At 44.1% G+C, this 72,089-nt stretch overlaps 1 protein-coding gene across 3 annotated transcripts; it reads left to right on the forward strand.

Moving 5' to 3' along the window:
- Window positions 1–496: 496 nt before the first annotated feature.
- Window positions 497–31,494, forward strand: igsf9a (immunoglobulin superfamily, member 9a). Of its 3 annotated transcripts, none has more exons than XM_014132168.3 (22): window positions 497–641; window positions 5,128–5,222; window positions 5,375–5,569; window positions 9,636–9,782; window positions 11,810–11,958; window positions 12,140–12,257; window positions 13,154–13,295; window positions 13,462–13,607; window positions 13,726–13,868; window positions 15,762–15,902; window positions 16,912–17,028; window positions 18,632–18,782; window positions 22,604–22,715; window positions 23,556–23,746; window positions 23,908–24,122; window positions 24,440–24,524; window positions 24,889–25,059; window positions 25,426–25,462; window positions 25,816–28,506; window positions 28,677–28,762; window positions 29,412–29,577; window positions 29,796–31,494. In XM_014132168.3, the coding sequence occupies exons 2-21, from the start codon at window positions 5,162–5,164 to the stop codon at window positions 29,555–29,557; spliced, it is 5,244 nt and encodes a 1,747-aa protein (XP_013987643.3). In that variant the 5' UTR covers window positions 497–641; window positions 5,128–5,161; the 3' UTR covers window positions 29,558–29,577; window positions 29,796–31,494. The 3 variants fall into 3 exon arrangements, with proteins under 3 accessions (XP_013987643.3, XP_013987633.3, XP_013987656.3); XM_014132158.3 differs by lacking the exon at window positions 497–641 and adding an exon at window positions 648–1,047; XM_014132181.3 differs by lacking the exon at window positions 497–641 and adding an exon at window positions 648–1,047 and having other exon boundaries at window positions 25,819–28,506.
- The last annotated feature ends 40,595 nt before the right edge of the window (window positions 31,495–72,089 follow it).

The raw sequence follows: 72,089 nt of genomic DNA on the forward strand, positions 1-72,089 counted from the left end.
TTTTTGGGCCAAATCTTTGTAATAGAATGGGAAATATTATTTACAATAATCGGTAATGTGCTAAAATGCATTTGCACCAGGCTTCATTACTGTCAGGCAAACTGGAATAGCCTGCAGTTGTTTTTCCAATGGAAATATAATTTTCATAAAATAAAAGCATACATTTTGTGTGGATATGAAATTATTCTACTAGTGTAGCCTATTTTTCATTCAGTCTAATTTCACATATCTTTAATAGTTTATTTATTTGATAAGTTAGTTTTAGTCCATGCAGGAAAGCAACAGGTTGTATCACAACCGGCGGTGATTGGGAGACCCATCGGGCGGCGCACAACTGGACCACGTCGTCCGGGTTTGGTCGGGCCAGACAGTCATTGAAAATAAGAATTTGTTCTTAACTGACTAGCCTAGTTAAAAATAAATAAATAAACATTCAGTTCAAAGAAGGCCAACAAAATACAAATTTAAACTACACACGAACGTGCTAAAAAGGAGAAGAGACTGGAAAGTAAAAAGCACAATTGGTTCAAACCTTTTTCTAAAATTGTGCGTGCGTGCATGCAAGCGCTTGCCTGCGCGTGTGTGGGAGAGCGGGAGAGAGAGGGGGAGGTGATTGGTCAACCAAGCGGCTCAATGAAGAGGTGAGAGTAGAAACCTTCGCTACCGAGCATCAAATGTGCAGGGAAAGTTATTCTGTGCTTTTTAGGGGACTTTCTAACCTTGGAAGTATCGTAAATCTTCGTATACATGTTGGATATTACAGAGGAAATATGATGGATATACAACGCGTCTAGCAACTGTGTTTGAGAATTCAGCGCAGAATGCGCCATCATTGACCTGCTTTAAATTGCATACACTATTCGATGTTTCAGTAAGGATCAGCAAGTCTGTTTTTAACTTGAAACAACATATTTGCCACCTGAGAATAACACGGTGAAACACCTGTAACTTTTGCACTGAGGACTAGAGGAATTACTGAAAGAATACTTCAGACTGACGCACTAAATGGAAATACAACCTGCCTTTATTTGCATTAGTGTAAAACAGGTAAATTGTATTTTGCTAACTCAATTTGTTCCCGGACAACTTCAAGATACATGTTTTTATCTCTTCTGTATGGCTTTTTAAATATTTATTAATAGAACCTTCTAGGCATTAACCTGTTCAAGGACTCAAATGTGGGTCTTGACCTATCTCAAGTTATTTTACAAGCCAGTTCTTTTTGAGCATCTTTATTTTAGACTAACCTCGACCTTGTACCTGCTCTGATGTCGCAGACATGACAAACAGGGAACTGGGCTACTTGTTTAAGAGACCACTGGGTTCATTGTACTCTGAGCCAGTGTTTGCAGTTGACTACCATGCCAGCCTCATATTTATTATTTATGCTCAGGTTTAAAGTCCTGAATCACTGGAGTCACGTGGAGTGAGGTGACTTTACTCTTGCCTAAGTAATTTAGGACACACAAGAAAAGTAATTGTATAACAGCCTATTGTAAAATATGTGCTAGCATTGCTGTGAATAGGGGTTGTGGGGGTTATGTTAGTTTACTGTAGATTTGAACCACATACTCCAATCATATACCATTTGATGCTTTTATATTGAGTGAAAAGGGGTAAAAATAGGCTATAAGTGTCAACTGCATCGGTCATGATGGGATTCCAGCCCACTGTCAAGAGATCTACTGGTAACTCTCCTCCAAACAGATATGTGAGAATGTAATCATTTCCCTGATGATTTCTAGGTTCAGGGAAAACCGTCCCTTTTATTATGCTATTACTCAGAAGATGCCCATATACCTTGAGGCTTAGAGAATGAGAAGCCTAATTTGTTCTGAATAGAGCACAATATCTCACCTGTGGGGTTCTGAGTGCTTTGTTTTGACTAGGAACAACCAGTCCTCAAACCACGGCTGGCAGGATCAACCTGCATTAACAGGAGTGTGTAATACAGCTGCTTATCCAGTCACCTCTGATGATCACACAAAGACACCTTTAGAATCTCTTATTTTGCTTGTAGAACATTTCTACATCTCTGTGCAACAAACACATACACATTTACAGAGCTTCTAAAAATACTTTCATGCACGGCATCACTCAGAGGTGTGGGATCTTTGTGACCTCTCTTAATATTGCGGCCAATGCCTCACCCCCAAAACCCACATGTGATAGGCCTAACCTGTCTCTTCCATTTCACATGAATAGAATAAGAGTGAGAAAATCTCTCTCGCAACCATAGTGGCAATGGATGAGTTGGAATCTTTCCCTCTTAAATGCACATCTGGCCAAAGCCTCTATTTTAACAGCATCCAGAGCTTCCTCTCTAGCCAGTGTCCAGGCAGGGTTATGGCCGGGTTATAGAGCTAGGTGAATGGTTAAGTATTCTCTAGTGGCTACAAATCAATCGCTGCCCATTTCCCTGATTTAAATGTAGTAATGCACGTAGTATTTCACCAGTAACCCTTTCACTGCCCTCCCTGCTTTCCTATATGCTGATAAATCAAAGATAGGCATTACCTGTTGACTGGGGCTGTTGTTTTTGCTCTACAAACACTGCAGGAGCGTTGTGTTAACGTCGACACTGCTTATTGGAGGCAGGAAGTGTACTGAGGGAATTGCCCAGAGACCAGGCCTAGGTTGCCACGGTTAAAGAAGCTTCACAGCTTTCTCTGGCTCTGTCTCTCTCTCTCTGTTTCATTCTCTTAGTTATGGTTCAATAATGAGTAAACACCTTTATTAATTAGGCCTAACAATTAACCAAATGAAAAAAACAACAGCCTTTTCCCAATGTTTTCGGACCTTTCACTAGTTTACAACTACCTTCTCTCTCTCTCTCCTCTCTCTCTCTCTCTCTCTCCTCTCTCTCTCTCTCCTCTCGACTATCCCAGTATTGACTATTGCTCTGGCTCTGTTTTTCCTCTTGCAGTGCTGTTCCTTTGAAGAGAGATGCAATCTTTGCTTGCTTTAACAAATCATGGTCGTAAAACTGTACATTCACTATGTATGGCTATTGCACCACCCAAATCACCTCCGTTGTCAGAGTCCGATTGTACACTCAGGGCTTACTTTGCATTTAGATTAGGATTCAGATTAGGACATCTTAGAATGAGACAGACCTACAGCACAGATGGATTATGTCATCGGTCTCTTTATGAATGCTTAGTTGTCTCTTCTGTGTGGCTGGCCTCCAGAACAGATTATTCTATCTACCTGACCTCCATGCTGGAGAGAGACGGGCATTTAAAAAGCACTGGGAGTAGGGTTTCTTGGAGTAGGGTCTCTTGGGTATTAGTCCTTGTTCATTGTGAGCCAAATACTAGGACAGTAGGTTTGCTGCTTAACCACAGAAACACAGTCAGCCCTGTGTGTACACACCAAGCCCTTCTTACTGACCAGTCAAACCTTTCATCTTCTCTCTGTTTGGGAGGAAAGATAAGAGGCAGCTTGCTTAGTAATGCAATTGAAATAGAGTGACAACAGACGAACACACTCAAAATGGTTATTACCGTAGTACTAGAGACTTCCTTATGATACTCAATTTACAAGACAATCTTATTTAATTGCGTTTGTCATCTGGACTTTGTGCAAGAGAGTCCTGTAAAGTTTTATGGTGAGTGTCAATTTGTACGTAGCCTATGACCTATTTGCAATTGTGTCACCAGGGTGAGTCTTGCTGCACGTATTCAGTTGGTCATTCAGGGAGTGGTCACTGTTGACCTTTTTCTCTCTCTCTCTAATACCGACAGTGAAGACCCATAGAAAATTACTTTCTATACATACTCAACTGTACTTATGCACTATTTACTATTGATACTTTTTACATTTCAATGCATTCAATATTTTTCATTGAAGTTAAAATGCATTTTGAATTGCTATGAAATCCTCTTCAGCTTGATTGCAGCTCTCTTTGGTGGACTTGTTGATTTGTGGGTGTATGCGTAGGATGACACGTGTCCGTGGGATTTGGTGAGTGCCGCTGCTCCCTCTAAGAATAGCCTTTGCTCTTGCGGTCTGCAGTGGCTCTAATTAACTTAGCGTAATAAGCTGGCATTAGTGGTGTGTGGTAAAGCGTGCTGGGGATGGAGTGTTGAGTGGAGTATTAGCCCGTTAAATCGCTCCCTCACACAAGCACGCCACACACGTCTTATGTGGTTAAGGACTCCAGCAAAGCAATCCGTCTATCTCTAGCTCTATGGAGGCATAGTGTAGGACGGGGTAGGCAACTACATACAGCCGTGGGCCAATTTCTTTCAGAGTGGATGGTCGTCGGGGCAGAACGTAATTATAATACATTTATACACTGCAAATTGACCACAACTAAGCCCAAAAATAGATTGTATTTGAAAATAGCAATAACTTCATACCTTGATTACATTGAGACACGATCATAGATGTCTCTTTTTTATTAGAGGGGTATACTTGGGAACAGATATCCTAAATTAAACAATTTCTTTGCAGAATTCCAGGTGATTTGACCAAAAACTGGGGGGCCCCCCAAAAATTGTTTGCAGTCCGGTTTTGGCACACAGGCCGCCTGTTGCTGACTCTTGCTGTAGGGTTACTGTATAAGTTATAATAGTAGAGGTAAGCTCTGACTTTTACCCTCCTAACTGGAAACCTTCATCATGGATTTAAGGTAGATCATAAAAACATGCACAATATCGTCTTTGACCTGCTTGAAGTAGCCTACTGCCAGCTTTATGCCACCAGTGACTGATGCACCACATGCAGTACAGTACTGCTGGCTGCTGTGTATCTGCTGACAGCCAACAAGTTCACTAAGCTCTCGGAGAAAACCACACTGATTCTTACTGGAGCTGGTCAGGTGCTCTGCAAAACTGACTCTGTAGATTTATGTGACATTTAATGGGCATTGAAGTTATGAGAACCATGTAGGGCTGGGAGGGTTTTGGCAGGGTTGTCTGTTGGATATCCGTTTGCGAAATGATATTTGGTGAATTCCAATCTTTAGAAAGGTACTTTAAGAAATCTAAACACATCTTCCATATGTCTATAAGCTAGACACAACTGTCAGTTCTCTCTTGCCCACTAGTTTGGAGAGAGGTGACAGGTGTCTGTTTTGTTTGCAAGATGCAATGTGTGACAAGTGTGTATTTTTGTCAACAGATCAAGTATGCTGGAGGCTGTTTGACTGGCAGCTATGGGACCAAAGAGAGACTCTTTTCTGGATGTTACCATGGTGATGGCACTGTGCCTTCTGTGTGAGTGGAGTACTTAATGCTTTCCCTCTGTAATGAACTCTCTGTCATTCGCTCTCTCCACAGCCACATCCATACCTGTCCCTACATCCAGCCATTTCCCTCAGCAGGATTATAATAATGCTTATAATGTCTTTTTTTGTTGACCCTCATAGGGGTCACTCACGGTCAGAAGCCAGAGGTGCGTGCCAAGGTAGGGGGTGTGGTGGAGATGGCGTGTAGACTGCCACTCCCTTACACGGGTGCGTCTGTGCCCCTGCACGTGGTGGAATGGGTGCGCCAGGGATTCGACATCCCAGTCCTGATCAAATTTGGAGTGTATGCTCCTCGGGTGCATCCCAACTACGAGGGTAAGTCCGTATTCAGCCCATCACAAGCTCAACTGGGATCTAATTTTACTGTGAGACTGTTTCATTTCAGCCCCCTGTCAGGTCCGTCTCAGCACTTTGGTATCATCTGTTGCCCAAGGCTGAGGTTTCCAGACCCAAAACAGTCTTTTGCAGAGGCCTTGTCCATTAACACTGTCAAACCCCCTTTCCTACAGTAAAAGTCCATCCAGACTTCATTCTACCTATATCCTTCCTTAACAGCTATCTTCACTCAAAAAACAACAGTAACTTATCCCTTTGTCAGCTTCAGTCCTCCTAACTGCACCACACCCCAATGGTCTGTGTGAGCTGGGGGCTTTGTGTTCGTTGGTCCTCTCAGATTGCATCATGGTCTATTGTCCCCATTCCGCCCTAGGGTCAGAGAACAAAGGCAGTCTATGGGGAAAAGGGATCTTCAATAGAGCAGAAATACCTTTTGTGACGGCTTCTGTCCTTTAAAGTCTCAGACAAAGGGCTTGACGTGGACAGAGGGAGAGCATGTCTGTGTGTTTTAGGACGAACCTAACTAGAGGAAGATCTGTCTTCCAACGGGCCGGTGGGAGTGAGATTTGACCTCTCTCTGATCATTGGAATTTGTGCACGGGTGCAGTGCATTCAAATGTGTGTATTGGCTAGGGCTCAGAAATCACACTATACACCTGTTCAGCCAATTCGTATTAGAATGTTAGAGCGCCAGATGACACACCCATGGCAACCAGACAGGGAAATACGATAACCATACAGACGTATGGTAATAAAGTCACTCAGCAGTTTGTGATGAGAAGACTGAGTGAGGATTGAGTGAACTGAGTGAGGATTCACCTCAGGTCAATAAAAGACACTAGCTCTTTGTCTCTGTCCTTGAAGAAGAACCTCAGTAACGCCAATTATGGCCGATTTGAAGTTTTGCGCTGAATTGCAGCTTCACAAGGACAGGGACAGCAACATAAGCTTCCCAATAGTGGAGGAAGGGCAATACTGTTCAACCTATTAGGTAGATGGTGTGTTGACACTCTTCTCAGGTGTCTTTTGCTAGACAGCCAGGTTGACTCAGGGTTGTATTAGAGGCTCAATGTCTGCTTGTCATATCACACACGGTAACTACATAGACGTTACTCACCTGTTAGATCGACCTGTATTTAACCACATGTTTAACCTGCTTCCTGAATTCAAAATGTCTGTCTATTAAGACATTGACACTGCTGTAGAGCAGACCTGCTATAAAGCCATTCAGAGTAATATGACTTGGTGATGAGGCATCCGTTATCTCTCAATCTTCAGTGCTGTTCTTGCCAAAGAAAAAGCAAGAAAGTAAATCCCTCAAATGTATCTACGAAGCCCTTTTTACATCAGCAGATGTCACAAAGAGCTATACAGAAACCCAGCCTAAAACCCCAAACAGCAAGCAATGCAGATGTAGAAGCACGGTGGCTAGGAAAAACTCCCTAGAAAGGCAGGAACCTAGGAAGAAACCTAGAGAGGAGAAAGTCTGACTAATGTCCTCTGGATAGGTCAGCCCTCTCCCCTCTATTACGGAGGAGGAAGAGCTGAATGGGTCTTTTCAGTGTTTGTTGTGTATATAGAGCAGAGGGGAGGGAGAGCGCTGTGTAGAGAGAGAGAAGTGATCCGGAGAAGAGAGCAGGTTGTTAGTTCTGTACACACAGAAATGCTGATTCAGACCCCAGGAGAGAGAATAGTCAATGCTTTGGGAAATACAGCTGTATAAATGCTGTGTAACATAATGATATCCTGTACTCTACATTACTACCAGAGTGTCTACAAAGCAAATCAAAAATACATAAAGAATATCCCCACTGTACTGGCCTGTATATTTTCCACCATCTATGGACCAGCATTGGCTCATATTACGATTATTAGGCTACTGACTGTTATATTGAATGACTAATATTTCATTAAGGCATGCCTACGGCTCCATAGCCGTTTCCAAGTCTCTGAGTTGGTAGCCGTTAGCCAAACTGTGATGATTCAAATATCAAATAATCACAGCGTCTCTTAACAGGAGAACAACATGCAGACATTAGGAACTGAAGGGTTTCAGGAGGTAACTCTATCTGCTTTCTTCTCTGACCGAAACTAGAATACCAGCGCCTGGGAAACACATGCCAAAGGGTGACGACATGTCTCAAGGAAGGGATGGGGACCATAGATTCTGAATTTCATATCCGTAGGCACTTGGAAAGTCCCATCAGCAACAAAACATATTCAGATATTTACACATGCAAAGCTGTGATATTAGATTGAAGGCAGCCTGTGTGCACGTTTAGCATAACTTAGTGATCCAGATCTAATCTGTTTGATTGTTGCCATTCATCTACAAATTAAAACATAACATTATATTGGGTTGTAGTGTATTGAAATAAGTGCATTATTTGAGCAGAGCCATTGTCATGCATCTGTGCTGTTAGTGTAGATGCTTTTCCGTTGGGCTGTCACCTGAGAGCTGAGGCCATTGAAGGATCAAACCTGGCTGGGCTTTGTCTAGTGATGCATTCAGAGCAATGGGGTGTGGTCCAATTTTTTGAGTTGCTGAACTGGACATCCAATGGAAACATATTATTATTATTAGTCACATCGGACTCAGATGTCCCACACTTGTATCTGAACTAATGGGTGTGGGAGAGAGCGTTGTCCTGGATTAAACACACAGAGACTGACATGGCAGTCAACAAAAACATCAGAGTGTCAAAAGAGAGGAGGGACCGGCAAGTGGAGAACGAGAGAAAGAGGGGGAGGAGTGGTAGCCTCGCGAGCAGCTTGATCCTGCGAGCTTACATGAATGGTTCGCTGCAGTGTTAATAAGTCTGGTATATACGAGGCTAGAGGAGTGGTGGAGGGGAGTGACATTTGGTGGTTGCAGAGAATGCCATGATGTGGGAGAATGGCTGCCAAAGAGGAGGCTCACTGGGCCAGTCTTGTGATTGTATTTAAATCAACAATGCCTTCACTGAAACCCCACTCTAAGCCCCACTAAACTCATTACAGAGTTGATTTGTTTGCATATGCAATACCGTGCCTGTGTTAGTGCATACGTGCGTGTCTCTCTCTCTCTCTCTCTCCTCTTGCTTTCTCTCTCTCCTCTTGCTTTCTCAATTTACATATTATTCAAATCTAGAGATGCATTTTTTTCATGTGAACTTTTTCAAATCACAACAGCGGTAGGTGATCCAATCCCTAGTGTGTGTGTGTTTGTGTGTGTTTGTGTGTGTGTGTGTGTGTGTGTATATGTGTGTGTGTGTGTGTGTGTGTGAGTGGGTATTTTGCTCTGACCGTGACCCATGTGGATTTAGCCCCCATTCCATTTGGAAAAGTAAACAGCATGTGATGTCATAGTCTGTTCCTCATCTGTTATCACAGCCACCACCCCTTTAACTGCAGTAGCTTCCTGATCCCCACTGTGGGCATAGAAACGGTCCCTCCCTGTCGCTGGAGACAAGGACTGTGGTTAATGATTATCTCAACACACCTCAATGACTCAATGTCACAAACACATTAGCACTACAGTGTGAGGCATGCTCGTGTTCTTGTAATGTCTTGTATGTTTATGCAGCAGCTGTATGTGTCTGGATATTCTCCTCAATGCTTCACTGTCTGTGAAGACCAGGCTTATCACGCTGCTAAACTGCACTGTTTCAGTTATTTAGTTACAAATATGGCTTTATTGAATAGCAAAAGAAATGACAACTTAAGAGAAATTGAGTGAGGGAGAGATACGCCACAGGGAAGGAGGGAGGGGTGAGTCAGCAAACACCATTGCCACAGGGTGCAGTCACCTGGCAACCAGGAGATAACATTTCAAAGCTCTCGATGACGATCCCAGTGTGTGTGTGTGTGCGCGCGCGCCTGTTTGATGTTTGGCAGTGAAGGCTATATCTGTAGGCAATTGAAGTATCATAGAACATTCCTATCAGTTGTAAAACACATTCTTTGTATTTAACCTCCCTGAAATTCCTCATTATTTCCAATGGTTTGATTGGTTCTGACCCTGTCTCGTGCCCTCCCACCCCTGTGTCCTCCCCTGTGTCTCCAGGCCGTGTGTCTTTGGTGAGGAATACTGTCTTGAGGGTGAAGGGGCTCCTCATAGAGGACCAGGGCCTGTATGAGTGTCGCATCCTCCTGCTGGACAAAACCACAGATGAGACCCGCAATGGCACCTGGACCCTGCTCTCTGTCACTGGTGAGAGGAGGGGCTTGTGATGGGGAGGGGCTTTATTTTAAGGCCATGCAGTCCTACTATCCTCATCGTACCCTATCATATCATATACACACACTCCCTCTGTCTCTCTGTGACCTCTCTCAACAAAACAAGACTGCTCAGACAAACACACCCATATAGGACACTTTCCTGCTAGGAAGACTTTTGGTGGGGTGAGAGAGGAGCAGGAGAGGCGCAGAGGCATTAGGACAGATTAGCCAGGCACATGGCCTGGTCAACGGCAGGGTCACGTCTCAGGCTCATTGTCTAATAAGGTTAAGATGCCTTGGGAGGAGGGCCTGGAGCACACAGCCAGGCAGAACATCTCTCTCTGTCTCCTAAACAAACACATGCTTTACTCATGGTGAGCTGTACAGTAAATGACTGGCCTCTAAGGGATGTTTGCTTACCCCAGGTCAATCGCCTTCAGCCAATATGACTTTAACCTCTATGGGCTAGGTGGGACGCAAGCGTCCCACCCGTGGTGCACTCCATCAACAGCAGGTGCATTTCAAGAGCGGCAAATTTGAATCCAAATAAATGTCAAAATTCAAATTTTTCAAACATACAACTATTTTACACCCTTTGAAAGATAAACATCTCCTTAATCTAACCACGTTTTACGATTTCAAAAAGGTTTTACGGCGAAAGCATAAATTTAGAGTATGTTAGGACAGTACATTTACAAGAGTTGTGTGTAATGTTGTGCCAATTCAAAGACAGGCGTCACCAAAACCATAAAATCAGCTAAAATGATGCACTAACCTTTTACAATCTCCAACAGATGACACTCCTAGGACATTGTGTTAGACAATGCATGCATTTTTAGTTCTATCAAGTTCATATTTATATCCAAAAACAGCGTTTTACTGTGGCGTTGATGTTCAGGAAATCGTTTCCCTCCAATAACCGGCATTCAAGTCAGCACCACAAATGAAATAATTAAAATGAGAAAACATTGGTAAAATATTATATTGTCATTTAAAGAATTATAGATTTACATCTCTTGAACGCAATCAACTTGCCAGATTTAAAAATAACCTTACTGGGAAATCACACTTTGCAATAATCTGAGCACTGCGCCCAGAAAAATACGCGTTGCGATACAGACTAGCCGCCATGTTGGGGAGATCTAAAATCGAAAATACTATGTAAATAATCCATTACCTTTGATTCTCTTCATCAGATGTCACTTCCAGGTATCACAGGTCCATAACGAATGTAGTTTTGTTCAAAAAAGCTCATAATTTATGTCCAAAAATCTCCGTCTTGTTAGCACATGATCTAAGCCCGCCGGACTTCACTTCATGAACGAGGGGAAAAAATATATTTACGTTCGTTCAAACATGTCAAACGTTGTATAGCATAAATCATTAGGGCCTTTTTTAACCAGAACATGAATAATATTCAAGGTGGACGAATGCATTCTCTTTTATAACGCATTGGAACGAGGGTACCCAACATGAACTCGCGCGCCAGGTGTCTAATGGGACATCATCGTTCCATGGCTCTTGTTCGGTCAGATCTCCCTCCAGAAGACTCAAAACACTTTGTAAAGGCTGGTGACATCTAGTGGAAGCAATAGGAAGTGCCAAAATATTCCTCAGCCCCTGTGTTTTTCAATGCCATAGGTTTAAAGGTAATACAACACATCAGATGTCCACTTCCTGTCAGAATCTGTCTCAGGGTTTTGCCTGCCAAATGAGTTCTGTTATACTCACAGACACCATTCAAACAGTTTTAGAAACTTTAGGGTGTTTTCTATCCATATATAATAAGTATATGCATATTCTAGTTACTGGGTAGGATTAGTAACCAGATTAAATCGGGTACATTTTTTTATCCAGCCGTGCAAATACTGCCCCCTAGCCCTAACAGGTTAAACTATGTCAAACCTGCTGATTCTGCTTTGTTTTTTGTGAGATCTTCACCTTTACAATCTGTTTAACTCTCTCTATGGAAAAGGGATAGAGGATGTTGTGTTGACTGTCTTTGTTGTTCTTCTGTAGCTCCTCCTATTTTCAGCAAGACCCCTCCCCCTGTCATGGAGGCTCTAGTGGGGAATCCTCTCTCTCTGGCCTGCGTTGCCCACGGTAACCCACCACCCACCATAACCTGGGCTAAAGATGGTACTCTCATTGGAGGAGACAAGGTTGAGGTGAGGAATCATGGTTCGGTCCTCGTGACTAAACATATAACAAAAAAACAAAAAAATCACCCCTACCATCCAACATTGCAATCTATCTCTCTCTCTCAATGCAAACTTTATTGTCCCTGCAGGGAAATTCATTGCTCTCTCTCTCTCGCTCTTTCTCTCCCCCTCTCTCTCTCTGTCTCAGGTTCTGAGCGGGACACTGTCTCTCAGAGCAGTGGACAGGGAGGCAGGAGGACAGTATGAATGTCTCGCCTCCAACGCGGAGGGCAATGTGACTCATGTGACAAAACTTAAAGTCAAAGGTCAGTCGCTATTTGTCTGTTTGTTTGTTTAGGAGTTCCCCGTCTACAGTTTCCCCCTGGGTCATAATGGAAGAATAGAAAAATTCAGTGGAATATTCTGTTCTTATTTTCTTCCAATGGTAATAGGAAGAAGTAGGCTTCTAAACAGCTTCTACCCCCAAGCAATACTGAACATCTAATCAAATGGCTACCCAGACTATTTGCATTGCCCCCCCCCCCCCCCTTACGCTGCTGTTACTCTCTGTTATTATCTATGCATAAGTCACTTTAATAACTCTACCTACACGTATATATTTCCTCAATTACCTCAACTAACCGGTGCCCCCGCACATTGACTCTGTACGGGTACCCCCTGTATATAGCCTCGCTATTGTTATTTTACTGCTGCTCTTTAATTTTCCTCTGAGTGTTGAATTGTTATCGCCATCTGGTGGTGGATGTGTGATGTTCAGTTACAGGTGAACCTAAGGGTTTATATGGTGTGTCCATACTGTGGATATTTTTCCTCATAAATTTCACTTATGTAATAAAATATTTTCCATTTATTTTTAAGTCACACTATGTTATGCCGCATGACGTCAATATGACCACGATATGCCGTTTAGATTTGGGTGTGTTTTTGGCAGTGACACCTGTTTGGATTATAATAAGGCTTTGATTTCTGGCTGTAGTCACTTTTTCAAATCCTTATGTAAGCCTATAAAACAGGCCTTCAAACAAATCCTCTAAGTATTTATCTCAATCAGCCATAATCTCACAACATGAATGTCACTGTCATGCTGTGCAGTGTTGCTCTCACCAGATAACTGATTGGAGTTTAGATATCTTGCTAATCTGCGATGTCCTGCTGACTTTTATCATAGAATAGATCAGGGATTTCTTTCCATCTCAAACAGGTCCTCCAGTCATTGTTATCCCCCCGAAGGACACCTCCCTCAACATGACCCAGGATGCCCAGCTGCAGTGCCAGGCGGTGGCTGATCCTCCCAACATGACCTATGTGTGGCAGAGAGAGGGAGAGAATGTCTACCACATAGAGTGAGTTTGGTCTATTTTGACCCGGTTTCTTTATATTGGATTTGTGTGTTTACATGGGATTTTGCAAATGTTGTAATGTTTCTAATGAGGCGTTTGCTCCATTTGAATGTCCTTTAGGGGTTGTGTGTCTGAATGTGTTTTAAGTTTTGTATTTTTTTTGTATTAGGGCTCTGAAGTCCCGTGTGAAGATCATGGTGGACGGCACCCTCCTCATCACCCGCATTACCCCAGACGATTCTGGGAACTATACCTGCATGCCCACCAATGGACTGTTGACTCCGCCTACTGCATCTGCCAATCTCACTGTGACACGTAAGTGTCTATGTGTTGATGCGTTCCTCTCCAATCTTCAGTCCCCACATAATGACACAAATCCTTCCTATCCATAAATCCCATCCAACCTTCAGTTTGTTTCCTGTCTTCCTCTCAGACCCTGCCCAGGCTCTCCTGATGCCACCGCAGACATATCTCCCCACAGGCCTGAGAGGTCTGGTCTCCTGCCCTGTGAGAGCTCAGCCACCCCTGCTCCGCGTCGATTGGACCAAGGATGGACAGCCACTGGATCTGGCCATGGTGCAGATCAGCCTCATATCTCCCCTCATAGAGATAGCCATTAACTGTGTGATGCTGCTGATTTGACCATTTCCATAAGGAATCAATATGTGCTGTAGGCCTACTACTCAACAGAGAATATGTTTCCATTTAACAGAGATGTATACAGTGCATTCTGAAAGTATTCAGACCCCTAGATTTTTTCCCCACATTTTGTTACGTTAAGCCTTATTCTAAAATTGATTAAATAGTTTTTTTCCCCTCATCAATCTACACACAATACCCCATAATGACTAAGCGAAAAGTTGTATTTCTTTTTGTTGCAAATTTATTTGAAAAAACCCCCGGAAATATTACATTTACTTAAGTATTCAGACCCTTTACTCAGTACTTTGTTGAGGCACCTTTGGCAGCGATTACAGCCTTAAGTATTTTTGGCTATGACGCTACAAGCTTGGCACACCTATATTTGGGGAGTTTCTCCCATTCTTCTCTGCAGATCCTGTCAGGTTGGATGGAGAGCGTTGCTGCACAGCTATTTTCAGGTCTCTCCAGAGATGTTTGATCGGGTTCAAGTCCGGGCTCTGGCTGGGTCACTCAAGGACATTCAGAGACTTGTCCCGAAGCCACTCCTGCGTTGTCTTGGCTGTGTCTTTTGGGTCATTGTCTTGTTGGAAGGTGAACCTTCGCCCCAGTCTGAGGTCCTGAGCGCTCTGGAGCAGGTTTTCGTCAAGGATCTCTCTGTACTTTGCTCTGTTCATTTTTGCCTCGACCTGACTAGTCACCCAGTCCCTGCCACTGAAAAACATCCCCACAGCATGATGCTGCCACCACCATGCTTCACAGTAGGGATGGTGCCAGGTTTCCTCCAGACGTGACACTTGGCATTCAGGCCAAAGAGTTGAATCTTGGTTTCATCAGACCGGAGAATCTTGTTTCTCATGGTCTGAGAGTCTTTAGGTACCTTTTGGCAAACTCCAAGTGGGCTGTCATGTGCCTTTTACTGAGGAGTGGCTTCTGTCTGGCCACTCTACCGTAAAGGCCTGATTGGTGGAGTGCTGCAGAGATGGTTGTCCTTCTGGAAGGTTCTCCCGTCTCCACAGAGGAACTCTCTATCAGAGTGACCATCAGGTTCTTGGTCACCTCCCTGACCAAGGCCCTTCTCCCCCTATTGCTCAGTTTGGCCGGGAGGCCTGCTCTAGGAAGAGTCTTGGTGGTTCCAAAATTCTTCCATTTAAGAATGAGGGAGGCCACTGTGTTCTTGGGGACCTTCAATGCTACAGAAAGTGGCCTTCCCCGTCTGGCCTCGCACACCGTGTCGGGCCCGCACCCGACCCGTGCTGGTGCCTGCGCACCCGACAATCCTGTGTCGGGGCTCTACAGACTATTCCTTCGACCTCGTAGCTTGGTTTTTGCTCTGACATGCACTGTCAACTGGGGGACCTTATATAGACAGGTGTGTGCTTTTCCAAATCATGTCCAATCAGTTGAATTTACCACAGGTAGACTCCAATCAAATTGTAGAAACATCTCAAGGATGATCAGTGGAATCAGGATGCACCTGAGCTCAATTTTGAGTCTCATAACAAAGGGTCTGAATACTTATGTAAATAAGATATTTCAGTTTTTTTATACATTTGCAAACATTTCTAGAAACTGTGTGTAGATTGGTTAAGATTTTTTTTATTTGATACATTTTAGAATAAGGCTTGTAACGTAACAAAATGTGGAAGAAGTCAAGCGGTCTGAATACTTTCCGAAGGCGATGTATATAATTTTTGGGGCTTGGCACACTTAGCTTTATCCTCAGCTAAGACATTAGTTGCTGTTCATTGTTTACATAATTTTTCACATTAAGCTGAATTATAAAACTGTTGAAGTTCTCTGACCCCTCGCTCTGTTTTATCTAATCAGTACCCAGGATGGACGTTGACGACTGAAGGCTCGGTGTTCATGGCTACTGCCAATGATGATGCAACAGGCATATACACGTGTACCCCCTACAACAGCTACGGGACCATGGGCCAATCAGGGCCCACGACAGTCATCCTACAGGTCAGGGTACACCCAATGTTCTCTAGCAGTTTATTGTACAGTACAGAAATTACGTGGTAAAATGGTAATTGCACATTAATAACTTCTGCAATATTGGTTTGTTTCTTTAAAAAGTTATTGCTACCAATTTGGTAACAGGTAGTTGATTACTAATTTTGTGCAATTTAACTAGACTAGAATGTCCCATTTTTACCACTTAGGTATTTACCTGCAATTTACAAGGAAACTATGAAAACCGCAGTGTAAAATAAAATGCTGCCCAATTAAAAGTCTCTCTCATACTGAAGAGAGAGCTCTTATCTGAGATAGCCAATGAGCATTTTGATGACCTTCTTACACTCCTACTTGTCAGCCTGTTACATGAATTGAGTTTAATGTGGTCTGATTACAATAGCTCCTCTATATCAAAGTTAATTATGTGTCACAATGGGTGGCTTGAGGAATAAGGAGAGGTGGAGTCAGGCGCAGGAGACAGATGATTCCGGGAATAAACTTTTAATACATTTTCACATGGAAAAAATGAAAAGAACGGAGTGCAAGGTGTGCTAAATAAAAAGCACCACCCTCTTACGAACGATCACCAGGGACGCAGCCCAAATACAATACTACGTAACCCCAAGAGGGAAAAAACACAGATCCTCATAACCAACATACAATCCTGACAACAAACAATCCCGCACAACCCACAAACCTAACTAGCTAGCCTAAATACCCCTCCCCACTAACAACTAATACAAAACAGGTGCGTAACTAACCTAGGCCTAACTAACAGAACGTGAAACATAGATCAGTGGCAGCTAGTAGGCCGGCGACGACGACCGCTGAGTGCCGCCCGGGCGAGGAGGGGCGCCACCTTCCGTAGGTGTCGTGACATTATGGAGCTAATCCTTTTGTAAATAGAATAATCTTGGCTAAAGCTGAAGGTAATCAACTGTTTCACTCACTTTCTCTAATTGCAATAAACTCCTTGACTAAATGACACGGCTGGTTGTTTTGTTTTGACCCACAGGACCCCCCGTCACTCAGCGTGTGTCCCCGTACGGAGTATAGACAGGAGGTGGGGAGAATGCTTGTTATTCCCTGCCAGACCACTGGAGATCCAGCCCCTAGTATAACCTGGAGCAAGGTGAGAACACTCCAACAGACCCCACACCAAATGACTGTACTCTACTGACTTCTTCAGTCAACAAGCCAGCACACAGGGCTGTCAACATGTGAATACGATAGTATGAACTGTGGACAAACCCTGAGGCAGAAATAGCTATTATTTAACACACACCTGCAAGCAAGCACCCCTCTCCCGACAAACAGAGACAAACAAACACTTCACTGATTGCAGATTGCCCTTCATCAGCAATCAGCCCAGCTTGTGTGTCTGATCTCTCTCTATCCTCCCTGTCTGTAGGTTGGACCTGCCCTTCACTCTCAGTACTCTGTAGTCTGATCTCTCTGTCCTCCCTGTCTGTAGGTTGGACCTGCCCTACACTCTCAGTACTCTGTAGTCTGATCTCTCTGTCCTCCCTGTCTGTAGGTTGGACCTGCCCTTCACTCTCAGTACTCTGTAGTCTGATCTCTCTGTCCTCCCTGTCTGTAGGTTGGACCTGCCCTTCACTCTCAGTACTCTGTAGTCTGATCTCTCTGTCCTCCCTGTCTGTAGGTTAGACCTGCCCTTCACTCTCAGTACTCTGTAGTCTGATCTCTCTGTCCTCCCTGTCTGTAGGTTGGACCTGCCCTTCACTCTCAGTACTCTGTAGTCTGATCTCTCTGTCCTCCCTGTCTGTAGGTTGGACCTGCCCTTCACTCTCAGTACTCTGTAGTCTGATCTCTCTGTCCTCCCTGTCTGTAGGTTGGACCTGCCCTTCACTCTCAGTACTCTGTAGTCTGATCTCTCTGTCCTCCCTGTCTGTAGGTTAGACCTGCCCTTCACTCTCAGTACTCTGTAGTCTGATCTCTCTGTCCTCCCTGTCTGTAGGTTGGACCTGCCCTTCACTCTCAGTACTCTGTAGTCTGATCTCTCTGTCCTCCCTGTCTGTAGGTTGGACCTGCCCTTCACTCTCAGTACTCTGTAGTCTGATCTCTCTGTCCTCCCTGTCTGTAGGTTGGACCTGCCACACGCTCTCAGTACTCTGTAGTCTGATCTCTCTGTCCTCCCTGTATGTAGGTTGGACCTGCCACACGCTCTCAGTACTCTGTAGTCTGATCTCTCTGTCCTCCCTGTCTGTAGGTTGGACCTGCCACTTCGCTCTCAGTACTCTGTAGTCTGATCTCTCTGTCCTCCCTGTATGTAGGTTGGACCTGCCACACGCCCTCAGTACTCTGTAGTCTGATCTCTCTGTCCTCCCTGTATGTAGGTTGGACCTGCCACACGCTCTCAGTACTCTGTAGTCTGATCTCTCTGTCCTCCCTGTCTGTAGGTTGGACCTGCCACACGCTCTCAGTACTCTGTAGTCTGATCTCTCTGTCCTCCCTGTATGTAGGTTGGACCTGCCACACGCTCTCAGTACTCTGTAGTCTGATCTCTCTGTCCTCCCTGTATGTAGGTTGGACCTGCCACACGCTCTCAGTACTCTGTAGTCTGATCTCTCTGTCCTCCCTGTCTGTAGGTTGGACCTGCCACACGCTCTCAGTACTCTGTAGTCTGATCTCTCTGTCCTCCCTGTATGTAGGTTGGACCTGCCACACGCTCTCAGTACTCTGTAGTCTGATCTCTCTGTCCTCCCTGTCTGTAGGTTGGACCTGCCACACGCTCTCAGTACTCTGTAGCAGCTAACGGCTCCCTGCTGCTGCTTCCTCTCAGTAAAGACCACCAGGGGGAGTGGGTGTGCAGCGTTACAAACCGCGTGGCCACTGTCAAAGCCAGCACTCTCATCTCAGTGCTGGGTGAGTGGAACAGACTGACTGACTCATCTTTATTAATGTAGCTACTATGTAAAGTGTTCATTACCAATGTTCTCTCTGTTTTTCAGCACTGAGCAAATTTCAGGTCTGCTGAGTGCAAACATGGAAATAGCTGTTCTATCATGCAGCCAATGTGTGGTGTTCAATGTAGGCCTACATTCCATGAGACTTTTGGAAAAAAACATACAGGGCTTGACATTAACCTGTTTATTCACTTATCCGAAAATCTTGTTGTATTGTTTGATGAAAGAAACCACTTTACAAAAGAATATGCATTATTATTTCCATACCATTATTACAGAGAATCAGACAAATTATGCTACGTTCTGCCTATTGACTACTTAGCTTATTCAAGCCTGTCTCAAAATACAACACTGCCCCTTTAAGACAATAAAAGCTTTTTACCTGACTCGCTTTTCAAAGATGTCTAGAAATGTGCACGTTTTGTGCTCTTGCAGGAAGCAATCACTCCCCTATTGCTGACTACAAATGATCTATAACTGGGCTAATAACTCACTAACTAGTAAAGGATATGAACAAAATGTGGCTACATGCAGCTCTCACTTTGATCTCAAAACAAGTGCATCTACTCACGACCACTCGCGCTGTTAACACAGTCCAGTTCAAAGTAAATGGCACAGATCCATATATGGCAACGGTCTATTTGCATATTGGTCTACTACGGGCTTAGTCATGCATGTTAGTGCAATAGAATCCTACTCCGATGCAAAATCTCTTGCATAGTTAGTTTTGCATGCTAAGTCTTGCATAGTTTGTTTTGTTTCGGGTATGTTGCATTGAAAGTGACTAATATTGCATTGATTCGATCACAATTGCCACAGTAAAGGGAAACGTTGATAGTGTTAACAGGGAAATCTCTAGAACAGTGGTCACCAACCTTTTCTGAGTCAAGATCACTGAGTCAAAATGCAAGCCGGGGATCTACCACTCAGATGTTGTTTTTGCATGACTTAAAAAACGTAAGCCTATGCACCATTAACCTATTAAAAACAGTACTGTAGAAATGAGGTTTGTGCAGTAAGCTATAAACCCAATACATTATCACTGCATATTGGCTTTGCTGGAATTACCCTGCCAATACATTGTTCTGGCCATTAAAAAAAAAAAAGCTAGGCTATATGATCATAAATCAAATTTTATTAGTCACATGCGCCAAATACAACAGATGTAGACCTTACAGTGAAATGCTTACTTACAAGCCCCAAACAATGCAGTTTAAAAAATACAAATAAGAAAAAGAAGTAACAAGTAGTTAAAGAGCAGCAGTAAAATAACAATAGCGAGACTATATACAGGGGGTACCGGTACAGAGTCAATGTGCGGGGGCACCGTTTAGTCGAGGTAATTGAGGTAATATGTACATGTAGGTAGAGTTATTAAAGTGACTATGCATAGATAATAACAGAGAGTAGCAGCAGCATAAAAGATGGTGGGGCAATGTAAATAGTCTGGGTAGCCATTTGATTAGATGTTCAGGAGTCTTATGACTTGGCGCTCCGGTACCGCTTTCCGTGCGGTAGCAGAGAGAACAGTCAATGACTAGGGTGGCTGGAGTCTTTGATAATTTCCTCTGACACCGCCTGGTATAGAGGTCCTGGATGGCAGGAAGCTTGGCCCCAGTGATGTACTGGGCTGTACGCACTACCCTCTGTAGTGCCTTGCGGTCGGAGGCCGACCAGTCGCCATACCAGGCAGTGTTGCAACCAGTCAGGATGCTCTCGATGGTGCAGCTGTAGAACCTTTTGAGGATCTGAGGGGGAATAGGTTTTGTCGTGCCCTCTTCACAACTGTCTTGGTGTGCTTGGACCATGTTAGTTTGTTGGTGATGTGGACACCAAGGAACTTGAAGCTCTCAACCTGCTCCACTACAGCCCCATCGATGAGCATGGGGGCGGGCTCTGTCCTCCTTTTCCTGTAGTCCACAATCAACTCCTTTGTCTTGATCACGTTGAGGGAGAGGTTGTTGTCCTGACTATTGTGGTCTGCTTAAAACATGTTGGTATTACAGACTCGAACAGGGAGAGGTTGAAAATGTCAGTGAAGACACTTGCCAGTTGGTCCGCGCATGCTTGCAGTACACATCCTGGTAATCCGTCTGGCCCTGCGGCCTTGTGAATGTTGACCTGTTTAAAGGTCTTACTCACATCGGCTGCGGAGAGCGTGATCACACAGTTGTCCTGAACAGCTGGTGCTCTCATGCATGTTTCAGTATTATTTGCCTCGAATCGAGCATAGAAGTAGGTTAGCTCGTCTGGTAGGCTCGTGTCACTGGGCAGCTCTCGGCTTTGCTTCCCTTTGTAGTCTGTAATGGTTTGCAAGCCCTGCCACATCCGACGAGCATCGGAGCCGGTGAAGTACAATTTGATCTTAGTCCTGTATTGACACTTTACCTGTTTGATGGTTCGTCGGAGGGCATAGCGGGATTTCTTATAAGCTTCCGGGTTAGAGTCCCGCTCCTTGAATGCGGCAGTTCTAGCCTTTAGCTCAGTGCGGATGTTGCCTGTAATACATGGCTTCTGGTTGGGGTATTTACGTAGGGTTGCTGTGGGGACTACGTCATCAATGCACTTATTGATGAAGCCAATGACTGATGTGGTGTACTCCTCAATGCCATAGGAAGAATCCCGGAACATTTTCCAGTCTGTGCTAGCAAAACAGTCCTGTAGCTTAGCATCTGCTTCATCTGACCACTTTTTTACACACTGATTAATAGATCCATTATTGTATTACTTGTGAGGCACAGCTGAGTGAGCATACATTTAAATAATTAGCTTTTTATTTATATTTTACTGGGCTGATGGTGCCTGCATCCGATGGTCAGTCTCAGCAGAGGGAGAGAGAAGCAGAGTGATGGTCTGCCTCTCAACATCCCTCCGCTCTCCCTTTCCTCCACTGACACTGACCAAAAAGGGACACCGTCTTCCAGCTGATGGCAAAACCACATTATTTCTGCCTCATGCACAAATTCATGCTGTTACTCCTATGAACAGAGAAAGTTAAATATTATTGATATTAAAAAAGACCCAAGCCGCTAATAATATCAACAACGCAAGCCTATAGATACACTTTCCTACTCAATAATTACTGCTGCACAGCTTGTTGTAGTGCTGAGTGGAAATATGAAGAACACACATTTTATGGCTTATAAAAGTGTTGAATACAAAGTGTTGACAGTGCTGAGTAAGAACTTAAACGTGAACTCACTCATAAAATCAGCAGCTCTTTGCTGTATTCATTGACAGTTTCTCTCTAGTCATGGTTTTAAACGTTTTAAGTCTCACAGTATCAGCTTTGCTGTAGTTTTCTTTTATGCTTGCTATGTTTCCGCGGACACGGTAATCTGAGCCATCCAATTGGACTCTCCGGGCCTGCTGGGTAGACAGAGTTTGTACCTTCAGACATTTGAAATGGTTAAAAATGGCAACAATTCACCTACCTGGCACGCAGGGCAGCTGAATCGGGTGCACCTATCGCCAACAGCATGAGACATTTTACAGAAATGTTTGGCGATCGACTAGGGATGCCTTGGAGATTGACTACTGCTCTAGAAAGTTGAGTAAAGTTCAATCTCGCGCTTCTCTGTGGGTTGATATTTATTCTGCATGGCAGTCCCCGGGGAGCTGCGCAGTAGTCTAGGCTACTGCGAACATTGTTCATGACGTTATGTAACCGCATCAGTATGTTACGAATCAATGTAAAATAATGACGCAACGCTCATCTTATCACTATTCTTCCCCTTCTTACTTCTCGCTCCCTCTTTCTCTTCTCCTCCTCTCTGTCAGGCACCAGTCCCCATGCTGCCACCCTGGTGTCTGTCACTCCAGGGGCGAAGCAGGCCAATGTCTCCTGGGAACCAGGATTTGATGGGGGATACACCCAGAAATTCACAGTCTGGTGAGTCATCTACTCTTCTACTCTATGTTCTGTCTCCCTCTCCATGGCCTTGTGCTGTGTAACCATATTAGCAACATATTAATATATTGCATTGAACGTCAGTGGAGGACAGCGCATCATCAGCGGCAGCAGAGGTAAACAATCACAAACGGAGAAACAGACTAAATGTATTGACACAGACGGGGACAGAACACAGAAACCCACCTGTAATTACTGATGCCAGATGGAGCAGTTTGAAAGACAAACCGCTTGACAAACCAGTGTCCTTCACCATGCTTTTTCAAGCTGTTTCTTTTACTAACATTGCCCCATCTCTTGAAAATAATGCTATTGTATAGAATCTCTACGTTATCATATAGATATATTACATTGTGCATAGAATATGCGCACACACTCTCTCGCTATCAATTCAATTTTCAGTTCAAGGTGCTTTATTGGCATGGGAAACATATGTTAACATTGCCAAAGCAAGTGAAGTAGATAATATACAAAAGTGAAATAAACAATAAAAATGAACAGTAAACATTCCACTCACAGAAGTTCCAACAGAATAAAGACATTTCAAATGTCATTATGTATATATAGTGTTGTAATGATGTGCAAATAGTTAAAGTACAAAAGGGAAAATAAATAAACATATATGGGTTGTATTTACAGTGGTGTTTGTTCTTCACTGGTTGCCCTTTTCTTGTGACAACAGGTCACATATCTTGCTGCTGTGATGGCACACTGTGGTATTTCACCCAGTGGATATGGGAGTTTATCAAAATCTGGTTTGTTTTCTTTCTATCTCTGTCTCTCTCTCCTTTCTCTCCATTCACTCTCCTTCTCTCTCTGCAGGTTGAAGCAGATGTCTGTTGGTGACAGTGGGGAGAAACAGGAGTGGCTCTCTGTGCCCGTGCCCTCCTCCTCTGGCTCCAGTCTGCAGGTGACGGGGCTGGTCCCTGCCACAGAGTACCAGTTCAGTGTCCTGCCACACAACAAAGTTGGCACTGGGCCTTTCAGCGAAATCGCCACCATCCGAACTCTGAGTCAGTACCCGTCGTGTTGAAGTGTCTTCTGTTTACAGTGTCTTTTTAGAGCCTGAATGACATTGTCTACTCTAAGGCCCAGTGGCTTGAAGATTATTCTCCAAATTATAGTTCCTAAGTGGTCTATTTTTTTAGAAGTGTGTTCTGTCTTACGCCTTCAGATCCACTCCCAAGGAGAGCGAAACTAGAGCCACCCACATCGCTGTCAGCCAATCAGAGCTTGGCAGGTATAGTCCTGCAGTGGTCCCCCTTGTCTCAGTTCCTGCCCATCACTGGATTCGTCCTCCAATCGCGCACTGAGCAAGGGGAGTGGTTCAATCTGGACGAGGACATCGGTGCCAATAGGAGTGTGATGATCGTTCCAGGTCTGCGCAAGGTAGCCACCAGTCCCTGTTCGTCACTCCCTCAGAGACCAGTCAGCAGACATCAGTCTTTAAGACTTATCTCAGTTAGACACCACAGTGGTATTTAAATTAGGAAGCCTCTCTCAGGCTTATCATATGACAGCGATCATCTTTCTTCCTTCTTTCAATCTATGTCCTTTCTCCCCTCTCTGTCTGCCTCCTCTGTCCCTCTCTCCTTCTCTTCCCTACATCTGAATTCAGATGAGCCTGATTAGCATTGCAGGCGCGATCCTATGTTGACAAAGTCTGGTTTCATCCCCCATCCCTCCGTCGTTCTCTGTGTGTGTAGGACTGTGTGTACGAGCTGCGGCTGCTGTCCCGGCGAGGGGAGTTGCTGAGCGAGCCCAGTCCATCAGTCAACGTCTCCACCATGGGTTAGTGTTTCAGGCTGGGGAGCCAGGCAGAACCAGACTCTGTAACATTACCACAGGCACCACAGGCCCATTACAGAATTAGAACAGCCCTCTGGAGAATACTGGTCTTTTAAGAGTCTGAATTATGAAATATTGCAGCTAATAACTTATTTAGAATTTGACCATATCTGGCTTTTTTAACAGGATATTGATATTTCACCATGGGACTTATTGAAGACGGATATATCAGAGATAGTGTCATGCTTTTATCACGCTGTGTGTTGGACAAGCTGCACTACTGTATTTTCTGTAAAGAATGCATTGTTAACATTTGGTTGTGGTAGAGTTCTGTGTTATGGATTCTGATGTTGTGGTCATGTCACAGGGATGGATATGTACCCTGCCACTTCCCGCTTCCTGGAGTTTGTTCCCGAGCCACTATTGGCTGGAGTGATGGGTGGCGTGGGCTTCCTGTGTTTGGCCCTCATCCTGGTCCTAGGGACAGTGTGTATCTTCAGTCACAAGAGAGACCAGCGACGCAGGAAGATGAAAGATGGTGAAACATTATCACTTACTGATCACGTGCACTATGAACACCATTATACAGCATGTAGATGGCTTCCAATACACTTTCCTAAATCATAGTTCAGTGCATAGACACATCACCATGCTTGTCAACCCCATTCCCCTTTCATTGTAAAATAAGTTAATTTAGTTTACATTGCTAGCTAATTAGGGTCATTCCTCATTAATGTGGCTGATTAATGTGAGTGTAATTAACTTTGAGGCACGGCCCATTGCTGTGCCTCCGGACATTTTTGTCTGCTTTGATTGGGCTCATATTATTGGGCTTGATTTTGTTTTTTCATTTATTTCCTTTCCATGGTGACTGTGTCATTGTGAATCATCATCCCCCCTTCAGATCTCCCTCCTGCCATCTATAAAAGCCCCCCCTCAACGTAAGTACCCTTCCTCCATAATATCATTAATTGTTCTCCCTCTCATTTTGTTTTACTTACTGTAGGCTGATTTTTTTTCTGACTTTTAGGAGATTTTAGTTTACCATACCCAGGATCGCCTTTGTCTTAATGTCTTTTTTTTTTCAAGACTGATATCTTCAAGACAGCTTAAGAAGTCTTCATAACTCGCTATAGACACATTTTAATTTTTTTGAAGACATGTCTTAAGATGACTCAAGATGTCTTCACAAAACATCTCAAGACATGGTGATGGCTCAGTAAAATGGCCCTCTCTCTCTCTCTCTCTCTCTCTCTTCCTTCCTTTAAACCCCTTCTCTCTCTCTCTCTCGTAGCAGGTCGCTTGCTAGCAGTCCAGACAGTGTGCTGAAGCAGAAGCTCCTCCCTCCCCACTGCCACCCCCACTATCCCAGCTCCCACTCCTCCTGCTCCTCCTCCCAGTCGGACCACTCCTCCTTCGGCAGACACAGCCACAGTGAATACAAGGACCAGCGCCAGCAGCTGCTCTCCTGCCCCCCACCTCCTCCTCACTATGCTGCCCACCACCATCACCACCTCCCCAGGATAGGCTCTTCCCCGAATTCCCCTCTAGAGTTTATCTCTAGAGGTCCAGACGGTCGCTTCATTGTGCAGCCCTACGACCAGGCCTCCGTCCCCTCCTCCCACACCATGAGATCCCTGAGGAAAGACTTCCCACAATCCACTGGGGTCCAGAGGTCAGTGTCCCTTCGCTCTGAGAAGAGCGTGGGGAGGGAGCCGCCTTTCGTCCTCTCAGTGGACCTACCCCCCTGTGGTGGAACTGACCCCAACCCCACGACCAGGGTCCGGGCCATGGCCAAACACCTCTCCCTCCACGGACGCTTCTACCTGGATGAGGAGCAGGGCAGTTATGCTGGACATCCAGACAAGTGCAGTCTCTACTCAGACAGTAACTCAGATATGTCCCCCCAGCCAAGCCTGGAGGAGAGCAATCCAGGATACCCATCCCTAAAGCGGGCCGTCCAGCCAGCCACCGCCAGCACCCTGGTCCTGCAGATGGAGCATGAGAAGGAGACTGGCAACCTGAGCAGGTGTCTGAAGCTGGCCCGGGAGAGAGAGGAGCTGGAGAGAGAGCTACGGAAGTACACACTTGATAGTAACGCTACTTTAGACGGGAAGAGAGAGGGACCAGGCAGCGACGAGGAGAGGTGGAGAGAGTCTGAAAAGTGCGATCCAATATGGAAACCTCAGGACAACACTTCACCACACAGTCACCCCCATCATCTCAGTCACCCCCATCATCTCAGTCACCCCCAGGTCAACAGGGGGTGCTCAAGCATGGCCAAAGGCCCTTCACCCCCATCCTATATTCACTGGGAGGCCAGCCCTCTCACATCAACCACCAGCCTTGTCCCAGCACATCAGACCCCCTCTGAGAGGACAGCGGCCCTCCACTGTGACCCTCTACTCACCCAGTGTCCCTCTCTGTCACCTGTCACACAACACCCCTTCAGGTCAGAGAGAGCAGAGTGTCACTCTAAGAGGAGGGTGAGCCACCAGCCACCAGACAGGCAGGAAGGGATGGACACTGCAAGGGTCAAGACACACACAGGGCTTTGTGATGAAACTCACATGTCAACAGAGTTGAAGAGAGGTGACTTGGAGTCACATGAATGGAACAGCAAGAGCAATCAATTTAATGTCAGCATTTCACACAAGTCTAGGCCAGATGTCTCTGTCAACAAAGTGCCTGGTTCATGGAGAGTGGAGTTAGCAAGGTCACAGCCATGTGAAGAGTCATCTCTACACACAGCGGTTGATCTCTCAGAATGTGTAGAAATGAGTGTGGATGAACCAGAGGATGAAGACTCAGTGGATCCTCCTACAAATCCCATAAGACACCAGAGACATGCCCATCAGGTAAACAATGAGTCCCCATTGGCTGAGAAAGACCACAGAGGACCACAGACCATGAAAGACCACAGAGCCCATCCATTGGCCCACAGGAAGAGCCCAGTGCCTAGGGAGGAGCGGGAGAAGTGGCACAGGAGGTCATCTCGGAGCAGAAGCCCAGCTACCATTCAGCCTCCTAAGCCGGCGCTCAGGAAGGCTATCAGTCTAGGAGGCTTTCAGAACAGGAACGGCGGCAACCACCAGCGCTGCCAGAGTCTAGACTCCAGGAGACAATCCCTGGCTAACTTCCTGACGCCTGACGCCTGGGTCGACTCTCTCAGCCAGGAGAACTGCTCCTCTCCCTTCTCCTTCCGCCCAGACTCTGTCTTCTTTGAACCCGAAAACACCTTAGCTCCTGAGACCCCCACCCACACGGAGGCCACCCTTGCTTCTCTGCCTCCCCCTCCCCCGCCACCTCCCCCCCAGGACCCCCGACCTCCCAGCAGGGCCCCACAGCAGCTCTGTGAAGCATATGGGGGTGATATGCACATCCAAAGCATAAGAAAACCGGTGCTGGAGAGACAGACGCAGCTCCCCCCAACCCCTCCTTCAGTGCCTTCCAGCCCCAGTCATCCCCCCCACGACCCCAGGAAGAAGGCTTCCATCTTCCCAGACGCCTACAGGTGGCCCATCACCTACCAGGAGGCCCTGAGGTCGGTGCAGCGCATGGAGGCCAGGAAGAATGCATCTCTCCCCAGGGACCACAGGGAGCACCCCAGACCCCCAGACTGTAGAGGCAGAACCACAGCTCCCTCCCTGCTCAGGGGTTACAGCTGGCCTGCACCTCACCACACCCCTCAACCACCCCAGGAGGAGGAGAAGAAGCAGGAGGAGGTAGTAGTGGAGGAGGAAAAGGAGGAGAGGTATGGGGGACATGAGGTGGAGATTGGGAGGTATCATCGGGGAGTGCCAGACTCGGGGGGGAGCTACAGTAGCTATGCCAGCCAGAGCAGTGGCAGGGGGAGTCTGGAGCCTCCAAACGGGCGCCTATCCATCTGCCTGTCCCCAACCCTCACCAGCTCTCCTGAGGCCACCGAGGAGATGCAGGAAAACACAGTGGAGTCACACCTACAGGACATGGAGGCATTGAAAGGGTGAGTCTGTCCCTTGAGCTAGTATGTACTTCAGTCTCCCTTTATTTAGTATCTCTAATGCTCTCTTTCTACATTGTCCCTTTGACATTGAGCAACATGCAACATAATGAATAGCTGATGAGAGAACTTTAGCCATTACAAACTTTCCGCTTGTGCGTGTGTTTCTTCAGGAGAAAGGCCTCAGTGGATGAGAATTATGAGTGGGATTCAGCTGATGTGTCCATTCAGCTGGGAGATCAAGACCTTGAAGGCAGAGGTATGAGAGCTATAATGTTCTTTTAAGAATGGCATGCCGCTGTCTGAGCGAAATATGTTCAGAACTGAGTTTAATAACACTAGCTCTGTTGCTTAAGAACAGGCATGTCAAAATCATTTTGCCCTCGGGGCCACATTCTGTCTTCACCGAGGCTTCATGGCAAATTGGGTATATTGCCTTGTCAAGATCTGCAAAAAAATATGATTTCTATCCAATCTTTTGGGACTTTTTGATGGTTCCGGACTGTCTACACTCTTAAGAGAAAAAAAGGTGCTATCTAGATCCAAAAGGGTTCTTCTGCTGTCCCCATAGTAGAATCCTTTGAATAACCCTTTTTGGTTCCAGGTAGATCCCTTTCGGGTTCCATGTAGAACCCTTTCCACAGACGGTTCTACATGGAAACCAAGAGAGTTCTATCTGGAACCAAAAAGGGTTATCCTATGGGGACAGCCGAAGAAGCCCTTTGGAACCCTTTTTTCTAAGTGTAGCTTTCGTTTTGGGGATTGTTAGCAGGCTGAACACGGTAAAGACACTTACGTATTTTTTAAAACAATGTTCTTCAGAAATTGTTCAATTTGATTGATTGACACCCCTGCTTTGGATTATGTAAGGATATTTCTAATCCCTATCCAATCTTCTCCTGCTTTAGGCCTGTTCTCCTCAGTTAGTCTACTGAAGTCTACTCCCAGCATGCACCATTCCAGGGAGGGCCTCAAAGAGTTGGTCCACTTCCAGGGTCATCGCCATGTGACCAGCCGCCACTCAGAACCCGAACCAGAGACTGTGATGTTCTGACAGCCCCATCCATCGCTAAGGTCAGCTCAGAGCTCTCATCTCTGTTATTGTGTGTCTGCACAGGAGCATTGATCTGTGTGATTGGCTGTGTTTACCCATGTCTCTCCCACCGTATGTATTTAGCTTTACTCTGTGGCTCTTATTGTGTTGGTGTTCATCTCTTTGTGTGCATCTGTCAGTCTTCTTCTCCTGTTGCTTTCTACTAATATCTCAGTGAATGTTTGTTTTATTTATACAGACTTCAAACAAGGAGGTGAAAATAGTGTGCCTTCATCGGCAATTCAGCATGGATGTACAGTTGTCAAAACTCTCATCCATGGGATAACCCTGACTGACTGGACTGGTGGATGCTCAGGGCTGAGTAAAGTATTGGCTGGTGTTGTTCAGAGCTGTACCCACCAAAGAGGACTCTTACCACTTATTCATACAACTTAGTGGTTACATTGATTTCTCTCTGCTACTTCTATGGGATACTTGTACTATGAAACTTGTTACCAAGTAAGTGAAAAGGCAGGTACGATCTTTGGTCTTCCTTGCCCGTCATCATGGCACTGTGTACAAAAATACATAATTCATACTCTTGGACTCATGGAAGAACAGTTGGAGGCTCTTTTTATTGCTTTGAGAAAAGCAATCCACCACTGGGCTGGCACTTTGTTCCACTGCTACAACACTTTCAACTTATGACAGAACTATGACGTATGATTGATTTTTCTGTGAGATGGAGAGAGAGCGTTTGAGAGGGCAGTGTGACAGGTCCTTAAAATTAAGGAGGACTGATGGAGAATGTGCCGAAGAAGTAGGCTGCATCATGCCTTTTTTCACATTGTTTTGTTCCTGGTCTAGTGTGACCGCTTCTGCAGTACAACTATGAGCTCTGAGTAGACGATCAATAATATTACCCAGGAGGTTAACTCACTCGGGTTAATCAGATGTAGCTCTATGAAGAAGGATTGCTTTCTTTTCTACCCATATTCTCAATATGTAGCTAATCGAATCTCTCATTACTCTCTATTTTTAACCTCATTGATGTTGTGCAATGTTTGATCTGTCTAATGATTTTTTTTGTACCCAGAGTGCAGTAGTTTTTTTGTGTGTGACTGAGGAGGGTGAACGTTTGGCTGGTAATGATCACCTGTTGCTGGGATAAGTGAAGGACGTTTTTTCACCAAACATGTGTAAAATGAGTGTTATCAGTGCGCATTATCCGGTGAGATTTTTTTGCTGTGTCTAATTTGGAGATGGAAACCTAAATGGTATTTTTTCAATAAGTCAATCTCTGAGTCATCCTAGTCAGGGAGGGAGATGGGAATTTACAGCTTGTCTGAAGAGTTAATTATGCCCTAGAATGCCTTCCAGCACAACGTCTGGTGATAGAGGAGAGAAAGGAGGGGCGCCGTGGGTGTGAATGCCTTTTGAGCTGTACTCACTCTGTTATCAGCTTACAACACCAGATCACCCCACTTACCCTCCATTTTAATTCCATCAAACATTTGTATACAGAAATGACTCCCAGAGAAATGTCAGTTTGTCCACTTTGGGTTTTATATATGTGGTATGGCTCTCAATAGCAATACACTGCCAATATACATGTAATATTTTCTCAACAGTTTGTTCCGAATCCTCAGACTGAATGCAAATGCCGTTAGATGAATGACTAGCCTAATCATTACTGCTACTGTGCTTTTGTAAACATGCATTGTGATTGTATAAGGATAAAGGTGAACTATTTTCAAGGTTTTTGTGCACGTTGTACTTAAATATATCCTTTTTTATACAGAAAATTATTCATTGTTTTGTATAGTAAGACTAGTGTATTTCTTTGTATGATCTGTGCTTTGTTTGCTGATGATGCGCCGTACAAGATATCCTTATATAAACACATTTTCCATAGAACTGAAAATAAATACTTGTTCTATGCATGTTTTATTCAGTAAGTCAAAGCCATTAGCTGTCTCTTTTTATAATCCAAATGAGCATTTACTACTCGAACACATCGGCATGAACAACGAACCTGAAGTTGATGTGTTTACCTGAAATAATGAATTAGTAGCAACATCTTCGAACCCGTCTATCCCTCTTCTATTTCCTTGATATCACTTCTCACTTTTTCATGCAGTTGTGTTTTTTATCCCGCAGAAGCATTCCCTTGGTCTCATTAACAGTCAGGAAGAGGACATCATTATGAAGCCATTAACAGTGTCATGATGCAGCAGATAACACTTCAATGGGAGAATCTCATTTGCATACTCCTCTTGTCCTCTCCTTGTCTCCTCAAAACCCATTGGAGGAGAAGAGGGGAGGGATTTTGAGAAGGAGTTTCGAGAAGAAGGCGAGGAGAGAGGAAGCGAGGAGTATGCAATTGAGATTCGGCCTATTTGTCTGAAGGACCTTCGGTACCTTTTCCACTAGAGCGTGTTGTTACTCAGCATATTGAACACCTTGTTTATGCACCGACTCATAGAACAATAATGAACAAACAAAGGTATCAATGTTTGAAGTTTATCAGTAGGTGTGACATTTGATGCCGGATGTTTTATAGAATTATTTTAAAGAGCCATGCTTTAGACATGAAATTGGACAGGAAAAAAAGGCCATGTAAATGATGAAGCAAACTTTTCAGAGAATGTTATTGTCATAGATTCAAGACCGACTCATTCCAGTCTCTTCAAAAATACCCATAATATTTCAGGTAAAAGAGTTAAAAATACATAATTTAAGATCTAGATCAAGAATTGTGTGTTGACCATGGTCAGTTAAGTATGCTGTTGCCTTGGTGATGGATTGATGTTATGAATACATACGGTCGATTATAAAGCTGCCGCAGTTGAAAAATTAAATCACACGCATTTCCACTTCTACTTGCCCGGGTTATATGCTGTTCCTTGTGAAGAAGACACGTAGCTTGAAAGGACTAGACATACTGTGATGGATGTCAGATGATGCTAAATTAGGTTTCTCATAGCCTATTTCTTCCCTCTCTCACTCACTTCACACAGCCTATTACAATTGACTGGGGCCTTGAGCCCAGAGAGAAGCACATTGACTTGTGCGTTGTTCCTTCATTAGCTCGTCCTCAGTCAGGCTCACAGCACGACGCCATGCTGCATTAGTGAAAGGTGATGAGCATGGTTAAAGAGAGGACCCTGAGTGAACCTCCAGGAGCCAGGGGCAGCAGACAGGCACACGTGCACACTCCGCAAGGACAAAGCACACACGTGTACACGTGCACACACGCAGACACATACGCATGCCTGCAATCTCCCCCTCTCTTTTGCATAAACTCTTCAGCCCTATAGAGAGAGTGCTATTTAAACCTTCAACCCAAAGTGTACTTCCTCTGTGAGTTCCATGTCACTCATGGAGTTGTTTGCCATCCGTCCCTTTCAAGTTCATGTTTCAAGTTTTGTTAGTCGTGTGTACGGGATAGTGATGGTATACACCGTCCAAACAAATGCTTGCTTGCAGGTTCCTTCTCGACAATGCAGCAACAATAAGAACTAATAAAAGATCAGTAGAATAGAATAAACATTTTAGCATATGTATAATACAGGCACAATTTATAGTCCAATATTTACATGTGTATTGGGGAAGTGGGGATTGGGGGCATGTGTTTTAAATTGTGCAGTATTTAACAATCATAATAAGAGTCTGGTAGCAGCAGTTGTGCATGTGTGTTAAGGTGCGGAGAATCAGAGCAGGTGATCAGTTCAAGTGTTCAGCAGTCTGATGGCTTGTAGATAGAAACTGTCTGGTATCAGACCTCAACTGTTGATATCAGATCTCATGCTCCGATATCATCTGCCCGACGGTAAGTCTGTTGAACAGCTCATGGCTGGGGCTTGCGGGGTCCTTGATGATGCTGCCGGACTTCCTCAGGCACCGTTTCGAGTAGATGGCCTGGATGGGTGGTGAACACGATCCCAGTGATGTACTGGGCCATCTTCACCACCCGCTGGAGGCCCTTGCGGACGTGGATGGAGCAATTTCCGTACCAGGTTGTGATGCAACCGCTCAGGACGCTCTTGATGGTGCAGCGGTAGTATTTGGAGAGGAATTTCTTCACCCGCCCAGGACGTAGATACGCTGTTGCACCCTCTTGACAAAAGTGGTGGTGTTGTTGGTCCTTGTCAAGTCCTCTGTGATGTGGATGCCGAGGAACTTAACTACTGAATCTATACTGCAGTCCCAGGTCCCAGGTCCTGTCCCCATGGTTCTCTGCAGCCCGGGATCCTGGAACCCTCTGAATGATTTCCCTTAACTGGCCCTGTCTGGGAAGAGCACATCCCTCGTTGGCAGACTGTAATTGGTTCAGAAAAAGGCATCCCTGCTTCTATCACTGTGACTTACTCAGTATCCCTCCAGGTCCCTCTCTCTCGCTCTCTCTCTCTCGCTTTGTCTTTCCTTTCTCTTGCTCTTTCCTCTCTCTCGCTCTCTCTCTGTCCCTTTCCCTTCATGCACCCAATCTATTTTAGTCTCTTTTTCTCCCTCAGCCCTTTCACATCCTTCCTTCTCCCTCTGTCTCTGTCTCTCTCTCCCTGTCCCTCTGTGTCACTGTCTCTCTCTCCCTGTCCCTCTGTGTCACTGTCTCTCTTTCCCTGCAGCATGCCTGGCTGCGTGGAACATTTCCTCACGGCTGAAAGCTTGTCAAGCAGCACCTCTCTGTCATCGACTGATCTGCTCACATCTCACAGCCACTAGTGAAGTGTCTCTGCCATTAAAGGTCAGCTTGTTGCCATCTGCCACCCACCACCATGCCAGTCTGTTACCTCCTGATTGGACAGGGGGAGGACAGAGAGTGGTACCTCCTGATTGGACAGGGGGAGGACAGAGAATGGGTCGAAGTGGGTGAAGTGCCCAAGGATGTTTTTTTCTATGGATGTTAAGGGTCTTTCCTAATGACCCTTAACATCCATAGGAAGTATCAGAGAGGCTATTATCTATAACTATATACTATCTCTCTCTCTTCCTCCAGCCTCTCCTTCTCAAGAATCCCCCCTGCTGTGCCGTTATCCTTCCTCTTTCACCATGACACAACTGCCTCTCTCCCCTCATGTCAACCAGATTTTCAAACCAATAACAATTTCTCTCCTGCCCCCAACCCCCCACCCTATCACTACATTATTACTCTGTTGCATTTCCAATTTTCTCCCATTCCCAGGCATCTCCCCCAAAGCTCCTCTGTTGCTAGCTTGCATCAAATTGCTGCAGAGTTGAGACAGGCAGGGGTTTTGTTGGGCTCGTCCCAATGCTCCTACTCCTAAGAGAGTCTTGCTGGGGCCGCCAAGTGCCAATAAACTTCAGAGAAACCTTCCCTGTGCCAGCCAATTATCCTCGGCCATTGTTGCCACCGTATGCAGAAGTTGTGCTGCAGTTTGAGTGTGATGGGCTACAGCCATAGGAGAGAGACGGAAAGTGTTGTTATTGATAGGAAGCTTGCCCTTGAGATATGAAAGACTGTGCAGTACCTTTTGCAATGTTGATTGTTGTCCATAGGTCAGATGTTATGTAGTAGGTGAGTTGAATGACCTGGTAGCATTTGTGGTTACACAATCTTACCATCACAATAGCTAACGACACATAGATACGGTAGGGAGTCTACCATATGCCTTGTCTTTTTTCATAATTTCTTGCATGGCTGCAGGAATTACAATATGCTATTAGTAAGGCAATCAAGCAGGTTCCTGTGGCTGTCATCAGAATGCATTGAACTCTCCATTATTAATGAAAACCTCAATGTATATTAATGGTCATGCATGTTAAATGGTATGGATTTTAGAGTGCCTGAATTGAAAATGGATTAAACATTTTTCTCTCACCCAAAACAAGTTTTTAGACATTTTTGCACATTTATGGAAAATAAAATACAGAAATATCTCATTTACCTACTGTAATTATTCACACCCTTAAGTCAATACTTTGTAGAATCACCTTTGGCAGTGATTACAGCTGTGAGTCCTTTTGGGTAATTCTCTTAAGATTTTTCCACACCTGGATTGTGCAACATTTGCCCATTAATTATCTTCAAAAGTCTTCCAGCTCTGTCAAATTGGTTGTTGATTATTGCTAGACAACCATTTCAGGTCTTGACATAGATTTAAGTCAAAACTGTAACTCCGCCACTCAGGAACATTCACTGGCTTCTTGGTAAGCAACCGCAGTGTAGATAGATTTGGCCTTGTGTTTTGGGTTAATGTCCGGATGAAAGGTGAATTCATCTCCCAGGGTCTGGTGGAAAGCCGACTAAACCTGGTTTTCCTCTAGGATTTTGCCTTTGCTTAGCTCCATTCCATTTATTTTTATCCTGAAAAACTCACCAGTCCTTAACAATTAAAAGCATACCCATGACATGATTCAGCCAACGCTATGCTTGAAAATATGGAGTGGATTTGTCCCAAACATACCACTTTGTACTCAGGACAAAAAGTGAATTGCTTTGCCACACTTTTTGCAGTTTTACTTTAGTGCCAAACAGGATGCATGTTTTGGAATATTTTTTTCTGTACAGGCTTCCTTCTTTTCACTCTGTCAATTAGGTTAGTATTGTGGAGTAACTACAATGTTGTTTTGTATATATAGTATATTTTACATCGATCCAGACAGTTTTTAAATGGATACTTCAAGATTTTGGCATTGAGGCCCTTTATCTACTTCCCCAGAGTCAGATGAACTCCTGGATACCATTTTTGTCTCTGCGTGCAGTTTGAAGGACGTTGCTAACTAGCGTTAGCCCAATGACTGGAAGTCTATGCGTATTCACCAGATACCCATAGATACCCATATACTTCTAGTCATTGTGCTAATACTAGTTAGCATTGGCTCGCAAAACTACCTCAATCTTCCTTCATACTGGACACGGAGACATAAAACTTTTATCCATGAGTTCATTTGAATCTGGGGAAGTAGATAAAAGGTATCATTGCCAAAATCCGAAGTATCCCTTTTCTAAACTGTCTGGCTCGATCAGTCAAGGCCAATGTAAAATACACTATATACACAAAAGTATGTGGACACCGCTTCAAATTAGTGTATTCGGCTATTTCAGCCACACCCGTTGCGGACAGGTGTATAAAATCTAGCACACAGCTATGCAATCTCCATAGACAAACATTGGCAGTAGTTGAAGAGCTCAGTGACTCAATGTGGCACCGTCATAGGATGCCACCTTTCCAACAAGTCAGTTTGTCAAATTTCTGCCTAAGTGCTGTTATTCTGAAGTGGAAATGTCTAGGAGCAACAATGTCTCAGCCGCAAAGTAGGCCACACAAGCTCACAGAACGGGACTGCCGAGTGCTGAAGCGCGTAGCTTAAAAATCGTTGGAAGCAACGAACCTTTGGAAGCAACGTCAGCACAAGAACTGTTCATCAGGAGCTTCGTGAAATGGGTTTCCATGGCCGAGCAGCCGCACACAAGCCTGAGATCACCATGCGCAATGCCAAGCGTCGGCTAGAGTGGTGTAAAGCTTGCCGACTCTGGAGCATTGGAAATGCATGATCTGGAATGATGAATCATGCTTCACCATCTGGCAGCCCGACGGATGAATCTGGGTTTGGCGGATGCCAGGAGAACGCTACCTGCCCCAATGCATAGTGCCAACTGTAAAGTTTGGTGTTGGAGGAATAATGGTCTGTGGCTGTTTTTCATGGTTCGGGCTTGGCCCCTTAGTTCCAGTGAAGGGAAAACTTAACGCTACAGCATACAATGACTTTCTAGATGCTTCTATGCTTCCAACGATGAGGCAACAGTTTGGCGAAGGCCCTTTCCTGTTTCAGCATGACAATGCCCACGTGCACAAAGCGAGGTCCATTCAGAAATGGTTTGTCGAGATCGGTGTGGAAGGACTTGGCTGGCCTGAACTCAACCCCATCGAACACCTTTGGGATGAATTGCAACGCCAACTGCGAGCCTGCCCTAATCGCCCAACATCAGTGCTCAACCTCACTAATGCTCTTGTGGCTGAATGGAAGCAAGTCCCTGCAGCAATGTTCCAACATCTAGTGGAAAGCCTTCCGAGAAGAGTGGAGGCTGTTATAGCATAATAATGCACATGATTTTGGAAAGAGATGTTAGACCAGTAGGTGTCTGCATACTTTTGGTCATGTAGTGTACATTTAAAAATCAACCATCCCTTTGAAACATAAAAATCATATTTTTGTTAGAAAATAATTACCTGTATATATTTGAGGTTTTGGTTATGTATTATCGACTGACCGGATTACAGTCCACACAATAACAGGTTAGCCTTAGTCTGGTCTTTGACAAAGAAATATATATACTTTCATTGACGTAGACAGGAAGGAAAAAGCGAATGATGTGGTCTGTTCACAGTGGGGTTTTCCGCTTCCTTCCGTTCCACTCTATTGCTTTCTCTCTTTCGCGCTCTCTCGCTCTCTTTCTCTGTGAACTCACACATCCACACACAAACAAATTCTCAATAGGCATGGTTTCTCTCTCATATTTTTCAGTTACTCTGTCCCCATTGTCCCTGTTATCCCTGTTATCCCCATTGTGCTCCTGATTAGAAAGAGATTGTCACCCCCAGCCTCGTACTGTTTTACCAATATTGTGTTCCCCACCATGCCCTGGCACCTGCCTGTGCATTCTATTATAATGGTTAGAATTTACAAAGTGAACAGGCATCCCTCCCCCTTTCGCAGCTTTCATGTCAGAGCTCACTCAGTTATAATTGAGGCAGGCATGGTCTGAAATGCAGAGTGCAGTCTGATCTGGAAATCTGTTGCAGTTGTGTCATGAGTGTGAATATTAGAATGGCTTTGTCTTTCCTGGTTTCACATATTGCCTTACAGCTAGAGTCAGAAATGGTGCCTGCATACATATGAATTAATAAATAAATACTGGCATTTCTTAACAAGGGGGAGGTTGGGAAGGGAATCAAAATGCCGTCATGATTTGGCTTAACTGACAGCTTAATGCTTCTATTTATCCAAAGGTATTGAAAGTGTATCACGAGCCAGAACACAAAAAAAATAAACTGCAAATGCATCCAACCATTTTGTAGAGTCACAATCTTGATGTAGTCATTGCTTGCAAGGAATATGGGACCAAATACTGAACTTTTGACTACTTTAATACCCTATAAGTGAATTTGTCCAAATACTTGTGACTTTACATGGGGGGACTAGATACAAAAAGTGCTTTCATTTCTTAAAGGTACAAAAGATATGTATGAAAATCACCATCTTTGGGGGTATTTTCATCTCTAATCCAAAATGCTCGATTTATAGAGCCAAAGAAAAAAACGTTGCTTCACTGTCCAAATACATATGGAAGGGAGTGTACATTTAGGATGTCTCGATCCATACACCCTCCTTTTCAGATCCGTACACCTGGCTACCGTGTCAGTGTGCATTGTGCCCGGCCCGCCACAGGAGTCGCTAAAGCGCGATGGGACAGGAACAACCATGCCGGCCAAACCCTCCCCTAACAAGGGCGACGCTGGGCCAATTTGCACCGCCCCATGGGTCCCCTGGTCGTGGCCGGCTGCGACAGAGCCTGGACTCGAACCAGGATCTCTAGTGACACAGCTAGCAGTGTGATGCAGTGCCGTAGACCACTGTGCCACTCGGGAGGCCCCGGCATGGTTTAGTCAGTTTGTGTGCTTGTTGATTTCACCTTCCTCCCTAACGTGGCCTCCTGCTGTATTCCAGCTGCTTGACATTCCCAGGAGCACCCCAAGCTGTCACCTGTAGTCAGACCTCATCCACCCTGACAGAACAAAATGGAGGGAGGGGGCCGGGGGATGTAATGACTAGGGGGCTTGACAGCTGGGACTCAGGAGGGGGGCGTCTGGTGACATTGAAACGCCATCCTTCTGCGAAGAGATAAGAGACGGGAATGGATGCCCTGACAGACAGACAGAGAGACAGACCGACCGACGTGTGTACTAGAAGGGTTTGTACTGCCTGTTAAATCAGGTTGCACGGTGCACCTGAGTGTTTGTCTCAACATCACTACCTTGGCAGAGTGACAGGGATACATCATTGATGTTTATTACCACCCTGTTGTCTCACTGCTGCTGGAACATTGTTACTTTGTGTTAGTTGTCACTGTCTGGGTTTAGTCAAGCCACAGTATATGGTGAGTTCGGGGATAAACAGTATATCTAATAGGATATCAACTTTTGGGTTATTCATCCAGACCATTAAAACCCCCCCATGTGGTTACAATCGTGCATCTCCTACATGGTTCCTATCAATATAAGGCTAGAGGTTTTCTAGGTATTCTTTTGCTTTCTTTGTGTTTGGTTTCTATTACATCAGGTTGTTTCAGAACTGGAATATTGCGGAAAGCAATCAGCTGATTACTTTATTTTCCTGCTGCTTTGTCTGGCACTCGTCTATTCTATTCCTTACTCAGTATTGCTCAGTGTGTTGCCTGAACGTCTGAGCCCGTTCTGTTGACAAAAGAGTGGTTCCTTGGTAATATTTTTTAAGTATGTTTCACCATGTTAGGGGAAAATCACGTGCTATAGTTTAAACACATTTGTATTCTAGTGTGTTTCCCATGGGGGCTTTGAATTTATTGCGTAATTAGTTGTGTAAAATAAACCAATAAATTTACCTCCAGCTCCTTTTCCTTTTCACTCTATAGTTAAGTTTACATTTGGTAATGAATTAAACAGCTCTATGCTATTAAAATGAGCTTTTGCTGACATCTTTATAAGCTGAGGATAAGCTTAATCAGAGGAGTGCAGACCAAGCACATTAGCCTACGTCCAACCAAACAAGGTCGAAATAAGTTAATTGTATATCAGGTTTATTTTTCTATTGCTCTACTAACCAACTAGACTTCTCTGGATTTTAGATCTGTTTTTGTAACAATTATTTGAACAGGTTGTAAAAAACAAACAAAAGGAAACAGGAGACAGGTCACACTGTTTAAATAACATTGAGATGTAAGCCACGCGAATCAACATATGACAAATGTAACACTGCATGTACAGTAAGCTATTGAAACCAAACCACACTAGCTCCAGTAATCACTGTAACCTTTGCCAATAGGGAAGGAGAACTGTCAACGTAGATTGTATGCATGTATTCCTTCTAGTCCTTTGGATTTGTGCGGACTGAAGAACTGTCTCCACACCTTCTCATCACCTCATACACACACTTACCCACTTCTCATGCTTACTCCCCCATAGTGTTATGTCACGCCTTCAACATGGCATGGCCCACTCTTTGACAGCATTACTGCTATCAGTCAAATGCTGTGGGGGTACTGGCGTTACTGCCGTTTTGTAACTACCCAGCCATCCTGATGGCTTCCTCATCCTCATCCCATCGTGGTGTAGGGCCCCAGGGAGAGCACAGTTCCTCGTTTCTCCTGCCAGCAGACAGGAGGGTAAATATGACAGTCATCATCCGTGGGTGTCAGTTCTGTTTTTCCCTGTTATTTTTTTGCATGTCCCTAGTCCAACAGTTTGTTCACATCCCATTGGGAGGCCTGCCCAGAGCTGAAACTCAATCTGTATGCCAGGAACTTTCTCCCCATCAGATCAAATGCAGAGTCATTTGATTCTGCTGCCTATGTCCTTGTCCCTGGAGAGAGGTGAGCTTTTATGTACAGATGAGTCGAGTGCATACAGTTCGCATGCAAAGACGGTAAGTAACCATGGTCACACTAGCCTCCCGGCTCCATTCCCTACGTGTGCCTCTGCCGCTGGGATTGTGTGTGCGTGTACACAGGTTCTGTAGAGTAAATTGGCAATGCATTTACTAATAGTAGACGTGACATGAATAACAGATGTTTAGAAGTAACATGAATGTCCCTTTTAAAGCTCCAATAATGTAGCTGTCTGCGATATAGAGAATGTTGCATCTCTATCTTTATGATTTGCATCCTCATGTCACATAGCCAAAAAGGAAACAAGATGTATTTTATATGTGAGTGTTTCACCTCAGGTCAGTTGATTCTAGGAAGAAGAGATGATTCAGAGAGGCAAACGTCTGTCCATGTGAGGTCTGTCCCTAATGGACTGTAATTAAGCTTCTTGCTTCCTGCCAGACCATTTAAAAAAATGTGGTATATGATCACACTGGTAATATATAATTTGTTGCATTACTTGTGAGGCACAGCTGAGTGAGCATACCTCACCATCCCTCCATCCCTCTTCCAGCTGATAGCCAAACTCAAGTTGCACTGCATTATTTCTGCCTCGTGCGCCAATTCATGTTGTTACTGCTATGACCAGAGAAAGTGAAATATTCCTCAATATGAAAAAAGCAGCAAACCTCTAATAATAACAATGCAATCTTATCGGAACACCACGATGGGATTCATTGCAGCTGCACTGCTGGTTGTAGCATGAGTGGCTTATAAAAGCGTTGAACAAATTGTTGACAATGCTGAATAACAACTTAAATGTCAACTTACTCATAAAAACAGCAGATCTTTGCTGTATTTGTTGAGTCTCTCTGGTCATGGGTTTAAAAGTTTTGAAATCTCACAGTATCAACTTTGCTGTACGTTCAAGGCTTCTTTTTACAGTCTATGGCTCGAAGAAACTGTGCAGACACAAGAATCTGAGCTATCTGATTGGCCAGTCAGTGGTAGGCCTATAGGTGCACTTGATTTGCTCTCTGGACCTGCCGGGTAGGTGGAGTTATGCCTTCAGACTAGTGGTGCAATGGATCACAAAACTCACGGATCAGATCGCGGTTTTGAGTCACGGATCGGATCATTTTTCGGGTCATCTCCCAAAAAATGGGAGACTTTGCTTTCCATTTATTATTTAAAGAACACTTAAAGCAAGGAAATGTTGAAATAAAATCTTAAAATAAAATATTCAGTACTCAATTGTTAAATTAAAGTGCAATATGAGGCATGATACCTTCTTCCTTTGAACAATAGTGAATGAAAAAATAGCCTGTGTCCACATCATCAAACAAAAGTAAAAAAAGAGAAAGAACGCAAAGCAGACCTGAGCTTATAACTTCTAATTCTTTTTCAAAAAGGTGAGGTTGTCTACATTGTTTGGGGAGAGGGTAGACCTCTTCGCAGTCACTATGTCCCCTGCCATGGTGAACACCCTCTCGCTAGGAACTGACGCAGCCAGTTAGAGTCTTGCCATCATGGCAATGTGAGGGTATTTACACTCATTGCTTTTCCACCATGCCAGTGAATCACCATCCACTGGAATGCCACTTGCTGCCTTGTAGGATGCCACCTCCTCTTTTGATGGTGTTGGAAAACATCTTGTCTGTGCCCTTGCTCGCAAAGGTCTCCCCGAAAAGCTCCTTCATGGCCAAATTATTTTGTGGAGGAGATGCCTCTGAATCTGCTCCTGTCGGCTCTGTGGCTTGACCCTGCAGAAAAAATGACGATTAAACGAACTAATTATTTATTTTCTTATTTCATAGAACTATAATTGTGGCAATAATATTTTAATAAAAGCCATTATTATTCAAAATAAAAAAAAATATGATTCTAATAGCAATAGCATAGATTAAGATTAGACTGCAGTATATTTATTAAGTAATTCACTCTTATTTAATTTTTTTACCTCTTCAGTGGCCGCAATCTCAGTGGTGTCTAGGTGAGGACAGGGACTTGATCCTTGGATCCAGTGCAGTAGACCTATGAAGGTAGTCCTGTACATTAGGGGGGTATCTGGGGTTCAGGTCCTCTCTAATGGCAGCCTTGACATCTCTAGTGATGGTGCTGTCTTCCTCACTTGGGACCATGGATTGTAGAATCCTTGTTTTCAGAGGTAGGATCATGGACACAGACGGTGCAGTTTCAGTGCTCAATAGAGTTGTAACCGTTTTGAGGGGTTTGAGCACCTGGAGGAACTCCTCTGCCACTTTCATGTCATCATCAGACAAGGTGACAATGTCTTTATTTTTTTTCCAGGCTCTTGTCTGTCAGTGCAGAGTATATAGCTGCCTGCTGCTCAAGATAGCGCTCCTACATGTCATAAGTGGAGTTCCATCTTGTTGTGACATCGTGTATGAGCTTGTGGGTCGGTAGCTGTAACATTTCCTGCTTGGTCTTAAGCACAGGAGTGGCTGTTGTGCTTCGGTGGGAAAAGGAAACCACCTTCCTGATCTTTCCAAGGAGGCGGTCCATCTGGTTCACTGAGATTCCCCTTTTGGATGCTAAATAGATCACATGTGCTGGACTGTGGCCCCAGTCCAGCTTCTATCACTGCATTTACTTGGTTCTTGGCATTATCTGTGGTGATTGGGATATTGCTATTGGGCCTCTCAAGCTTCCACTCTGCTACTGCTCCTAGCAGTACCTGCACCAGATTTGTGCCTGTGTGACTCTCATAGAGGGGGAGTGTCTGTAGCACCAGACTTTGCATCTCCCACTCCTCTGTGGTGTAGTGAACAGTCACAGTCACGTAGCTTTCCGTTGCCCTGGAGGTCCACTCCTCTGTGGTGTAGTGAGCAGTCACAGTCACGTAGCTTTCCGTTGCCCTAGAGGTCCACTCCTCTGTGGTGTAGTGAGCAGTCACAGTCACGTAGCTTTCCGTTACCCTGGAGGTCCACTCCTCTGTGGTGTAGTGAGCAGTCACAGTCACGTAGCTTTCCGTTACCCTGGAGGTCCACTCCTCTGTGGTGTAGTGAGCAGTCACAGTCACGTAGCTTTCCGTTGCCCTAGAGGTCCACTCCTCTGTGGTGTAGTGAGCAGTCACAGTCACGTAGCTTTCCGTTGCCCTAGAGGTCCACTCCTCTGTGGTGTAGTGAGCAGTCACAGTCACGTAGCTTTCTGTTGCCCTGGAGATCCACTCCTCTGTGGTGTAGTGAGCAGTCACAGTCACGTAGCTTTCCGTTGCCCTAGAGGTCCACTCCTCTGTGGTGTAGTGAGCAGTCACAGTCACGTAGCTTTCCGTTGCCCTAGAGGTCCACTCCTCTGTGGTGTAGTGAGCAGTCACAGTCACGTAGCTTTCCGTTGCCTTGGTGAGGGCAACAGAGGATGCCTTGGATAATTTGTCGACAATTTTGATATTTTCCTGTTCATAAAGATCTGGCACGATCTTCATACTGAAGTGGGGGGCGCGAGGTGATATCCTAGCGTGGCTCAAGCACTTTCCCCATATTTTTAAACCCTTTGTTTTCCACAACAGAGTATGGCCTCATGTCTGCAGTGATAAACATCCCAATAGATTTGGTGATGTCTTTAACCCACTCTGATTCTGCAGCAAAGGGCTGCTTAAATGTCGCGGTGAGAAGTTGTTGTCTCTTGGCTGAGTTGGCTCCCATCACTGACACACCAGGGTGATGCCGCTATAAATGTGTGGCCATGCTCGATGTATTTCCATGATCATACGGCTTTCTTGTGGCACAATGCCTACACACCGTAATAGTGTTGTCTACCACCCTTCTTCCGTCATCATGTTTGACAGGGAAGCCAAAATGCTCCCAAACAAGAGACTTAAATAAAGCGGGAGGCTTTTCCAGTTCTTCAGCTCCTCCGCTAGCCATGGCTGTCACTGTTTTTTTTCTCCCTCTTTGCCTTTTGCAACGCGAGCATCCAGGATTGATTCGTCATGATTCAACATGCCTGTTCACGTGAACAGTACACACAACTGCTTTTAAAAAAAAAAATCAAATCAATCGTCAGGCTTCAGAATAAAACACTTGTCTTGTCTTTATCTTTTCACTGCAACTCTGCATCGAGATTTAGGGAACTGTATTTCACACTATGATGGTTAAACTTTGCAATTGATCCGCGGTTCACATGCGGGCCGAACCGTACGGATCAACTACGGTCTGTTACACCACTACTCCAGACACATGTAATGGTTCAAAATGGGAAACCTTTGCATTCCTGGCGCTAGGGTTTGCTGAATCAAGTGCACCTACCGCCAACAGCGCTTTATTGTTGGGTTTCTTACAGAAATGTTTGGTGATCGACTAGGTATGCTTTGGAGATTGACCAGTCCGTCGCGATCAACGTATTGGTGACCACTGCAAACAGAACCCCCTGCCTGCTCCTCACGCCATCTTTCTTCTGACGGACAGACAGTATTTAATCCACCAAATTAAAAATGTCTCACCAAATCCTACTTACTAGTTAGTCACCGTCCCTCTTGAATTCAGAAGTTCAATCCATTTTTATTCACATATAGGCATACTGATAAGAATTTGTAGATAGGAGAGAGTTTTGTATTGGCAGGTATTCTACCATTGGCGTAGTCAAAGAGATATATGACTGCACTATTTATGCTGGGCTCCCATTTTCCCTTATTATGTCAACCTCTTATGACTCCGGTAAATAATGTAGTTTCCGTTGTTATATCAAGTTCATAACCCTGCCCAGTGACACACAAAATCACACCAATAATCTCTTTCAAGCTGTGCATATCCTTCTGTGTTGTAATACCCACTGTGTGTGTTATATGACTAGGTAATACATTTCAAAGAGAATACTTACAAAACCAAAGACTCCTAATTACTGGTAGAATAGAGGGGGCTGTTTCGAAATACACCAACTAGTCAGAGTAGCCTCTAATGTCTTGTTATCTTGTATCATATTGTTTTTGTTTTTCACTACTCTCCCCATATTCTTTGGAAATCAAACCTCACTTATTTTGAAATGTTTGAAATTATTTTTTACAGTACACTTCAATCTTTCTTCCTTTGTTTAAATAGTTGTTGTGTTGTTAATGTGAGAGACATTTTAATTTAATTACTGTGCAACTGTAACGCCCTGGCCATAGAGAGGGGTTTTTGTTCTTTATTTTGGTTATGCCAGGGTGTTACATTGGGTGGGCGTTCTATGTTCCTTTTTCTATGTTTTTGTATTTCTTTGTTTTGGGCCGTGTGAGGCTCCCAATCAGGCACAGCTGAAGCTCGTTGTTGCTGATTGAGAGTCACACATAAGGAGCATGTTTTTCCTTTGGGTTTTGTGGGTAATTGTTTCTGTTAGTGTTTGCACCTGACAGGACTGTTTTGGCTGTCAGTTTTCTTGTTTTTTGTATAGTGTTCACATTGTTCTATTAAAATTCTAATGATGAACACATCCTCTGCTGCACCTTGGTCTACTTCCACAGACAGCCATTACAGAATTACCCACCAACAACGGACCAAGCAGCGGAGGAAGGAGCAGCACAAGGAGAGGCACCAGGAGAAAAGCTATCTGGAGTCGTGGACTTGGGAGGAAATCCTGGATGGGAAAGGACCATGGGCTCAAGCTGGGGATTATCGCCGCCCGCAGTGGGAGATCGAGGCGGCGAGAGCTGAGAGGCGCTGGTATGAGGAATGGGAGCGCAACGGACACGGGAGGCAGCCCCCAATTTTTTTTGGGGGGGGGCACACGGGGAGGTTGGCGGAGTCAGGCGGTAGACCTGAGCCATCTCCCCGCGCTTACCGGAAGCAGCGTGGTACTGGTAAGACACCGTGTTATGCTGTGGAGCGCACGGTGTCCCCAGTGCGCGTTCAAAGCCCGGTGCGCTACATACCAGCCCCCCGCAAGTGCTATGCGAGTGCAGGCATCGAGGCAGGGCGCATGGTGCCAGCTCAGCGCGTCTGGTCTCCAGTGCGCCTCCTCGGTCCAGGTTATCCTGCGCCGGTGTTGCGCACTGTGTCTCCAGAGCGCTGGGAGGGTCCAGTTCGCCCAATGCCTGCTCTCCGCCCGTGCCGGGCCAAAGTGGGCATTCAGCCTGGAGTGTGGGTAAAGAGCTCCAGTGCTCCCCCACAGCCCGGTTTATCCTGTGCCTCCTCCTCGGACCAGGCCTCCAGTGGGTCTCCCCATCCTGGTCCATCCTGTGCCACCTCCCAGGACCAGGCCTCCAGTGGGTCTCCCCATCCTGGCGTCCGTGCCTGCCCTGGCCAGGCCCGGGGCTCCCCACCGGCCGCCGGCCACCTCCCAGGCTGGCCTCCAGTGGGTCTCGCCAATCCGGAGCCGCCAGAGCTGCCCGCCAGTCCGGAGCCGCCAGAGCCGCCCGCCAGTCAGGAGCCGCCAGAGCCGCCCGCCAGTCAGGAGCCGCCAGAGCCGCCCGCCAGTCAGGAGCCGCCAGAGCCGCCCGCCTGTCCAGAGCAGTCAGAGCCGCCCGCAAGCCCGGTGAGTCCTGTGCCTACGCCTAGGGCCAGGCCTCTTTCATGTCTCCCCAGCCTGGTGAGTCCTGTGCCTGTGCCCAGGGCCAGGCCTCCTTCATGTCTCCCCAGCCTGGTGAATCCTGGGCCAGAGCCGCCAGAGCCGCCCGCCAGCCCGGAGCCGCCGGAGCCGCCAGAGCCGCCCGCCAGACTGGTGCATCCTGTGCCTGCGCCCAGGGCCAGGCCTCCTTCATATCTCCCCAGCCTGGTGAATCCTGGGTCAGTGCCGCCGGAGCCGCCGGGACGCCCGCCAGCCGGGCGCAGCCAGGGACGCCCGCCAGCCGCCAGCCGGGCGCAGCCATCGCCGGCCGCCAGCCGGGCGCAGCCATCGCCGCCCGCCAACCGGGCGCAACCAGGGCCGCCCGCCAGCCGGGCGCAGTCAGGGTTGTTGCTGATTGGGAGTCACACATAAGGAGCATGTTTTTCCTTTGGGTTTTGTGGGTAATTGTTTCTGTTAGTGTTTGCACCTGACAGGACTGTTTTGGCTGTCAGTTTTCTTGTTTTTTGTATAGTGTTCACGTTGTTCTATTAAAATTCTAATGATGAACACATCCTCTGCTGCACCTTGGTCTACTTCCACAGACAGCCGTTACAGCAACATGATATCATAGGAAAATGTAATTCTGAAGTGTTTGCTAAAAAACATCACAACATAATGCATCAACTAATTGATGTTTGTCAATACATAAAAGTAAATGGGGGGGGGGGGGGGGGGGACATCAATCTATTGACGTTTATGTCAATGCATCAAAGTAAATGGAAAAAAAGTGCATCAACCAATTGACGTTTATGTCAATACATTGCAGTAAATGGGAAAAGCGTCAACCAAATTAAAATAGGAAAAGAAGAGCGTCGACAATTGATGTTTATGTCAATACATTGCAGTAAATGGGAAAAGATTAGCATCAACCGTCTTTCACCTCCTCCACCCTCACCCCCCTCTCTTCCTCCCTCTCACTCTTCTATCTCTCTCCCTCCCCCTTCTTTCACCGCCTCTGCCCTCTCCCCTCTCTCTCCCTCCCCTCTCGCTCTCTCTCCCTCCCCTCTCGCTCGCTCTCTCTCCCTCCCCGCTTGCTCTCTCCCCCTCCCCGCTCGCTCTCTCCCTACGTCTCAATACCTCTCTCTCAATTCTATTAATTATTTTCTTCTCATTCTCTATCCCCTTTATCTCTCTCCCCCTTCTATTATCTCTATCTCCCTCCTTTCCCTCCCTCTCATCTCTCCCTCCCTCCCTCCCTTCCTCCTCACTCCCAACTCTCTCTCCTCTTTCCCACCTCCACAGACTGGATATTGGATGCATAGAAGTTAATACATTGCATTCAATGCAAAAGATATGCATTAAGGATATTGATGTATAGGTTTGCATCAATAGATTTGACGCAGAAGTCAATACATTGCATTGAAGACAAAAACATTGGTCATAAAGCTGCAATAGGTAAATTGGTGAAAGACTAGGGCTGTTATGGTGACCGTATTACCGCCACACACGATGTGACCTTTTAGTGACGGTAATTAGACTTCTCCAAAACCGTGCTCTGATGCTGCTGATTGTCATTAGTAGCCTACCAAACTTGCTAACTGCCTGGTACTCAGCACTTTTTTTTATCCAGAGCGACTTACAGTAGTGAGTGCATACATTTCATACATTCTTTTTTTCCCGTACTGGTCCCCCGTGGTAATCGAACCCACAACCCTGGCATTGCAAACACCATGCTCTACCAACTGAGCCACACGGGACTTATGTTGCGCAACATTTCTATGTGAGAAAACACTGATGGCCCCTATTATAAAGAGGAGGAACCTATCAGCTTTCTATAGGCTAGGCCTACTATATTTATTTTTCAACCATCCTAATATTAAGCACATTGCTTCTCTTTAAAACAGCAGTATACCTGGTTGGCATGACAATAAACCACGGGGAAAGCGTCCTCCTTTCGCTATTTAAGTGCATAAATAACATGTCTTTTTTTCCGCTGCCCCTGTTTTGATACAGGTGCGTGATAATGGTTCATTCTAAGTCAAAACAAATTTCACACATATATTATTTATATTATTTAGTATATGTAAAGACAAGATTAAATCATGAATAGTCTGATGGGTGACAATATTAGCCTATCACTTGTGAATTATTACAACAATGCCCATTTATTTTTACTTTTTCAAATCATAGTCGCACTCCTCATGTAGCCTAGCCCATAGGCCTATATGTTTTGTTAAGGTTTGTATCACAACTAAAGTGGATACATAACTTCTTAAAATGAAGGACATTAATCCGCTTTACAATGGGTGTAGAGCCTAACTGACTTACATATGCAGCGCGTAAGTTTGGGGAAGATCGTTTTCACCATAAAAACACAGCTTTATAATAAAAGCATTGCATGCATGATCTGATTTGTGGTCACTTTTGAGAATGGTGTTTTCCTGCTAATGGAATATTCGCACTTATAGCCTACTGCCGTGTGCGCATTGCTGCTCTTATAATGTGAAGAAATAGCCTAATAGTTTATCAACATTTTAACATTTCATCTGTTGCCTTATTGCTTTTAAAAGCCTTATTGCTTTTAAAAGTTGTTTTGATGCTAGTGGTTGTATGAATTTGGGATCTATCGCATCCCACAACTGTCCCGGACTACAGTATGTTTGGAATATATATTTCTCGAACCAAATAGAAAGGTAAACTTTTGTAATATGTGGGATAGTAGATTGACATAGGCTAGTGCTTTTTCTGTTTGTTAAGCCTACTCATTTTGTTGGCTGACGAAAGTAAATGTGGACAGTTCTTCCAATATCGTCAATATGCACCTCGGAATTGGATAAGGATGTGCGCAGTTGTGTCCCTGATGTGTCTGTCTTCACTTGTAGCCTATGAGACTGAGCGCCATGTGAGTGAGAGGTGCTTTGGCATGCAGCGGGGAGAAGGGAATTATAATTGTTATGTTCAGCCCAAGGGTATAACAGCCTCTGGCCGCAAAAGGCATAGATTGTTTTAGGGGGATTATGGCCACACAAAGGGTATATCAGCCAGGAAATTCAAGGCATTATCAAGTGCTTGTCAAATTGTGAATGAGAGACTGATGAAGTGTGTACAGCCTGTGCCAGAAACATTTTTACATTTTACATTTTAGTCATTTAGCAGACGCTCTTATCCAGAGCAACTTACAGTAGTGAATGCATACATTTCATTTTTTTTTCCCCGTACTGGTCCCCCGTGGGAATCGAACCCACAATCCTGGCGTTGCAAACACCATGCTCTACCAACTGAGCCACAAAACAAAGCTCATGCCTTTCATGCAACTTTTTTCAAATCATCATTATAGTCGCATCATGCAGCCTTATAATGTATTAAGAATCAAAAAATATAGCCCAACATTTGTATCACAACTAAAGTTACATAAATAACTCTTAAGCATATATGATTACCTGTTTCTTTGTTAACCGCTCAACAAAGAATAGCCGCATGTGAGCACTCCCTCAAATCGTTTGGAGAAAATATCCTTTCTATTTTATGTTCAATTGTATTCTTCATACTATAAAATACTATAAAATAATGACACAGAATTCTAAGCAAATCTTGTCTGCTAAATGAACTAGTGTAGCCCACAGCCATATGGCATAGCCAGTTCAGGGCCAATGACAGCGCAGAATATGCTATTCTGTTCTTCTGAAAAATACTACATTTTCTTCATATCATGTTTCTTTAGTTCTGTCTGAAATAAATAATTGATTTATTGTGATGGTGTAGGCTATATTACATGGATTTATTAGACTCATTAAAATGTAGATGTTCCAAAGATCTGCATCAGTGACATGTAGACTATGTGTGGAAGACAGGAGATGCTAAATGTGTTTATGTTAATTAACAGTCAATTACTGTGAGACCGGCTGTTATTTGCTTGACAATCACTGTCTGACAAAATTTCATGACAGACACAGTCCTATGAAAGACTCACATAGACAGACAGTGACATCTGTGACAGTTTTCTGGCCTCCTTTCAAAACAAAGTGCAGGCTATCTACCAACAGCTGCAAAAGTCTTATCCTTCATCTGACCCCCTCACCCCTCTAGGACTGTCTGACTCGCCACCTGAGAAGATACAATGCCATCTCCCTGAAACCATCATCAATTCACTATTTTCTAAATCCAACACCACAACCTGCTCCCTTGACCCCATGCTCTCTGCCTTAGTGAACAATAAAACCGCTAAGACGGTCCGTTTTCAATTTAGTAATTTTAATAACTTAATTTCAATAAAAACCTTGAACCCACTTGTCCCACTTTTCCATTACTTTTCCTAAATAGGTGTATTTTACACTCTAGCAGTACTTTCAGACAAATATCATAAAATACAAAAATTCCTGAGCATTTCATCCTCAAAGCGCCATGACCGTATGCATTTTTACAATAGAATAGGTGTACCAGTAGCCATGTTTACAGTAGAATAGGAGTACCAATAGCCACCACCAGTCTAATAAATCCTTTGTGCCAATGTAATTTGGTTGTGTTTATGTAGATATAAGGTAAAATTTGAATATGAAATGTAAATATTTGAAAGAGCATGATAACATTTTCATTAGTTTATGTTGCTGTAGAATACAGTGAGTGCCATCAGAAAGTATTCACACTCCTTTACTTTTTCCACATTTTGTTGTGTTACAAAGTGGGATTAAAATGGATTTAACAATCTACTCAAAATACCCATGTCAAAGTGGAAGACAAAAAAATATTGAAAATATGAAGAGTTGTACAAACATAATGCTTTGTATTCAGGACAAAAAGTTAATTTATTTGCTATTTTATTGTGCAGTATTACTTTAGTGACTTATTGCAAACAGGATGCATGTTTTGGAATATTTTTATTCTGTACAGGCTTCTTTCTTTTCACTCTGTTATTTATGTTAGTATTGTGGAGTAACTACAATGTCGTTGATCCATCTTCAGTTATCTCCTATCATAGGCATTAAACTTTGTAACTGTTTAAAATCACCATTGGCCTCAAGGTGATATCCCTGAGTGGTTTCCTTCCTCTCCGGTAACTAAGTTATGAAGGGTGCCTGTATCTTTGTAGTTACTGGGTGTATTGATAAACCATCCAAAGTGTATTTAATAACTGCACCATGCTCAAAGGTATATGGCGCTGGAGGGGATAGCTGCCTTCTTATCGGCTCATAACCAACCATGCTATTTTTTGGGGGGGTTTTGTGTTGTTCGTAACTTGTTTTATACATGTTGCTGCTACAATCTCTTATGACCGAAAAGAGCTTTGAATGCTCACCTCAAATTGGACGAAGAGTTTTCTTCAATGAGTCGGATGAGAGGGATATACTACAGACACCCGACCAGGCCCTGATCTCCGTCATTCGCTGGAGAAGGAAACAGAGATTTTGCGGAAAAAGATCAGAGTGCCTTGTGAGGATCAGGCGATGAGTGACTAATCTGCATTGGCCTTCGGTCCTGCAAGCTAACGTTCAATCACTGGAAAATAAATGGGACGAACTAAAAGCACGTATAACCTATCAACGGGACATTAAAAACGGTAATATCTTATGTTTCACAGAGTCGTGGCTGAACGACGACATTAAGAACATACACTCTATCGGCAGGATAGAACAGCAGCCTCTGGTAAGACACGGGTTGGGAACCTATGCTTATATGTAAACAACAGCTGGTGCACAATATCTAAGGAAGTCTCAAGGTTTTGAGGTAGAGTATCTCATGATAAGCTGTAAACCACACCATCTAACTAGAGAGTTCTCATCTGTATTTTTCGTAGATGTCTACATACCACCACAGATTGATGCTGGCACTAAAATCACACTCAATGAGCTGTATACTGCCATAAGCAAACAGGAAAATGCTCATCCAGAGGCGGCGCTCCTAGTGGCCGGGGACTTTAATGCAGGGAAACTGAAATCAGTTTTACTTAATTTCTAACAGCATGTTAAATCTGCAACAAGAGGGAAAAAAATTCTAGGCCACCTTTACTCCACACACAGAGATGCATACAAAGCTCTCCCTCACCCTCCATTTGGCAAATCTGACCATAATTCTATCCTCCTAATTCCTGCTTACAAGCAAAAATGTAAGCAGGAAGCACTGGTGACTCGGTCTATAAAAAAAGTGGTCAGATGAAGCAGATGCGAAACTACAGGACTGTTTTGCTAGCACAGACTGGAATATGTTCCATGATTCTTCCGATGGCATTGAAGAGTACACCACATCAGTCACTGGCTTTATCGATAAGTGTTTCGAGTACGTCGAGCTGCCCAGTGCTACGAGCCTAACAGACAAGCGAAGTAACTTCTATACTCGCTTCGAGAGAAGTAACACTGAAACATGCATGAAAGAACATCAGCTGATCAGGATGACTGTGTGATCACGCTCTCCACAGCCGATGTGAGTAAGACCTTTAAACAGGTCAACATTCACAAGGCCGCAGGGCCAGATGGATTACCAGGACGTGTACTCCGAGCATCCGCTGACCAACTGGCAAGTGTCTTCACTGACATTTTCAACCTCTCCCTGTCTGAGTCTGTAATACCAACATGTTTCAAGCAGACGACCATAGTCCCTGTGCCCAAGAACACGAAGGTAATCTGCCTAAATGACTACCGACCCGTAGCACTCACGTCTGTAGCCAGGAAATGCTTTGAAAGGCTGGTCATGGCTCACATCAACACCATTATCCCAGAAACCCTATTCCCACTCCAGTTTGCATACCGCACCAACAGATCCACAGATGATGCAATCTCTATTTCACTCCACACTGCCCTTTCACACCTGGACAAAAATAACACCTATGTGAGAATGCTATCCATTGACTACAGCTCAGTGTTCAACACCATAGTGCCCTCAAAGCTCATCACTAAGCTAAGGGACTAAACACCTCCCTCTGCAACTGGATCCTGGACTTCTTGACGGGCCGCCCCCAGGTGGTAAGGGTAGGTAACAACTCATCTGCCACGCTGATCCTCAACATGGGGGCCCCTTAGGGGTGCGTGCTCAGTCCCCTCCTGTACTCCCTGTTCACTCATGACTGCACGGTCAGGCACGACTCCAATACCATCATTAAGTTTGCTGATGACACAACAGTGGTAGGCCTGATCACCGACAATGATGAGACAGCCTATAGGGAGGAGGTCAAAGACCTGACCGTGTGGTGCAAGGACAACAACCTCTCCCTCAATGTGATCAAGACAAATGATCAAGTCATAGACTGTTCTCTCTGCTTTCGTATGGCAAGCAGTACCGGAGGGCCAAGTCTATGTCCATGAGGCTTCTAAACAGCTTCTACCCCCAAACCATAAGGATCCTGAACATCTAATCAAATGCCTACCCAGACTATTTGCATTGCCCCCCCCCCCCTTTTACGCCGCTGCTACTCTGTTATTATCTATGCATAGTCACTTTAATAACTCTACCTACATGTACATATTACCTCGACACCGGTGCCCGCTATTGTTATTTACTGCTGCTCTTGAATTATTTGTTATTCTTATCTCTTACTTTTTGTTGTTGTTGGTATTTTCTTAAAACTGCATTGTTGGTTATGGGCTTGTAAGTAAGCATTTCACTGTAAGGTCTGTTGTATTTGGCGCATATGACAAATAAAATGTGATATTCAATGTCTGTTTTTTTACCCATCTACCAGTAGGTGCCCTTCTTTGCGAACCATTGGAAAACCTCCCTGGTCTTTGTGATTGAATCGGTGCTTGAAGTTCATTGCTTGACTAAGGGACCTTACAGATAATTGTATGTGTGGGGCACAGAGATGGGATAGTCATAAAATATTTTTAAACACTATTATTGCACACAGAGTCCATGCAACTTATTATGTGACTTAAGCACATTTTTATTCTTGAACTTATTTAGGCTTTCCATAACAAAAGGGTTGAATACTTATTGACTCAAGACAGTTCAGCTTTTCGTTTTTAATACATTTTTGATAAAAAAATGTTTTTATAATTCCACTTTGACATCATGGTGTATTGTGTGTAGATCAGTGACACAATATCTCATTTATTCAATTTTAAATTCAGGCTGACCCAACAAAATGTGGAAAAAGTCAAGTGGTGTGAATACTAAAAACATATCATTTCAAGTGTAAAGTCTATTTTATTCGTGGAGTGCCTTTGTTACAACTTTGAAACCGAAAGCATGTGTGTTGAAACACTTCTTTTTATAATGACAAAATAAATATATAAATACTCAAACCCGCTAAAAACACAGTCAATGAGGAAAATATCACAAACAATCAGTAGCCTAAACATCAGTTGAATAGTGAAAATCAGCACATAATGAATATAAGTGTTGATATGACAGTGGTCAAAAATAGTATATTATTTTCAGTTACTGGACACATTATTTGTGGCCTCGCTCGAGCTTACAGTATGGTGTGCGTCTTCACACAACAGTTGGATCTCATTTAGCTGTTATCCGTTGTCCTAACAGTCACCACAAATCTTCTTCACTTTCACTTGATTGCAACACTTCCCACAAACAAGTTGCTTGCAGCTGAAACAGGTGTCGTGGGTTCTCTTCCAAGTGCATCTGACCATCTTGCAGTTTCTCCCCCTTGTGCAATGGCTCGCGTGGAATATTTGCTGCTGCCTTGGCCCTCATACAGTAATGTCTCTCACATAGCCCGTGCGCCTGACTCATGAAGAAGTCTCTCCTGCTCATGGTGTTGTTTAGTGTGAATATGTATGCGGATGACTCAACACTATACACATCAGCTACTACAGCGAGTGAAATCACTGCAACACAAAGAGCTGAAGTTAGTTTCAGAATGGGTGGCAAGGAATAAGTTAGTCCTAAATATTTCAAAAACAAAAAGCATTGTATTTGGGACAAATCATTCACTCAACCCTAATCCACAACTAAATCTTGAAATAAATAATGTGGAAATTGAGCAAGTTGAGGTGACTAAACTGCTTGTGAGTAACCCTGGATTGTAACTGTCATGGTCAAAACATGTTGATACAACAGTAGCTAAAATGGGGAGAAGTCTGTCCATAATAAAGCACTGTTCTGCTTTTTAACAACACTATCAACAAGGCAGGCCCTACAGGCTCTAGTTTTGTCGCACCTGGACTACTGTTTAGTCGTGTGATCAGGTGCCACAAAGAGGGACCTCGGAAAATTACAATTGGCCCAGAACAGGGCAGCACGGCTGGCCCTTAAATGTACACGGAGCGCTAACATTAATAATATGCATGTAAATGTCTCATGGCTCAAAGTGGAGGAGAGATTGACTTCATCAACTACTTGTTTTTGTTAGAAGTGTTGACATCATGAATGCACCGAGGTGTCTGTTTGAACTACTAGCGTACAGCTCAGACACCCATGCATACCCCACAAGACATGCCACCAGAACAGACTATGGGAGGCGCACAGTGCTACATTGCGCCATGGCTACATGGAACTATTCCACATAGTTCCATGGCAAATGCAAGCAGTAGAATCAGATAAAAAAACGGATAAAAATACACCTTATGGAACAGTGGGGACTGTGAAGAGACACACGCAGGCACAGACACATACGCATGAGAAGACATGCACTCTACACACACATGGATTTTGTATTGTAGATATGTGATAGTAAAGTAGTGGCCTGAGGGAACACACTTAATGTGTTGCGAAAATTGTTATGAAATGTAATGTCATGTAATATTTTTAATTGTATATAACTGCCTTAATGCTGCTGGACCCCAGGAAGAGTAGCTGCTGCCTTGGCCGCAGCTAATGGGGATCCTTAAAAACAATATCAAAATAATAATAATAATTGTTCATGCACTGCTTAAACAACGTTTGCGTTGATAACTGCCAAGTCAAGCATGTTGTAGAACACAGCAACATGCCAATGGCAAGTTCCTCCTTCAAACTAGTACAGCCGTGGCATCTGACCCAAAACATTATCCGCCACTCGTTTACCTGCTGCCCGATATGGATTCTTTCCCAGATATGGAAAGCCGTTCAGCATGAATTAGAATAATCATCATCAGAGATGTCATGATCCATTTCTTCCCTGCCATCCGAGTCATTTTCATTCAGATCTTGTAGCAACACTTAGGCTGCATGTGCATCCATTCGTCTTGGTCTTGTCATTGTAAATTACACACACTCTCTACTAAAAGTAGGCCTAGAGTGGACTAATAAGACTGCTTGGATTCAGTGGACTGATATAGGGTACACGGTTTTGAGATTATAATTACAATAGAATGTCCCACCCTGTTCTTCATTCACAATGGCTGATTACATAGTTATGCGTCGTTCGCTTCCCCTCTCTCATGAACTCACCCATTCTCCCCATCATACTATACTTCATTTATTGAATCTGTTGTTGTTATATGTGCAATTAGTTTCAGTATAGTTTAGGTTCAGTTTTGAGGAAATTATCGGGGTGATTATCAACTGGGCATGCCAAACTCAACTATCGGAGAAGGAGTGGAGCAGGCCGGGGAAAACCATAAAAAAAATGACATGCCCTCCTAAAACTGGTTATAAGAATTTGTTCTATTTGTGATATTAAAATCAAGGACAGCGTGTTATATAAACTTATTTAGGAAAAGTTAAGGACGAGGGGAACATGACTTTAATCGATCGATCGATCAATCAATCAATCACATTTATTTGGGGCGGCAGGGTAGCCTAGTGGTTGGAGAGTTGGGCTACTAACCGAAAGGTTGCAAGTTCAAATCCCTGAGCTGACAAGGTACAAATCTGTTGTTCTGCCCCTGAACAAGGCAGTTAAGCCCTAGGCCGTCATTGAAAGTAAGAATTTGTTCTTAACTGAATTGCCTAGTTAAATAAATTTATAAAGCCCTTTTTACATCAGCCGATGTCACAAAGTGCTATACAGAAACCCAGCCTAAAACCCCAAACAGCAAGCAACGCAGATGTAGCAGCACGGTGACTAGGAAAATACTCCATTGAAAAGCTGGAACCTAGGAAGAAACCTAGAGAGGAACCAGGCTCTGAGGGGTGGCCAGTCCTCTTCTGGCTGTGCCGGGTGGAGATTATAACAGTACATGGCCAAGATGTTCAAACATTCATAGATAACCAGCAGGGTCAAATAATAATAATCACAGTAGTTGTAGAGGGTGCAACAGGTCAGCACCTCAGGAGTAAATGTCAGTTGGCTTTTCATAGCCGAGCATTCAGAGTTAGAGACAGCAGGTGCGGTAGATAGAGAGAGTCGAACACAGCAAGTCCGGGACAAGGTAGCACATCCAGTGAACAGGTCAGAGTAATTTAAAATGTAACCTTTTCACACATACCAACACATGGGTGTGATCATTCTATAGTGGTCCCTGCAGCATACGCTCAAACTGGTGTGATTAGAATGCTTATTTAGAATGTCTAGTTTCGATCAATGCAACAGTCAGCATTTGAGCTGGCCACACTGTTTTTTTCACAGAAACATTTTGCACGAACACAGTCCTTACAAAGTTATGTCCTAAATGTGACCAGTTTATTTTTGGATGCAATGTTCATACATTCACAGAAGTAGCGATAGCATACACAATCATTCAAAATGGAAAATGAAGGCTAAATTAGTCCTAGCGCTAACTGAGGAAAGATTGAAAGATTATAATTCTGCCCACAATTCTGCCCACAAGCCGTTATGTTTAGATAACTCTCGGCTGACAGAAACCACAATATGAATTAGCTAATAGCAATTACTATTTATAATTCATCACATCACGGGTGAGCTCACCATTGGTCTAAATAATTGAGTAAAACACCTTCTAGAAAGCGAAAGTAATCCGATGATGGGTAGTTTGTGCACGCTGCCATATTTGTTTTTTCACGTCAACCAAAGATATTAAGAGGAGACGATCATTCACGTCTACGATCATTCACGTCCCTTCATTCACTTCCTGGAAGTTTACTTGTAGCCTTCCCTGTAGCTCAGTTGGTAGAGCATTGTGCTTGCAACGCCAGGGTTGTGGGTTCGATTCCCACAGGGGGCCAACACAGAAAAAAAAAATGTATGAAATGTATGCATTCACTACTGTAAGTCGCTCTGGATAAGAGCGTCTGCTAAATGACTAAAATGTAAAAATGTAAATGAACCATTCCTTCACCTCCTTAAATCATCTTTGGTCTGACAGATGTTTACGTGACACCCAGAATGCATTGTATAATGTAAACATACATGGCACCACACATAGCTGTCAAATTGTTTAGCATTAGCTCATTATAATCAGTACAACATTCAAAAAAGGATTTTACACACATCATAGGTGTCCATTACAATTTATGCAATAATCGGAATGTATTATTTGTCACCAGTACTTGAAAACGTGACTAAAACTGTAAATACATTATGCTCCATAGATACATACAGTACATTCGGAAAGTACTCAGACCCCTTGACTTTTTCCACATTTTGTTACATTACAGCCTTATTCTAACATTGATTAAATTGTCTTTTCCCCCCTCATCATTCTACACACAATAACCCATAATGAAAAAGCAAAAACTGGTTTGCACATTTATATAAAATTAAAAACCAAAATATTACATTTACATGAGTATTCAGACCCTTTACTCAGTACTTTGTTGAAGCACCTTTGGCAGCGATTACAGTCTCGAGTCTTCTTGGGTATGATGCTACAAGCTTGGCACACCTGTATTTGGAGAGTCGGTGAACAGCTATTTTCAGGTCTCTCCAGAGATGTTAGATCGGGTTCAAGTCCGGGCTCCGGCTGGGCCACACAAGGACATTCAGAGACTTGTCCCAAAGCCACTCCTGCGTTGTCTTGGCTGTGTGCTTAGGGTCGTTGTCCTGTTGAAAGGTGAACCTTCGCCCCAGTTTGAGCGCTCTGGAGCAGGTTTTCATAAAGGATCTCTCTGTACTTTGTACGTTCATCTTTGCCTTGATCCTGATTAGTCTCCCAGCCATTGAAAAACATCCCCACAGCATGATGCTGCCACCACCATGCTTCACCGTCAGGCCAAAGAGTTCAATCTTGGTTTCATCAGACCAGAGAATCTTGTTTCTCATGGTCTGAGAGTCTTTAGGTGTCTTTTGGCAAACTTCAAGTGGGCTGTCATGTGGCTTTTACTGAGGAGTGAATTCCGTCTGGCCACTCTACCGTAAAGGCCTGATTGGTGGAGTGCTGCAGAGATGGTTGATCTTCTGGATGGTTCTCCCATCTTCACAGAGGAACTCTATAGCTCACTTCCCTGACCAAGGCCCTTCTCCCCCGATTGCTCAGTTTGGCCGGGCGGCCAGCTCTAGTTAGTCTCGGTGATTCCAAACTTCTTCCATTTAAGAATGATGGAGGCCAATGTGTTCTTGGGGACCTTCAATACTGCAGACATTTTTTGGTACACTTCCCCAGATCTGTGGCTCGACACAATCCTGTCTCGGAGCTCTACGGACAATTCCTCCGACCTCATGGCTTGGTTTTTGCTTTGACATGCACTGTCAACTGTGGGACCTTATATAGACAGGTGTGTGGGATATACAGTTGAAGTCGGATGTTTACATACACCTTAGCCAAATACATTTAAACTCCGTTTTTCACAATTCCTGACATTTAATCTTAGTAAAAATTCCCTGTCTTAGGTCAGTTAGGATCACCAATTTATTTTAAGAATGTGAAATGTCAGAATAATAGTAGAGAGAGAATTTTATTTCAGCTTTTATTTCTTTCATCACATTCCCAGTGGGTCAGAAGTTTACATGCACTCAATTAGTAGCATTGCCTTTAAATTGTTTAACTTGGGTCAAACGTTTCGGGTAGCCTTCCACAAGCTTCCCACACTTTTTCAGTTCTGCCCACAAGTTTTCTATAGGACTGAGGTCAGGGCTTTGTGACGGCCACTCCAACACCTTGACTTTGTTGTCCTTAAGCCATATTGCCACAACCTTGGAAGTATGCTTGGGGTCATTGTCCATTTGGAAGACCCATTTGCAAAAATGTCTAATAGCCTGTTTTCAATTTGTCATTATGGGGTATTGTCTGCAGATTGATGAGGATTTTCTACTCATTTAATCCATTTTAGAATAAGTTTGTTATGTAACAAAATGTGGAAAAAGTCAAGGGGTCTGAATACTTTCAAAATACATACATACATACATACATACATACATACATACATACATACATACATACATACATACAAGTTTGGACACTCCTACTTTTTCAGGGGGTTTTCTATATTTTTAGGATATTATACATTGCAGAATAATAGTGAAGACATCAAAACTATGAAATAACACACATGGAATCATGTAGTAACCAAAGTGTAGTAACCAAGTGTTAAACAAATCAAAATATATATTTTGGATTTTTCAAAGTAGCCACCCTTTGCCTTGGTGACAGCTTTGCACACTCTTGGCATTATCTTAACCAGCTTCACCTGGAATGCTTTTCCAACAGTCTTGAAGGAGTTCTCACATATGCCGAGCACTTGTTGGCTGCCTTTCCTTCACTCTGCGGTCCAACTCATCCCAAACCATCTCAATTGGGTTGAGGTCGGGTGATTGTGGAGGCCAGGTCATCTGATGCAGCACTCCATTACTCTCTTGGTCAAATAGCCCTTACACAGCCTGGAGGTGTGTTGTGTCATTGTCCTGTTGAAAAACAAATGATAGTCCCATTAAGCGCAAACCAGATGGGATGGCGTATCGCTGCAGAATGCTTTGGTAGCAGTGCTGGTTAAGTGTGCCTTGAATTCTAAATAAATCACATACAATGTCACCAGCAAAGCACCCCCACACCATCACACCTCCATGCTGCACATGCAAGATCATCCGTTCACCTACTCTGCGTCTCACAAAGACACGGCGGTTAGAACCAAAAATCTCAAATTTGGGCAGATGTCCACCGGTCTAATGTCCATTGCTCGTATTTCTTGGCCCAAGCAAGTCTCTTCTTCTTATTGGTGTCCTTTAGTCATGGTTTCTTTGTAGCAATTCGACCATGAAGGCTTGATTCACGCAACCTCCTCAGAACAGTTGCTGTTGAGATGTGTCTGTTTTTTTAACTATGTGAGGCATTGGCTACCCAGACTATTTGCATTAGCCCCCCCCCTTTTACATCACTGCTACTCTCTGTTGTTACCATCTATGCATAGTCACTTTAATAGCTCAACCTACATGTACATATTACCTCAATTATTTTGACTAACCGGTGCCCCCCGCACATTGAATCTGTACCGGTACCCCCCTGTATATAGCCTCGCTATTGTTATTTTACTGCTGCTCCTTAATTACTTGTTACTTTTTATTTTTTATTCGTATTTTAGCTATTTCTTTCATTTGTTTTAGATTTTTAAATGTAATTGTTATATATATATATTTTTTTTTCAACCGCATTGTTGGTTAGAGGCTCGTAAGTAAGCATTTCACCTGTTGTATTCGGCACATGTGACTAATACAATTTGATTTGGGGACAGGGAACTCTCATGAACTTATCCCTGCAGCAGAGGTAACTCTGGGTTTCCCTTTCCTGTGGCAATCCTCATGAGAGCCAGGTTTCATAATAGTGCTTGATGGTTCTTGCGACTGCACTTGAAGAAACTTTAAAAGTTCTTGAAGTTTTCCGCATTGACTGACCTTCATGTCTTAAAGTAATGATGGGACTGTCGTTTCTCTTTGCTTATTTGAGCTGTTCTTGCAACAATATGGATTTGGTCTTTTAACAAATAATCTTCTGTATATCACTTCTACCTTGTCACAACACAAATGATTGGCTCAAAAGCATTAACAAGGAAAGAAATTCCACAAATTCACTTTTAACAAGGCACACATGTTAATTGAAATGCATTTCAGGAGACTTCCTCGTGAAGCTGGTTGAGAGAATGCCAAGGGTATGCAAAGCTGTCACTAAGGGTGGCTAATGAGTAGGTGTGTCCAAACTTTTGACTGGTACTGTACATACATACATACATGCTACAGTAAAACAACGACAACATGATATACAGTAAGTAAGGCACTTACTTTGATAGGAATGCACACATGTCCAAAGTTATTATTTATAAGGAAAATAACAATGAAGGCAATACGAGCGCCAGCCAGAAAATGTGCCAGTTCATCCAAGACTTCGCAAATGTCTGCATACTTGATCTGACGAAACAGTGGTGAAGTGCTTGCGCTCTCCTCGAAGAGAGAAGTTTGTCCGGCCTTGAGTCATTATGATGCTCTCTGTCTTTCTAGTGTTAATATACACATTCACAAATAAATTAAATAATATTTCGTTCAGGAAGATCATAAAAAAATTATACAAATTACAGAATAATAGCATTTTTTCAGTTGTATTTATCTGTGCTTAGTAGACAAGGCTATGGCTGTGCCATGCCAATGAAATCAACTTGTTCTTTTTGCAGACATCACAGGCCCTACCACAGTCAACACACATACACTATATATAGAAAAGTATGTGGACACCCCTTCAAATTAGTGTATTCGACTAGTTCAGCCACACCCGTTGCTGACAGATGTATAAAATTGAGCACACAACCATGCAATTTCCATAGACAAACATTGGCAGTAGAATGGCCTTACTGAAGAGTTCAGTGACTTTCAACGTGGCACCGTCATAGGACGCCACCTTTCCAACAAGTCAGTTCTTCACAATCCTGCCCTGCTAGAGCTGCTCCGGTCAACTGTAAGTGATGTTATTGTGAAGTGGAACCATCTAGCAGCAATAACACCTCAGCTGTTAAGTGGTATGCCACACAAGCTCACAGAATGGGACCGCCGAGTGTTGAAGCGCGTAGCATGGTGCCAACTGTAAAGTTTTGTAGAGGAGGAGTGTAGACTTTACCGTGAAATGCTTACTTACAAGCCCTTAACCAACAGTGCAGTTCAAGAAGAATAAAATATTTACCAAGTAGACTAAAATAAAAAGTAATAAATAAAAGTAACACAATAAGAAAAACAATAACAAGGCTATATACAGGGGGCACCGGTACCGAGTCAATGTACAGGCTAGTTGAGGTAATCTGTACATGAAGGTGGGGGCGAAGTGACTATTCATAGGTAACAACATACAGCGAGTTGCAGCAGTGTACGGGGGGGGGGGGGGGGTCTCAATGTAAATTGTCCGGTGGCGATTTTTATGAATTGTTCAGCAGTCTAATGGCTTGGGGGTAGAAGCTGTTGAGGAGCCTTTTGGTCCTAGACTTGGCGCTCCGGTACCGCTTGCCTTGCGGTAGCAAAGAGAACAGTCTATAACAATTTTATGAGCTTTCCTCTGACACTGTCACGACTTCCACCGAAGTCGATTCCTCTCCTTGCTCGGGTGGCATTCGGCGGTCGGTGTCACCGGTCTTCTAGCCATCGTCGATCCACTTTTCATTTTCCATTTGTTTTGTCTTGTTTTCCTACATACCTGGTTCTCATTTCCCTCATTAAGTGTTGTGTATTTAACCCTCTGTTCCCCCCATGTCTTTGTGTGGAATTGTATGCTGTAGGTGCTTGTGCACATGTTTACTGGTGCGCGTCGGGTTTTGTACCCATGTTGGTTATTTCTTTATGCCGTTGGTTTTGAAATTAAACTGCTCTGGCTATTACCTAGTTCTGCTCTCCTGCGTCTGACTTCACTGCCACCAGTTACGCACCCCTTTACAGACACCTCCTATTATATACGTCCTGGATGGCAGGAAGCTTGGCCCCAGTGATGTACTGGGCCGTTTGCACTACCCTCTGTAGCGCCTTACGGTCAGATGCCAAGCAGTTGCTATACCAGGCGGTGATGCAACCGGTCAGGATGCTCTCGATGGTGCAGCTGTAGAACCTTTTGAGCATCTGGGGGCCCATGCCAAATCTTTTCAGTCTCTTGAGGGGGACGTCGATGAACAGCATTCTCACATAGGTGTTCCTTTTGTCCAGGTGAGAAAGGGCAGTGTGGAGTGCGATTGAGATTGCGTTATCTGTGGATCTGTTGGGGCGGTATGCGAATTGGAGTGGGTCTAGGGTGTCCAGCTGTTTATGTGAGCCATGACCAGCCTTTCAAAGCACTTCATGGCTAACGACGTGAGTGCCACTGGGCAGTAATCATTATGCAGGTTACCTTCACTTCCTTGGGCACAGGGACTATGGTGGTCTGCTTGAAACATGTAGGTATTGCAGACTCGGTCAGGGAGAGGTTGAAAATGTAAGTGAAGACACTTTACAGTTGGTCCGCGCATGCTTTGAGTACACGTCCTGGTAATCCGTCTGGCCCAGCGGCTTTGTGAATGTTGATCTGTTTAAAGGTTTTGTTCACATCGGTTCCCGAGAGCGTTTTCACACGGTCATCCAGAACAGCTGGTGCTCTCGTGAATGCTTCAGTGTTTAGCATTTCGCTCGTCTGGTAGGCTCGCGTCACTGGGCAGCTCGCGTCTGGGTTTCCCTTTGTAGCCCATAATAGTTTTCAAGCCCTGCCCCATCCGACGAGCATCAGAGCTGGTGTAGTAGGATTCAATCTTAATCCTGTATTGGCGCTTTGCTTGTTTCATGGTTCGTATGAAGGTATAGTGGGATTTCTTATAAGTGTCCGGATTAGTCTCCCGCTCCTTGAAAGCGGCAGCTCTAGCCTTTAGCTCAATGCGGATCTTGCCTGTAATCCACGGCATCTGTTTGGGATATGTACGTACAGTCAATGTGGGGACGACGTCATCGATGCACTTATTGATGAAGCCGATGACTGAGGTGGTGTATTCCTCAATGCCATTGGATGAATCCCGGAACATATTCCAGTCTGTGCTAGCAAAACTGTCCTGTAGTGTAACATCCACATCATCTGACCACTTCTGTATTGAGCGAGTCACTGGTTCTTCCTGCTTTAGTTTTTGCTTGTTAGCAGGAATCAGGAGGATAGAATTGTGGTCAGATTTGCCAAATGGAGAGCAGGGGAGAGCTTTGTCTGCATCTCTGTGTGTGGAGTAAAGGTGGTCTAGGATTTTTTCCCTCCTGGTTGCACATGTGACTTGCTGGTAAAAATTTGGTAAAACTGATTTAAGTTCTCCTGCATTAAAGTCCCCGGCCACTAGGAGCGCCGCTTCTTGGTGAGCATCTTCTTCTTTGCTTATGGCCTTATAGAGTTGTTGAGAGCAGTCTTAGTGCCAGCTTCACTTTGTGGTGGTAAATAGATGGCTACGAATAATACAGATGAGAACTCTTGGTACATAGTGTAGTCGACAGCTTATCATAAGGTACTCTACCTCAGGCGAGCAATACCTCGCGACTTCTTTAATATTAGACATCGCGCACCAGCTGTTATTGACAAAAATACACACACCCCCACCCTTCGTCTTACCAGAGGTAGCATCTCTGTTCTGCCGGTGCATGGAAAATCCTGCCAGCTCCATATTGTCCATTTCTTCGTTCAGCCACGTCTCAGTGAAACATAAGGTGTTACATTTTTTGTGTCCCGTTGGTAGGATAATATTAATAGTATGCCATCAATTTTATTTTCTAACGATTGCACGTTAGCAAGGTCAATGGAAGGCATTGGGAGTTTTCTCGCTGGTCTCCGGCTTCTCAGAAGGATCCCCGATCTTCGTCCCCTTTTCAGGCATCTTTTCTTCACGCAAAAGGTGTGGATCTGGGCCTGTTCCAGTGAAAGCAGGATATCCTTCTCGTCAGACTCGTTAAAGGAAAAAATTTCTTCCAGTCCGTGGTGAGTAATCGCTTTTCTGATGTCCAGAAGTTATTTTCGTTCATAAGAGATGGTAGCAGTAACATTATGTACACAATAAGTAAAAAAATAAGTTACTAAAAGAAAATTACAAAATTGTACAATTGGTTGGTAGAATGTAAAATGTCAGCCATGTTCTTCGGCGCCATCTTCATTTAGCAGACAAGATTTGCTTAGAATTCTGTGGCATTATTTTATATCATTTTATGAAGAATACAATTGAACATAGCTGAATAAAATAAAAAGGATATTTTCTCCAAATTATTTGAGGGAGTGCGCACATGCAGCTATTCTTTGTTGAACGGTTAACATAGAAACAGGTCCTCCTTTGTGTGGCCGCAATGCTCCCTAAAAAAGTCCATCCTTTTGCGGCCAGTGGCCGTTATACCCTTGGGCTGAATATAATAATTATAATTCCCTTCTCTCGGCTGTGTTCTCTGAAGTACCTCTCACTCACATGGGTCTTTCTCACAGGCTACAAGTGAAGACAGACACATCAGGGATGCAACGGCACGCATCCTTATTGAATTCCGAGGCGCATATTGAAGATGTTGAAAAAACTGTCCACATTTACTTTTCATCAGACAACAAGATGAGTAGGCCTAATGAACAGCTATAGCGCTAGCCTATGTCAATCTACTATCCCCCATTGTACAAAAGTTGACCTATTCTGTTGTCCTTCTGTGCGAGAAAGAAATATTCCAAACATAGTCTGGGACAGTTGTGGGATGTGATAGATCCCAAATGAATATAACCACTAGCATCAAAAAACATTTTAAAAGCAAGGAGGCTGATGCAACAGATCAGAACGTTTAACTTAAAATGTTGATAAACTATTAGGCTATTTCTTCACATTATACGAGCAGCAATGCATACACCGCAGTAGACTAAGTGTAAATGTTCCAAAATGCAATCAATTAGCAGGAAAACACCATTCTCAAACGTGACCGCAAATGTGATTATGCATGTAATGCTTTATTATATATGTGCATTTTTATGGTGAAAATTATCTTCCCCAAACTTGAAACTTATGCACCGTCTACGTATACCAGTTAGGCTCTACACCGGTTGTAAAACAGCTTAATGTGCTTAATTTAAATACGTTATTTGGCCACTTTAGCTGTGATACAAACCTTATCAAAACATATTGGCATATGGGCTAGGCTACATGAGGTTCGCGACTATGATTTGAAAAAGTTGCCCAAAAAAAGGCATGCTCTGTTTCTTGCCTTACTGCACATGCTGAAAATCAGTGATAATACCTCATTCACAAGTGATAGGCTAATATTGTCACCCATCAAACTATTCTTGATTTAATCTTGTCTTTACATACACAGTACTAAGTAATATATGTGTGAAATTTGTTTTATCATGCACCTGTCTAGAGACAGGGGCAGGGGGGAAATATACATGTCACCTATGCCCTTTAGCGAATGGAGGACGCTTTTCCCATGGTTTATTTTCATGCCAGCTAGGTAGGCTATACTCCTGTTGTAAAGTGAAGCAATGTGCTTAATATTAGGAAAGTTGAGAAATAAATATAGTAAGCCTAGCCTATGGAAAGCAGATGGGATCCGCCGGTGTGGTGGTAATATGGTCACGGTAACAGCCCTAGTTCAGGCTCCTTAGTTCCAGTGAAGGGAAATCTTAATGCTACAGCATGCTATTACATTCTAGAGGATTCTGTGCTTCCAGCTTTGTGGCAACAGTTTGGGGAAGGCCCTTTCCTGTTTCAGCATGACAATGCCCTCCCTGCCCAAAGCAAGGTCCATACAGAAATGATACAGCTCTTTATGAGTCCCCTGTCAAATAAGACAAATATCGGAAAAAATGTTTTATTTGCCCTACCACTACAAACTCCACATCCATAGAAATAAGTATGTTGCACACAAGGATGTTGCACACATACTAATGTCATACATCAATGCAACGATATGACCGAAATGCAAACCAACTGATATCATGTGCACAATCGGAATGACATACAAACAGTGCAAATGTATATATCACTCTCCTTGAGACAATCCAGTAAGACATGCTACTAACATCAACTGTAATGAGTAGGCCTACCTACTGGGAAAATGGAATCACCATAGAGTCGGAAAACGCATCAAAACAGCATTAGCAACCACAAGTCACTCCCACGTTTCGACCCAACACAACACAGCCACGGAGGACAGTCCTCTATAGGCCTACCAGCCAATACAAAGTCATGTCTAACAGAATTTAGTGAAACTGAAAGTGAAAAAAATGACCAAATATCTCTTAGTTCTTCATTTTGGAATGAAATTAATTTGTTCAAAATAAATCAATCAAATGTATTTATTAAGCCCTTTTTACATCAGCAGATGTCACAAAGTGCTATACAGAAACACAGCTTAAAATGCCAAACAGCAAACAATGCAGATGTAGAAGCACGGTGGCTAGGAAAAACTCCCTATAAAGGCAGAACCTAGGAAGAAACCTAGAGAGGAACCAGGCTCTGAGAATTCGCCAGTGCTTTTCTGGCTGTGCCGGGTGGAAATTGTGCATGGCCAATATGGCTTATTGTTCTTCAAGATGTTGAAACTTTCAAAGATGACCAGCAGGGTCATTCAGAGGTTGAGACAGCAGGTGCGGTAGAGAGAGAGAGAGTCAAAAACAGCAGGTCCGGGACAAGGTAGTACATCCGGTGAACATGTCAGCGTTCAATAGCCGCAGGCAGAACAGTTAAAACTGGAGTAGCAGCACGACCAGGTGGACTGGGGACAGCCAGGAGTCATCAGTCCAGGTAGTGCTGAGGCATGGTCCTAGGGCTCAGATCCTCCGGGAGTGGAGGGAGAGAGAGAGAGAGAGAATTAGATAGAGCATACTTTAATTCACACAGGACACCAGATAAGACAGGAGGACTACAATAGATGTAACAGACTGACCCTAGCCCCTCAGCACATAGACTATTGTAGCATAGATATTGAAGGCTGAGACGGAGGGGTCCGGGATACACTGTGGCCCCGTCCGACGATACCCCGGACAGGGCCAACCAGGCAGGATATAACCCCACCCACTTTGCCAAAGTACAGCCCCCACACCACTAGAGGGATATCAACAGACCACAGACCACCAACTTAATACCCTGAAATAAGGCTGAGTATAGCCCATGAAGATCTCCTCCACCGCATGAGCCTGAGGGTACGCAAAACCGGACAGGAAGATCACATCTGTGACTCAACCCACTCAAGTGACGGCATGGCATGGAATAGCACTAGTAAGCCAGTGACTCAGCTCCCAAAATAGGGTCAGAGGCAGAGAATGCCAGTGGAGAGAGGGGAGCCAGCCAGGCAGAGACAGCAAGAGTGGTTCGTCACTTCAGTGCCTTGCCATTCACCTTTGCACCCTTGGGCCAGACAAAAAGGTTCCGATTTTTGCAATGTTGGAAAAATGCTGTCCTTGAAATATTCTTGATATGTTCGTCAAAAGAGAGATCAGGGTCTAGAGTAATGCCAAGGTCTTTCACAGTTTTATTTGAGATGACAGTACAACCATCAAGATTAATTGTCATGTCCAACAGCACATCTCTTTGTTCTTGTGACCTAGAACTAGCATCTCTGTTTTGTCCGAGTTTAAAAGTAAAACATTTGCCACCATCCACTTCCTAATGTCTGAAACACAGGCTTCCAGGGTAGGCAATTTTTGGGCTTCACCATGTCACATCGAAATGTACAGCTGTGTGTCATCCACATAGCAGTGAAAGTTGATAGTGTTTCCGAATAACATCACCAAGAGGTAGAATATATAGTCAAAACAATAGTGGTCCTAAAATGGAACCTTGACGAACACCTAAATGTACAATTGATTTGTCAGAGGACAAACCATCCACAGAGACGAACTGATATCTATCCGACAAATAAGATGTTAACCAGGCAAGAACTTGTTCATGTATATCAATTAAGGTTTCCAATCTCTCCAAAATAATGTGGTGATCGAATGATGTCAAAAGCAGCTCTTAGGTCTAGGAGCACAAGGACAGATGCAGAGCCTTGGTCTGACGCCATTAAAAGGTCATTTACCACCTTCACGAGTGCAGTCTCAGTGCTATGATGGGGTCTAAAACCAGACTGAAGCGTTTCGTATACACTATTTGTCTTCATGAAGGCAGTGAGTTGCTGCGCAACAGCTTTTTATAAAATATTTTAGAGGAATGGGAGATTCGTTATAGGCCGATAGTTTTTGACATTTTCCGGGTCAAGGTTTGGCTTTTTCAAGAGAGGCTTTATTACTGCCACTTTTACTTTGTTTGGTACACATCCAGTGGATAGGGAGCCATTTATTATGTTCAACATAGGAGGGCCAAGCACAGGAAGTAGCTTTTTCAGTAGTTTAGTTGGAATAATGTCCAGTATACAGCATGAAGTTTTAGAGGCCAAGACTATTTCCATGAATGTGTCAAGAGATGCTGGATTAAAAAATGTGAGTGTCTCCATTGATCCTAGGTCCTGGCAGTTCTGTGCAGACTCAGGAAAACTGACTTTTGGAGAAATATGCAGATTCAAAGAGGAGTCCGTAATTTACTTTCTAATGACTGCGATCTTTTCATCGAAGAAAAGATCGCTGCTTAAGTGAAAGCCATCCTCTCTTGGGGAATGCTGCTTTTTAGTTAGCTTTGCGCCAGTATCAAAAATAAATTCTTTTTCTCCTCAATTAGGTTGGAAAAATGGGATGATCGAGCAGCAGTGAGGGCTCTTAGATATTGCATGGTACTGTCTTTCCAAGCTAGTCAGAAGACTTCCAGTTTGGTGGAGCGCCATTTCCGTTCCAAATTTCTGGAAGCTTGCTTCAAGGCTTGGGTATTTTC

Source organism: Salmo salar, chromosome 01 (genome assembly GCF_965601325.2).
Source record: "Salmo salar chromosome 01, fSalSal1, whole genome shotgun sequence".
Lineage (NCBI taxonomy): Eukaryota > Metazoa > Chordata > Actinopteri > Salmoniformes > Salmonidae > Salmo > Salmo salar.

What these genes read in the sequence shown, in the direction of transcription:
- igsf9a (XM_014132168.3), top strand. Translation starts at nt 5,162, where the DNA reads ATGGGACCAAAGAGAGACTCTTTTCTGGATGTTACCATGGTGATGGCA. An exon ending in GATGGCACTGTGCCTTCTGT is followed by an intron (nt 5,223 to 5,374) that starts GTGAGTGGAGTA and finishes TGACCCTCATAG; the next exon opens with GGGTCACTCACGGTCAGAAG. An exon ending in ACCCAGAAATTCACAGTCTG is followed by an intron (nt 22,716 to 23,555) that starts GTGAGTCATCTA and finishes CTCTCTCTGCAG; the next exon opens with GTTGAAGCAGATGTCTGTTG.